Genomic DNA, 70985 nt, shown 5'->3' with positions numbered 1-70985 from the left:
GGAGAAATTGAAAAAAAAGTTTTCTAAAGTAATCTTTTTTTTAACTGGAACACATGTTCATGTCCGTTGATATTATCCAGATTTCTAAAGATGAACTACTTCAACTGTTAATGAAATTCAAAGATTACAATGAAGTTGAAAATTACTTACATTCCTTTGAAAATGCTAAAAGTATAATATTAATTATATTATTTTAGCTTTTTAAAATCACTTCTTTATATTTGCATTTTATATTAGCACTTAACAACTTTATATTAAAATGATATATAACAATTTGTTATTATTATAATATAATAATAAAGCTTACAAGCGATTATTAAACATACGAAAAGCAGTAAAAGTTTATTTTCTGTAAACTTTTTTGTTTATCAAATTCTTCCTATTGAAGAGCCACAAACTCTTGCTGGGAACTTGTTTAATGCGATCAGGAGATGCCGGCCTCACAATAAAAGGACCGTGGACAACGGTTTCATAGCATTGACTGCTCTTTCCTATCCCATCATTCACATCAAAGCTGACAAGAGCCCCGACGACTGATTCGACCGACGGCTATGGAAACCACGTGCGAGGTTATTCCAGCCAACCATCTCACCTTTCTGAGGGAAGTAGAAGGTTAACCCCAGCAGACTTCTTGTGTTTACTGTGCAACTACTTGCACGTGGTTTAAAGGTATCGAACTTTATGTCTCGCGTGGCGCCAGCGACTCTGATGTTTTTGCAAAGTAAGTATTAGTATTTATCTTTTTTTGTTAAATGTTAAAATATTTATAATTCAGCTCTTCTGTATGCTTTTCACACGTCCTGAAGCAAATGGGAAATATCTACCAGCTTCCACCACGTGCAATTCACATGGTAAGAGACAATCGTTTAAGTAATTCTTCGATTCACCATATATATGTTAGTTTTTGGGTGAGGAAAACAGCACGGTGGTGGCATTTAACAACGGTTGTGCTTTTTTATATAAAAAAATTTTCTTGGGTATTTCAATATAATACTCGCTATGTAACATTTTAGCAACATCTTCTGGTTATTCGCTGTTTTTCAACCTCAACTACTTTCACCGACTTCATTATAACGAAGGAAGACGCCTCAACATTCGCTGTTATTTTTATTGGTTGCGACAATGACTTCTTTTACTAATTTTACTGAATACCTGAGAATCTATTTTTTCAAGGTACTTGGTGTACGCTCACGAGTTAGCTCATTGCTTTGAGCCTTTACATAATCAGCAGTTTATAACTTATTTTGGGTATACAAGCATCAACTTTATATGTACTTCTGATAATGACTGTTTTTACTGTTTAGTGCTTTTGCTGAAGAGTTTTATGAATCTTTTTTAGCGGCCAACCCCTCTTTTTCTGTTTAGTGCTTTGCGGAAATATATAATAATAAAATAATGTAGAAGCTCCTTTTTGTGAACTAGTTAAACTTTACTATTATATCCAACATAATTTATTAATATATAAAATTTGTTAATGTATATAATTTCCTTAACTTAATTTCTCTTAAGTATGCGCGCTATAAATTTTATCTTAATCAAAATTTTTGAAGCGCGTACGAGCTAGTTTACTAGTAATTAATACAAAAAAAATTTGTAGGAGGAGCTGGCTACAAGGTTTTTCTTCAACTATCCTAATTGTATTTTGAGGTTCATCACTTTAGAGCACACACCCCTAAGAGGATTTTAAAGTAGTCACATGTATTATAAAGTGTTTAGTGTACTATATGATCTTGTTCTTAATTTTTTAATATAACCGCTCTTGTATAGAGAACCCCCAAAAACCCAGCAACCGACGAAAAAGCAGCAAGCTTTAATATAGAGAAAGTTGTATATTAAGGAAAGCAAACTTAGAAGCGCTCACATATTTGCACTTCTATTTTTTAGTGCATAGTTAGGTCCAATAGTGTGCAGTCTTTATAGTTAATCGGGTATAATATTGCAGGAAAGAACGCATAGTATGTAGATTTAAGTTTTAATTTTATGCCCGATTGTAAAACTTTCTACTTTATAATTGAATATAGCTAAGCATAATTTAATTAGCACAGATGACACTATAAAACGTATATTATAAAGAAGCATAATTGTTATACACTAGAGGAAGCTATATATGCTAAAGTTTACTGATAATTGCACATGCTGGTAGTTTTATTAACTTATCTTCAAATATAATCACTTTGCTGGTAGTTGCAGTGGATTACGTCCGCGACTTAAGGCAGTTCTATAAAGGTTGAGATATACTCTCTGTAATAATACCATGGCATTTACACAGTCCATTTTCGGTTTTAAACTTTGGTGCACATTCACAGTGTAAAATAATTATAATGTAGACATAATTGTAGGTGGTAACTAACTTATAATTTAGTGTATTTATCTAAATTTTGAATGTCCCTCCGTGAGATCACTAAAACTATCAAATTGTAACAATAAGGTCAGTCCCTTACCTCTCTCCTGCTAAGTGTATACTTGCAAGAATGAAATAATAGTAAGCGGAAAAGTGATGTAAAAGAAAATGGTAGAAACTAATTTTTGGATTTTAATTAGTTCTTAATATTACTAATTAAGACACACTCTGATAAGGCTCAGCTATACCTACGCTGCCGGTTAGAAACTATGCCATAATTGTCGTTAGTATTGTATAGTTACGTAAACCTTACCTTATAAAAATAAAAGAGGGAGAAAGGAAGCGCAAAGTTAGACTGAGATAAATCAAAACAGGTGACCCCTTAAACAGTGTGTCCTCCAACAAAATAGGGCTTATAAATAATTTAAAGTATAATAAATTCCTCAAAGACTCTGTTCTACCTATATAACTGTGAATGTTTGTTGCTAAAAAGTCTTCCTTCTTAAAATGATCTGCTGCCAAGGCTTTCAAATAAATCAACTGTATATTTTAATAAATAAATAATATCCGCTTCAACGGGGTGCTGTGGTGGCCGAGCGGTCTAAGGCGCGTGACTCAAGTTCACGTGGGAGTTTTCCCTCGTGAGTTCGAATCTCACCCACAGCAGTTCCTTGGTCTTTTTCTATCTAATTGTCCCGGCTCCTTTGTTTTAGGGTTATTTATCTGTCTATTCTACGTTTCTATTTATTTTACTTACGGTGCGAAGAGAGTAAACGACGTTTTCATAACCGTGTAAAGGGGGAATTTACACCTTATTTTAAATTCGGTTTTCAACTGGGTCTTTTTTTCTTAGTTTTAAAGTAACTGTTTGCCGTAAGTAGTTTTGCAATGATATTAGCTCATAAGACGGACCTCTTTTTTATTTTGTGTATTTGAATTTGTGTCGTAATTAATCAATACGCCTTATATCTTTTACGTAGTTGGTTTACCACGTTAATTTCATAAAATAGGTTTTAACTTAAATTCTTTTTTCAAACTCCTGAATTTGTTAGTTATATGGCTAAAATCCATGAAAGAGCTTCCACCATTTTTTTTAAGATTTTATTTGCAACTCATCTCGGTCTACCAGCATGAAAAACTGCTTTCATTTTTTAAAAAGTTCCCCTACTTTTTTATAATTCAAGTTTATACTATTATCTGTTACTTCTAGCGCTATATAGAAAAGCAAATATATTTATCTTCAAGCTTTTAAGAAGGCTAAAACCACTAAATTTTTTTTCTATTTGTCTTTTGTTTAAACTTTTAGAGGGTAGAGACATGCCTATGCGTCCTCTTCCTCAACGCATTTCTTTATTTTAATATTTACAATGTAGTTTTTGGTTTAATGACGAAAAATAGCCAGCAGGTAAGCGTTTTTGTTTTTTATAACAATTTATATTATTTTGGATTTTATTTAAAGACTACCTAAAAAAAAGGTAATTTATAGTTATTTAAATATTTACATAAACTTTAAGTTTTAAACGTAGCAGTACTTATGGAAAAAAGAGTTGTGGTTTGCGTGGTTGTTTCCTTTTTTTTTCCTATAAGCTTAAGTGAGATGCTGTAAAAAATGTTCTTTATTTACTTTGCTTCTGAAAATTTTCTGTTTCAAAGGAAGGGCCAAATGGTTTTATTAAATTGAGATTCACGCTGAAGTATTAGTTAGCTTATTTAGCTTTTATGTCACCTTGTTTTTCTTCTTCCTGTAAAAAATAACTAAAAACTTAAAGGTTAACTGAGGAAACATTGAAACAGCACTGTAATATGCGCGGGTTGGAATTATAAAAGTAACTGCAGAATTGTATACAACTTAAGCCTTATTACCAACTTGTGTGCACTGTTTTGAAGGGAAACTTATTTAAACTGAATAAATAACTTAACTAGATCACTAGGGGGCTTTATAATAATTAAAAGAGAAAACTTTCGCTTATGTTTTTAAACAACTTTAAACAGTTTTTGTTTGCTTCTTCCTTTACAACTGAAATTATTTATTCCCTTTGCTGAAGCTTGAAGGTAACATTTTGTTTAAATAAACAAAAAGCAATAGTGCTTACAAAAATAAGCAAGTTATACAAGCACATACGTGCAAATATTGAAGATGACTTTGATTATTACTGTAGTAATGAGGAACACTCAAAGAACTTTTTGAATCGAGAAAAAGGCACGAAGCTAATAGCGGTTAAGGAACAGTCAAACTTACAACCAAAGAAGAAACTGTAAAGCGCTGGGGTCTACAATTTTTTGGCATAGTGTTAACAGAATTTCTTGGCGGTAAATTCCTTTAACGGGCAAAACTCTAGGGCTTAAAATAGATTTGTTTACGTTCCATAAATTGACCACTTTTCAATGTTTTGTTGGTTGCTGCCTAATCCGTTAGAACATGGCACTGAAACTTACCAGTGTTTGTTTCAGAGACCGAGTCTGTCTATTACGGTCAAGTTCCACAGACTTACTCTTGCAAATTGAACCTAGGCGACAAGTGGTAAACTTTGTAAACAGTAAACCTATAAGGGTTTAAGGTGGGAAAAGCAGCAACCATAGGGGCGTAAGAATGTCCCTCTCTACGGCAGATTACTACTTTGTTTTTGTCTTCCACTGTTTAACAACGTGCAAAAGTATGGTTGACCCTAAAGTTGAGGTTCTGTATTTGGCTAAATGATAAAAAAAGAGCACGAAAGATGGAAAATCGGTTAGAGGAAAACTAATTAAATCGAGCTTGACTTGTTATGAGCATGTGAGGACTTAAAGAACATTGCTAACAGGAACAACGTTAAATTATAACGTCACGTTGAACTATTAAACGAAGTAGCATTCAAGTACTAGTGAGATACTTTAACGAAAAGAGATTTTACAATGGAAAGGATAAATTAAAAATATTATATATGAAAAAATTAGTTAATAACTTAGCGGTTGAGCATTTATGGTATATAAAACTATAAACAATTTGTAATTAACGTGAGCAACAACTATCAATGGACAAAACTAGTAGGCTGCTGGGACAGTTGGCGACAAACATTATGGTAATATATGAACGATAAAAGATTATTGATAGTTTTAGAATTTAGTAGACAGCTGTCCTCTATTTATTAGAACCACAGCTTTTAATAGGTGGAAAGGTTAGTATTAAAGTTTCGTGTTTTATTTAAGAAGAGCGGGTGCCATAAAGAACACTCTAGCTCAACATTGTATCTCTTTTATTTATTCTTTGTGGATTTAAATTCTAACTGACAAAAACTTTCTCAAGAACCAGCAATGCAATAGATTAAGCTTTCCATACGAAATAGAAATCTGCACAAGAACGCAAAGCGAATGATTGCGAACTTTACCTACTTAAAGTATTTTATTAATAAGGGTTGACGAGAAGTAAAGAAAAAAATTATAATTGCTCAATCTACTTGTCTCTAGCTTAGGTTGGATAGAAAATTGGAACGAAACTTCGATAGTACTCGTAGCTCCAAAGTTAGTAGAATATAATTATAACAACTGACTAACACATAAAATTTGTGGTCTTCTGACTTGTCCAGTCTCGATGGTTTTCTACTTCACCAACTTTTTCATTAAATAGAATGCCGAGTTGTGTCAACTAAATAAAGTCTTTGTACAACTGCTTTTTTTACATTTAATGAGGTATCCTTTTAATTTTATTAAAAAAAGCTTGAAGGGAATTCAAGTGTTATAAAAACAAAAGCTGAAGTACTCGATTGCAAGGAACGTTTTAACTTAGTAGAAGAATTTACTTTCTGCTCGTAACTAAATAAAGCGATTTCTATCTTAATTATCTAATAGGAAACAATTTGTTAAACACAACCACTAATACTAACACTAAAAACATCAATCTAAACATTAAACTGAAAAACGGTTATTAAAAAAACACAAGCGCGATCACATATAAACCCACTAAATTAAAAGAAAATGATCCTAAACAAAGCCAAATGGACATATAAAATGTGGATAATAGCAACTGCAAAATTCTTTTATAATAGCTTTGTGATGCTTAAAACTTCGAGTACTAAATTATAAGTTTGCGTTAGCAAGTTATAGAGGGTTTAATACATTTAAAAAAGAATGAGAGTAGAACGTAGAAGTATACATGAGAAACAAAATACTTTGTATAATCTTAGCGTAGTAAATTACCATGGTCCTTTAGCTAATCCCGAGAAAAATATATAGCAGTAGCTAAAAAGAAGCAAAATAAATTCAGGCTAAATAAAGCAGTGGCCAAAAAATATAAAAATTTTTTTCGCGTAATTAAAAATCTTATTAAAATTAAACTAGAGGCAAGGGAGCTAGGGCGAAAGATGGATTCTAGGTTTTTCGTTTGCGTTTTTTGCATGTGTACGGAGAAAGATGCTTGTAAACTGAGAGTTGGATTATAATCTAATAAAATTATAAACTCGTGTTACTCCCCACAATTATTAGTCTTACGGTATAGAGAAAAGGGAAGTGCAGATTATTTAAAAAGACAAGCCGCTCAGGAGGGTACAAGACTTGGATGAGCACAGCTAAAAAAGTTTAAATTTAAATGGAAGCTGGTAGAGTTATAGGGAAGTAGTAAGCCGTTAACTCCTTATAAAGTCGAAGTTTAAGGCAGTAGATTAGAAAAAACAGGACGAAACCTTAACTGTGAGTTTAAGCGAGTTGTAATATAAAATTGATTGTGCATACGGCTAGACTGAAGGTAAAGTAGAGGTAAAAATTAAATAGGGCATAAGGAAAAGCGAGGAACGGTCTACATAATTTAGACTATGACGAAAAATTGTTTAGTTGTTAGCAAAATTAAGCAGTCTGAAGTCATCAAATATCTGCATAATTCAATAAAAAAAAAAAGAAATAAAAACAAAGATTGCGATTCAAGGAAGTCTAAATCTGTAGTGTCCAGTTTTCCCCACTCTACGTGGATATGTTCCTGCTATCACTCCGTCCTTTGGAAGAATCATAAGAGTAGTAAAATAGGCGGCCTTTAGTGAAGATGCGCAATACTAAGCGCCAGACGTCCATAAAGCTGGGTGGGATTGTAAAGTAATTGTCTAGAGCACAGAACAATAGTGAGTCCATGGTAAAAGGGAACAATTAAGAGTTTATTTTAGACTGTAAAAGTTATTATTCTATTTTCAAACAGGTTAAGATATTAATTTAACAAAATATTGCGGATTTCGTCGCGAGTTTAGCCTTTGTTATCCTACGATTTTTAAAATAATGTAGCCTTGAAACACTCATAGCTTTAATCCATCAAGTTGAAATCAAGAAGAGAGGGGATCCGATGGGGCCCAAGGAAAACTGTTCTGATAAAGCTGAGATGCTTTTTAAATTAAAAGGTGACTGATAAAAAAAGTATCCACAGCAAAAGCTTCCTTTAATATAGTGATTTGTATATAATAGAGCTCGTTCAAAATTTATGTCAACACCAGAAGAATTTTCTTTTTAAAGCTAAAATAGGCTTATCACTAGGTTTCTAACATGAAATATCGATATTATAACAAACGAAGGAAATGAAAACTATTTACTGATGTGGGACTATTAGTAGTGAAGCTTAACTTTTTTCTTTATTTTTTTAAAACTTGATAACTTTGAGAACTTTTTTGAGCCGCCAGTCTACCAAGCTCTTACATAAGCGCAATAGACAACTAAAAGTTGATTTAAAATTTAAGCCGAATATTAAAAAGTAGCCTAGCGCTGAGTAAAATCTAGAAGTCAATTAAATACATCACAATGGAATAATACTTAAGAACGACAAAAAACTACTAAAATAGTCATAAAAAATGATTATAACTTAAGTATTATTAAACGCATTTTTCTTATATTATCAAATAGCTTTAGATCGCACAAAATCTTATATAATTCCCGTAGAAACGAAACGCTTTTATTAGCCAGAAAAATTCACAAAAACGTTTTTCTGTCAGTCAGTAGGAACGTAAGATATTATACAAAATAAATAATACTGCTTATATTTACTAGAAAAGTTTATTTTTAACCCGACCGCAAGTACATAAATTATATTTCAAAAAATATTACCATAATAGATTTACAGTAATTTATTCCTTTCATCAGTGTTAGTACGGCAGCTACCACTCCACAGGGTACCGCAGCCCGTAACAATCCTTGTGATATCCACTAAAACACACGAATTAACGTCTGTTGCCTTAAGATTTTTCAGATTTTTAAAAACAAGATTCTTTTCTTTAACATTTATGAATTTTTCGCGCCTTAAAGAAAAAATTAGTAAAACTATTAACACAAGATTTTAAAAATTTAATTTTTTTTTTATTAATCAACCTCAAACTTTCAGCAACGGGTAGCTGATAGCGTTTAAAAACGCTTTCGGCAACTCGTTCAAGATGTTGATAAAAGCGAGCTAAAAATATTATAAAAAAGTTTCATATGCATAATTTATTAAAATTAATAATATAATATGTATTCGAAAGATAGGAATTGTACAAGAATAAATAAGGGGTTTCGGAGTAATCTTAATAAGATTCATATCCTAAGTAATTAAAATTTGTACGGTAGAACTTTCATTTATTAAATATAAACTTTTATAAAAGTAGCAGATAAATAAAAAACATTTCTAATCCGCAAAAAAAATAATTCTGAGTAAAATTAATAATATAAATGATTTAATTAAACACAATCACAAAAATTTTTATAGCAAAAAATCGCTAAATCTGCTAAATTTGCGGTTCCTCACAGTTATATGTAACTATTACGTGAGGGGAGGCGGGATCGAAGGCGTGGCGCTTCTCCGTGTGCAAAAGCGCTACAGAATAATACACACCAAAAAGACAAAACATTTTCTTTTCAGTAAAAGTTAAGGCGTGGGTTGACTGAGAATAATAATAATAATAATAATAATAATAATAATAATAATAATAATAATAATAATAATAATAATAATAATAGTATATAAATAAATTTAGTTCGGGTTACTTTAATTCAAAAATTATTTATTTTATCTAAATTAAAGGCAATTTCTTTACATTTTATAGACTTTTTATTGTATATATATATATATTATTTCTTAATATTTTATATTTCATTTAACTTCACCGTTTTATAATAATAATTTATATTAACTTGTTAACTTTGTAACTAAATAGAAAAAAACGTTATGTTTCTTTAATAACTTTTATATTTAACAAAAATAATATATATAAACCAAACACAAATATATATATAAAAAAAACAAATTAAAACTTTAAAAATTTGGAAAAAATTGTACCGATAGTGCTCCTTGAGGAATAAGAAAATAAGATTCGAAATTACCAAACTTAAATAGTCCTGCAATAGATATCGGGTTGCAGTCAATAACAATAAAGAAAATATAATTAGAATTATAAAAAAAAATTATAATCTTGTAGACTTTCTTTAGAGCTGCATTCACAATAAAGAATATGAAAAATTATATATTTTTTCATAAAAAAGTATAATAGATTCAACAAATTCTATTTTAAATTTGATTTTTACTGGTTCAAAAAAGCAGAGAAATAGAAAACGAACAAAACGCAAACAAAAATACTGTCGCTGTGCAGCCTAAATTTATTTGTACGCACAAGCTAAAAAGCGGAGTGCTTCTATAAAAGTCTTTATACACTAAATAATATCACAGAATATTATTATAAAAGAAAATTAAACTTGAATTTTTTAGTTCACTGCAACTATAATTAGAAAAACTTAATAAATACAGAAAGCAGAAATTAAAAATCAAAAAAATTAAAATAAAAAAAAGTAATGAGTACAAATAAATTTAAAAACGGGAAAGGAAAGAACAATTCGAGAAAGGACGGGTACCTGAGCGGTCCTTTGCATACGCAAGAAGAGCATTTATATAATGATCAAGCAAATTTTTATCCAACACGCCAACAACTTTACAAGGAGAATTAACTAAACGAAATCACTACAATGTCATCATAACGTATAATAAAAAGTTTAGAGAAAAATACGATCCGAAGGAGAATAAGAAAGTCCCATTTTCTTTAAAGTAGCATTTAAACTAGTGGGCAGTTCTTTTATATTGCAGTCCAAATAATGCACTTTATATCCTTTTCTTTCAAAGACCTTAATAATAATAACATCAAAAAAAATTATAAAAAAAAATAGAAAGTTTAAAGAGTTTCTGCAAGGGAAGGAGTACTTTAAAATTCTCAAGGAAGATGGGCTTCCGAAAAAGTTGAAAGACGTAACTAGCGCGTTCCGCCAAAAGACTAGACAAAAGTCCGGGGCCTCCATAAAAGAGTAGGTTAAGAGGAAAGAGTTACAAAGTAATAAAAAAATAATCAAACCTGGACAAAGCTCTATAACAAAATGTTTATTGTTTACTTCAATCTTCTCTATCACTCTTTCTAAAGTAATATATTTAACGTAGGCTAAAATTATGTTAATGGAATCAAAGCTAATAACTTGAAAGCGCATCGTTGAGGATAAAAGGAGTCAAAACGGCGCTAGAAGCTTAAAAAAGAGCATTTAATTACTAAAGACAGTAGTCTGTTAAGAAAGTACCAGAGTCTTCGTGCTCAGGTGCTATATTTTTAATATCATTTTTAAAGTTTAAAAAAGCTTCTATTCTCCTTTTATTTATGCGGTCTTTATTAATCCTAACCTCCTACATCAAAAAATAATATAATTATAATAAATTTTATTGCTAATATTTTTTAACCTTATAACGAGCTACCGAAAAGCTAATTAAACGTAAGGATATAGTGAATAAACTGAGTCGTCTATTTAGTAGTTTATTTTCTATATTGTGTAAGGAAGAAAGTAAATCAGATAAAGGAGGAGAAAACATTAAAAAATTATATCTTCAAAACATATTATAGCTGTGTAAAAGTAAGCTGAAACACATCGACAGTCAATCTGTCCCGCGAGGCCTTCCTCCCACCACTGCTGCTATTTGCACTCTATATGAGCGGCATGCCATCTCTCTGCGTTCTACTTTTTACGGCAAGATATACGGCTTCATCTCGACGCGCTAGCTAGCCGGTGTTTTTAATAGCAACGCGCTGTTCATAACGAAGAAACGAAGGCGCTGCCGATGTTGTTATTATATAACGGCATACAAAGTCTCTAAATTGTCAAGGCGTTTTGCAGATATCTTTTGTGCAGCGAATATAAATTTTCGTTGAGCGATTAAGTGTAGGCGGTATTTTTTTTTGTTGTTATTGTGTATACAGCCGATTATGACATACGCTTCTGCTGCTTGGGCCTACATATTTTCGGCAAAAGCGTGGTCTCTTTAAGTAAGACAAAATATACTGCTACGACATCTAACAAAAGCGCCATAGTGGTGCGCAATCATAAATAACACCATGAATTGCAGCTTGAGCAGGCTGACTAGACCTTTATAAGCAACGCCGTCGTTCTTTGAGACGAAGAGTTGGACAAGCTAATTGTCTTTTAGTAGAAGATTCGCGTAATGGTTGGATGCTAAGTTGGGAGTTTAAGTAATATGCGAAGACAAATAATAGTAAAAATGAACTTGGGCTTGCACGCAAACGAACAACAGTAAACGCCATTAACAAATAAATAAATTTATTAGTGACAATATGTAATGTTCCAGTCATAATAGCGTCATCATTTAGTAAGTACGTAATTTTCGCTTACAAGCTTATCTAGCAACAACTTTTAAAGTCATGTTTTTGGAAGCTTCCAATTTTTTGTACGGAATTTTGGAGGTTCCTTACCTTATTTTAAGCCTATTTTAAATTTAAAAAGGTCTTGTCAGAATATCAATTACATACTGCTTAGATGAAAAAAGAGCTTCTTACTATTTGTAAAAAACTTTCTAATAGTTGTTTAAATTCTCATATATTACCAGCCGAGAAAAAGTAATTATTTTTCTAACAAAGGAGTGAATTACATTAGCTTTGCTATAAATCATACAGAAGCTTCGGTTCTTTTCCTTGCCATCCAACATGTACTTATGATGCTTATATTTTTATCTATATTAATAATTAAACTCTATAAGCAAGTAATTATTATATTTTATAAAACACTGAGATTTTTTATTCCAGTAGTCAAACTTTTGATAATAAACATAACTTTTATTTCTAGATCCAAACTTATCTCCTTTTTTTAACCTTAACTTGATAATTATACATTTATTACTTTGCGAGGAAGGTGAGAAGGGCTCCAAGAAAGAAAGAGAAAGTCAAGGCAAAAATTATACACAGAAGAACAGCAATAGAACCAAAAATAGGAGAAGCAACTTGATAGTATTATGCGAAAGAAAGAGGAAGAATATAATAGCTCACAATAAGGAAGATAAGAAGAAAGAATAAAAAATAAAGGTGTAAAAGACTAGAAGGCGGTAAAAGATGAAGCAGAAAATCAGTTAAAAATTAACATAAAAAAGAGTTTGGGGGGTGGAAACGATAAAATAAATTAACATTATCTATATTGCCTAAATAGAGGTCATTTGGCTTTAGTTGAATTAGTAATAAAATATAAGCTGGGGGACCAAGTCTGCTTATTTAGGTATTACAGAGAAACAAAAGGTTCATGATTATGTACCCACTTATCACTGATATAATTGTTTAATAGGAGTGCATAGCCATTTTGGTGAACGAAAACTTAATTTTTTGGTGAATTGATTCATAGATAGATTTATTAAATTTATAATTGAAGATTATCCACAAGGTAGGGGGAGGGTACTCCTAAAGTTAATATATAAAATTATACCGAAGGCTCACGTCTAAGTTTATTTCCTGTTTTTCTTTACTTTTTAAATAATGCGTCAGTTTCTTTCTCTTTCTACGGTAATTGTTATTCCGCGCTGATATCTAAAGTATCTGCCGCAGAGCTCCCATCAGCACTATTATTAACGTTACCACCGCTCAAAATCGATTTACAAACCTATACAAACTTTAAGCAAAATATATGAAATAATTATTAGCTGACTTTATAAATTCCCACAAAAATCATTAACTAAATGCATATACAAGGCCTTTGAACCATATAAGATTACTACAGAATTAATTTTTCACAATAGAATTTGCAATTTCAAAAGAAAATTGTGATCCTAAAAATCTCCGCAAAATCTTTAAAAAAAATCTTTGAGCTGTTTAAAAAGAATAAAATTTAAAGACTAATTTTTCTCAATTAGAATTACAAGTTTTCGAGTTTGTTAGATGATTCTAGAATTCGCCTTGCTTTTTACTTTAACTCTAACGCCTAAATGCCAGCGAAAGAGTAAGAATTCTTGTGTTTTAATTTAATTACTCCACACCGTTTTATTTCCATATTTATAGAGTGCGTTGAAACAGACATATATATTCTCACTTTTTGTAATGCTGTAAAATTCCAATGATTCTTAGCAATATACGAACTTCACGAGAACAAGAATCCAAGAAAAGAAAACAAAAGAAAGGAAAAGGGACGCAAACAAGAAGAGTTTTTATCAAACGACTTTTTTTTTACTACATCTATAAACTTTTGCAAAAAGATTATTTTTTGTTAATTTTATTATTGTGCCAAACAATAACAAATATTTTTTTTCAAAAGTGGAAAATTTAGTTTTCCCTATTTTGTATCTTTTTTTTGTATTCGTTTCTTCTAACTTTCCGCATTCTTATAATTTACGAATTTTAGTAAAACGATTTTTTAAAATTTATATTGTGCACAGAGTTAACTATAGAGTCCTTTAAAGTTATACCGATTACATATAGCATTACGAGTAATAATAATAAATCTTTTTTGAAGCTACAAATTTCAAAGCAGAATAAAAAAGAAGCCCTAAAGTGACTTTTTTTAATAATCCTTGAACTTTTATTTTTCTCTATACTACTAAAAAAAGGCCGTCTAACCGGAGCACATAACGCATCCGTCATCCTTATTACGGGAGCACGCCAGTTTTAGATCAAAAGATTGTTTTAGAGCAGAAGAGCCAAGTGACTTGAATTTACCGGGAGACTCCTAAAAATGTAAATCCATAAACGCAATTTACAATTATAAACTTGATATAATTATAATAATAATAATTAAGCATGATAGAGACAACACCTTCTGTAAGGACTGCTTATCCACAGTAAACTGAATGGCATTAGCGGCGGGGCGCGTGCGAAGGTAGTACATTCCAGTTTTCAATCCCTTTTTCCAGCCGTAAAAGTGCATGCTTGTCAGTTTGCTGATCGTCGGGGATCCCATAAAGATATTCAAAGACTGCGATTGGTCAATAAAGGCTCCGCGGTCTAAAAATTTAATGAATTTTTTTCTACGCTTATTACTATTATTTCATAACCGGCTGCCATATCAATCAAGGTTTTTTGAGAAATCTCCCAAACAGTTTTATACAAGTTTTTCAAATGCTCTGGAATATCGAGATTCTGTACGGAGCCTTCAAGTAATTATACATGCATATAAAAGTTATTATTAAAAAAATATGAAAGAAAGAAAGAGGAAGCCTTGGTGAGCAATAAGTTTATTCTTAGTATGGTCGTTCCAAAGTCCCAACTCTGTAAGGTCTTTTAAAAGATGATGATTCACTATTTGAAACTCGCCACTCAGAACGCGACGAGTATAAATATTGCTTGTGTATGGCTCAAAAGCTTCGTTGTTTCCTTTTGAGGCATAAAAATTAGTCATGAAAAAAAGGCAAAAAAGTGGCTACCAAGTATTTGGGCGGTAGAGGCAGTGGGCATTGGCGCTAGGAGAAGAGAATTCCTCACCCCTATTTTTATAATGTAAAATAAATAAAATACTTTCATTATAATTTTACTTTATTATATTTTATACTTTATATTGGTGAAGAAAAAGCCAACAAGCAAATATTGTTATAAAAATATATGAATTTATTTAATATATAAATTTCTAATAGTTTATAAGAAGGCAGTGCACACGTGTTTACATAATTTTGACTCGCGGACCTACTGCAATTACATTTTCTTTTTCCTCGTTTGCTGCGCAGTTGGGTTTATAATAATCAAATAGATATACAGCGCTTTCTAGTGCTTCGGCTTCCCTATATTATCCACTTTACTACCTATAATATGTGTTCTATTGTTTTATAATACTACTTTACTGCTTATAATATACGAGTTTTTGAAGTCTTATAGCCTGTGAACTCAACAATAACTGAACACAGAAATACTAAACTCTCATTATAGGTATATGATATTTATTTTTCAGAACTTACCGTATTTCTTTATATCTTCCCGAAGGGCCTCCCACGGCCACCGGTCGGAGGTGCTGACCCCCCACATGTCGTGCTGCAAAATGCCTTGAGAGACCGGAGAGCCTGCCATGATAATAATAGTAATAGTAATAGTAATAGTAATAGTAATAATAATAATAGTAATAATAATAATAATAATAATAATAATAATAATAATAATAATAAATGATAAAGGACCTTCGCCGTAAAGGTAACTTTCATAGGGGCCATGCACTTTTGCTTGCTCCACCGACTCGCTGAGCGCAGCAAAGTAGATTGTCTCGAATATTTCTTTATTTAGTTTCCGCGCCTCTTCACTTTCAAATGGAAAACGCATTTTAATGAATGCATCAGCTAATCCCTGCACACCTATTCCTGTTAAGACGGGCACATACGAGAGTGAAAAAAAAATAAAGGTAGTGATAATCAACCGATTGGTCTGTGTCTGAAATTTGAGAGTTGGGCTTCTTTGATTGGGTAAAAGCCAACATCAATTATACGATTTAAGTTTTTTGTAACGACTCGAACGACTTCATAAAGTTTTTCATGATCGAATGTTGGACCCATCGGAGATTCCTTCACGTACATAGGAAGTGCCACGGACGCGAGGTTACACACAGCCACTTCCTCAGGGGAACTATAATAATAAATGATATCAAAAATATTAATAACCCCAAAAAAGAAAAGTTACGAGTATTCAATGATTTCTGTGCACAAATTGCTGCATTTTATGGTCCCAATGTTTTTTTGATTGGATTTTCTGTTGCAAGTGTCTTTATAAAGCATATACGGGGTCCCCGTCTCGATTTGTGCCTCGAGAATGGCAAACCACAATTGTTGGGCACTCACAACTTGTTTGGCGCGTCCCTCTTTCTCGTATCTACAAAAAGACGCGACAAAAATTAAGGGGAAAATGCTGCTTTATAAAAATTAATGAAAGTGTTTTCTATACTTTGTGTAGAGCGATTCAAATTCTTCGCCCCAACAATCCTCAAGACCACGCGCATCACTGGGGCTGAACAAGGACCACGTTTCGTCATTTTCACACCGCTTCATAAATAGATCAGGGATCCAAAGGGCGTAGAACAAGTCTCTGGCACGCTTTCATGATAATCATAATAGTAATAATAATCATAATGATATAATTCTACGTCTTCATCTTTTCCAATATTTTTGCGCAAGTTCAGAAACTCAAAGACATCTGCGTGCCAAGGTTCAAGATATATAGCAAACGCGCCAGGCCTTCGATTTCCTTACCAAAAAAGTAAGCCAATTCCATAATTAAAAAATTTGCTTTTTTTTAATGATAGAAATATTTTAAACAGTCAATGAAAACACCTCCTTGGTCCACATACCGAGCCGTATTGTTAAACACTCTGAGCATCGGAATGAGGCCGTTGGAATACCCGTTCGTCCCGGAAATATAACTTCCTTCTGAGCGGATGCAGTGAACATTTAAGCCAATCCCACCAGCGGATTTCGAGATGAGAGCACATGTCTTCAACGTGTCGTAGATCCCTTTAAAGGCAGTCCAGTCATCAAAAAAAAACACGTAGGAGGAGGATGCCCTACAAAACCTTCAATAGAGTCTTCTTTCATTGTTAAAAGAAAACAACTTGAAAGTTGGGGTCGCGGAGTTCCGGCGTTGAATAGTGTCGGGGACGCGTGGATGAACCATTTCTCGGACAATAAGTTATAAGTCTGCCAATAATAATGTAAATAAATTGTTCATACCAATCAGTAGGATTAAAATAAAAATAAAAGACAGAATAAGTAGTTAAGAAAATATTAATAACAAGTTCTGTATATACTTTTATAAACTTTTAACAAACTAACAAATACAAAAAAGGTAATCGCTCATTAGAATAATAAATAACTTCGATAGCAGAATCGATGTCTGCGCCATGAATTCCGACAGCTACGCGCATTAGCATGTGTTGCGGGCGCTCAGCGACTTTCCCGTTCAATTTTAAAAGGTACGACCGTTCTAAAGTTTTAAATCTTTTTATATATAACAGAACATTAAAAAAGTGTTTAAATATTTTTCTAACTACATCAAAACTTACTTCTCTTTTATAAGAACTTACTGTTATTTTAGCAAATGGAAAAGTTAAATATTATATAATTTCATAACATAAATTTAATAGAAAAAGTTTATAATTATACATGTATTCCTTTACAAATTTGTAAGAAAACATCTTAGAATTGGTTTTATATAAATTATGAACATTCACTTCTGTTCAATAATAATGGGAAAATATAGAAATATTAGAAAGATATTAAAAATTATAATTAAATAAAATTTCATATTAATTTATTAAAAAAGGAATCAACAAAACTATTAAATATATATAGAAAAATTTAAAAATACAAAAATTAATAGTGACGATCCATAATCTAAAATCTTTTTTTTAAGTAATAAATAATCGCGAATACCCAAAGTACTGATAACTGTAGTCACGATCATAAATTATAGAAGAGTTCAAACGATCTGCATTTCTTAAGACAATTTCAAGGTACTCTTTAGATACGAGAGGGCAATGCCTTTGATTCGTGGGGTTCACCCAATTATAAAGATCTAATGTAAGTTCACTATAAACCTTATGGAAAGTATATATTAATTGGATTTTAAAAAAAAATGTATTTTATATATTCGCGATAATAATAATAATTAAAAAAATGAATCCTAGAATTACTAACCAAGATTTCAAATTTATGTCTAACTTACTATTTTAAATTACAAAAATAAATTTTTTTAACATAAAATTATATTACATAAAGCATATTTAGTTAAAGTATTAAGAAAATAGTTTAGACTTTTAAAAAATATAAACTTTATATAGTAAATTAAGATTGATTAAGTAAAATAAATAGAAAAAGTAAAAATGTGTAGAACTACACCATATAAAAACCTTTTTGGTTTCTTTATGGAGATTCGACATGGCGATTCTAGCGGCCAGTATACCATAATCTGGGTGTTTGGTAGTGAGGTAGGCGGTGGTTTCAGCGGCTAACGTATCTAGTTCGATGGTAGTAACGCCGGGAAAAACCCCAGATATAACCTGTTAACGTTTATTTTTTTTTACTTTAAGCAAAATCTTTTGTAAAAATCTTAAAAAACTGTTTTTAAGAAACAAAAAAAAAGCTAATTAGAATATTTAGCGGAAAACGTCTTTCCAGATAACCTTTTGTGTTATCTCCACAGGCTCAACGTGATCCATGTTTAAACCATAACAAAGCCTTTCAATACGAGAAGTAATTTTGTCAAACATAACGTTTTCTCTTCTCCCATCTGTTAAGATTATAAATTTTTTTTAGTAAGCTCAAGAGTTTTTATCAAGAAGGAAGCTAGTTGAAAGTATTAGACTAACCCCTTTTTACTACATACAGCTTCCCCGTCATCGCTTAAAGATGGCCTATAAAAATATTAAATACTTTTTATAAGTTGAAAGCAGAAGTTAGTAAAAAGACGCCCTTTACCTAATTGAAGAGAAAAGTACTTGAAAAAGGAGGGTACAAATCACCTACTGCATTCATATTTAAAAAGTGGAGGTCAACAGTACACGTAAGGGGGAGGCTGCTTGAAGGGGAAGTTCGGAGTTACGTAAACAAAGTATTGCGCGATAGAATACGACATTAGAAAGTTTATTAATAAACAAAATATTCTTCAACAAAATATTTTAGGTTATGTTAAAAGTAGAAAAATTTTTTCTTGTATAGTTTAAGAAGTTTTAAATTAAATAAATGTCCCTTTTTTTTTTAATTTAGAAGTTTTCCATCCTGTTACTGTAAAATTAAAAAGTGATTCGATGCGCTCATCTTATGTATATACTAGTTGATAACACTTTTCAATACAGTACTCATTACTACATATCACACACGATAAATCAAAACACCTATTTTTTGATACATTTGTTCTTGGTTCGTCTATAAGCTTATAATATATAACCTATTTCGTATCTTTTATTTTAAACACCGAGTACGAAAGAGACAAGTTTCTATTTATTTAAGGAAAAACTACCTGAATAAAGTTTGATAGATCTTCTCTTACAGAAAGACTTAACAATAATTAAATAGAGATAAGTTATAGCTCATACACAAATGGGTTTAAGCAATTTCGTATTTTGCCTAAATACGGCAACAAATAAATGTTGCCAATCATAGTAAATCCTAGCTTAAACCTAGTCTACCTAACTTAGGTCAAAAGTCTGTTCTAATAATACGGTTGGTAGTTGTCTGCAATAACTGTTTCGTCTGGTTTAGCTTAAGCAAATCTCAAGACCATTTTTATAATTCATTTTAACATGTCCAAACTATCAGATTTAATATTTAATATACTTTCAAATTAGCTTAGAACAAAAAAACATATCAAAAACTAATCTTTTTATTCATAAAATACTAAGTTGTTCTAACGGAATAAAAAATGGTATTTAGAGAAAAAGTTTTATTGTCTCTTGGTATAACGACTGTTAAAAACAAGTTCTGCGTTACCTTATTCTTTTTTCGAGTTAAAGGGCGCCATCTTTTATTGCGTTATTTCTCAGGTAATGCTTACTACACTGAATAGTAAGGAGAGAAAAATTTTATCGTATACTAGTAATTAACGTCTGGATTGTAACATAATATTGGTTTTTTTTTCCTTCTTCCTAATTTAACCAAATAAAAAAGGCTTTAAAATTAGGAGTTGTAAGAGATTTAGTAAAGAAAAAATAGCTCAATATATTATTTAACGAAAATAATATAATTAATCTCAAGGCAGGGAAGATGATAAGCATTTAGCATTAAGTTGATAGGCTTTTGAAAATAATTTATTAAAGCTTCATTACTATTAATAAGAAGAATAATGAAAATTATGCTTTTTGTAAATGTTAGTAACAAACAAGTATACACTCAATTTGAAGCTCCGGAAGATTACGGGTTTCCACACTATCAAAAAATCGGCCACTTCGTTGAGCATCTCATGTAATGGGGGCATTCTTTCATCATCGAGAGCTTATATAATAAAAGCGATAATATTGAATCTAAATTTCTGAAAGACAGAAAAAGGAGGGTTGTGAAGAAAAAAAAGCTGAAATAATTATTATGCTTTTACCTAGGAACTGACTTGTTATATTGTAGGAAACTTGCTAGTGTTTTTAATTCATAGCTTTCTAAAGGAAGTGCTCAATTTATCTAGTAGGCATTATTTGCTTCAAAGTACTTGTAGAGTAATATGCTCTATAACTCTTACTTAAAAAGTGAAATTTTAATGATAAGACGAAAAAGAAACAGTTAGGTATATGCGTTAAAGTTTTTATTAAAGTAGTGCTGACCGCTCTTAAGCACATAGATTAAAAATTATGACCCAGTTAAAAGCTTAGTTTTACAGTTCAATAAGTAGAGTAACTATAATATGGAAGCATACTAAATCTACACGTGCATTTGATCTACAAAAATTCGTAATAATGTAATTTCTTTCACCCATGAAGCGACCACACAAGTTTTTCCTACCGCAGTTGAAAAAACATTTTACTTTTTAACATTACGTTTTTAAATAATTAGCCAAAAAAAATTGTTGCCCAAAGTTGTTTTCCAGTACCCAGTAGCTCCATTTTTGGCGCCCTTTAAAATTATCTACCTAACTCTTTTAAAAAGTTTACCGCAAACGAAGTTTTAAGAATAAAAATTTTGAGTTTCTTCTTAACTTCTTTATTTATACTATGTTTCCACGTCCTGCCTTTATCCTCCAAAAGTCCATTAATCATTCTCTTTTTTATCGTATTCGCTTAAAGAAATATTGTTAGAATTCGTTGAAGAAGATTTTATTTCGAAATCTCCCTAAAATACGAGCGTGGCAAACATATCCTGTGTTCAATATTTTAAGTAGATTTCTATGCCTGAACAATATTTTTCCAAAATACTCTAGTTTATACAGTCCACTTCCAGGGTTTGCTAAAAATATAGCAGGCCTTTAGAAAAAAAGTGTCCCAGTACCTTGAGGAGTATTAAACTATCTAGACCTAAAAATATTTGAAACGAAAGAAATGTCTATTTTTTTGATTCTTAAAAAAATTCTCCTATTAGTAAAAATTCTGTTTTCTTTACTTTGCTATAGCTGACTTAAGCCTTCTAATTAATGGGAAGGCAAAAATTAAAAAAAAATACAGTACTCTCGTTCTTTCTCTTCAAAGTTATCAATGAAATATATTTTTTTGGGTATAACTAGCATTTATGCCTAGACTGAACTGAATTAATGAGTTATGAGAGAATTACTGAGAGCACTGTAAAAAAATTGTGATTTAGAATGAATCCCACAACTAACGCAATATAGTGCTTCGTGTAAAGAGTATGCATGGCTTCTTTATACCACTTTTTAGATGGGTGGGAGGGCTTTATCCCTTTAAGGGTTTTCTAACACGGAAATGTTATAACAACTTTCAACTCCACATATTGTACAGTCAAATTCTTATGTTAAGGTTATAAAAATAAGACAAGATTTCTCATTATAACTTAGACCAAGAGAAAGTAAGGATTATTTATAAACATGTTAGTTTTTAATATATAGGGTGGATTTACACATAGCTTGTTTAGGTGTTCTTTTACAGAAGAGCGTTAAGGGTTGTTTTAAACTAGGTTAAAAGAAGAAAACTAAACGGTTTAAAAACGTTAATTTTTCGTCAAATTATTTATATTACATGTGTTATAAGTACTTATAACATGTCCTTTTTTTTTAAACTACTGTTACATTTGTTTCCAACATATTTACTTTTTTTTATTGAAAAATAGCTAAATTGAAATATATAATTTTACTTTTTCTACAATATTATATAAAGTTATTAAAGATTTACCTTTCTAGCTTTCCGGAGGCCTTTCAATTAATTACCAATGCACTTTAAAAGTTTCTTCTTAAGTATGGAATTCCATTACTAAAATAGGGATGTAGCTCAGATTGATCACGGTCTCAATCTACAGTTAATCTCTTTTACACTTGGAAGTGGCTCATATAGAAAAAGTTTTTAAATTAACCAACTAATAATAATTTATAATTTGAAAAAGGAGTTATATTTTTAAAAATAATAATGGGCGACAATTATTCAAAGTCGGTCACAAAAGGAGCTGAGGTTTAGTTTATAATAAACATTGTTTTAATATTATAAATATAATGTTAAGGATGAAGAAAAAGCTGTTAAAAGTTCAAAATCCAAATTGTGGAGTGACGACGGTTTTTTCATATCTTCTGTTTTTATTTGTCGAAAAGCCTTTTTATTTAATATTCTTTAGGCACGTTTATCAGTCTGATTGTTAAGCTACATATATAATTAATTTAAATATATAATGCAAAACCATCAGGCCTGTATTTACTAAATATAAAATGTTAAAACCAGTTTTCTCTAAACTATTAGCATTAGCTTCTATTGTACTTGCTATTTGTTTGTACTGTTTAAATGTAGTGCGGAGATTTTTAACTATTAGTAGACTTTTCTTTTTATGCTTAACCCAAAGTTCATAACAACGCTTAATAAGTTAAAAAATATACTAAAAAAGTTTAAAAAGCTAACTTAAAGAAATTGCTTACATTTGATTTTTCCGTTGAGTTTGTTTCATTATCTAAAATCCAAATTACCTCTTTCATAACTTTATTAATCATTCAATAATTCTTTTCAATATTAATATGAATGTTTAGGTATTAAAAAAGGTGTAAACGAAGGTTTAACAAAAGAAAACTCAGCAAAGAAAAGTTTCCCTTTATTTAATTATTATTAATATCATAATAAAGAAAATCCATAGGCAACGTTTTGTTAACTATTGGAGTCCTTTTTTTGCTTTGCAACTTTTTCGAAAGATTTGGCAATTATACAGCTACGGTGACAATATGTAAATCATACTTTAATTACACTTAGAATTAAATTATGCATAACATACTTTATAAACGTACTAATTTTTTTTATGTAAAATGTTTAAAAAGTTATGATTACATATAAAGGGAGCCCTTCAAATATATTTGACCCGGGAGTTGCATTTAAGCAGTCATTTGTCATTGCAAATGGAAGCTTTATATCAAACCACAGTTTACATTTTTTCAGTATTAGGTCTGGATAACAATCTTTCCATATACAGAAATTGGGGTAATGAACTTTTAACTAGGTATTTTCCTTGTTGATGGGAGCCTTGGCCGCCTGCACACAGTTACAATTTTTCTTCTTCTAGAAATAACTGGTCTAGGTAAAAAATATTTATTTAAATTATTTTAACAAAGTTTTTATTATATAAGCGATTGCGTATATTCTTAAAATTGATTTAACTAATGAATTGAGAAATAGATTTGAGGGTAAACAGGTTTTTTTCAAATACCAAAATACTAAAGATCTATAGTGTATGCGATGTAGGTAAATTTACGTGTTAGAACCAGTATATTTTTTCTTTTGTCAAAGACTTGGCTTCTGTTCACTTTTTATAAATATAATTACTCGCTTTTTATTCAAAAGCCATGTACGTCGTAGAAACGGAAAAAAAAATATATGAAAAATTATAAACTCTAGAACTAAATTTAAATGACCTTTAGATAAGAGCTTTTTACATTAATTCAAACCAATCCTTAAAGCAGTTAAATCAACCTTGAATCGAGAATAAAGGCCTCTACGGTTTCTTCCAGCACTAAAATCTACACTCGTGAGGTCTATTTTGATCCTAGAAAATATAAAAGTGTTAGGATATAATTGGAAACAGTACGGAAAATAATCTTAAATAATCTAATAACTTGATGTTTTGCTACTCCAGAAAAACAATTATTTTTCGAATTGCATTACCTTGGTGGAAGATGATTCGCTATTTGGGAAACAAAGTTCTAATTTCTGAGGTGCAAATGGTCGTAAACTATTCGGTTTAAATTGTTCTCCATTTTTACAAGTGTAACTTCATTAGTCACTTTGGCGACAAACGTCTCGCTGGACAAAATGCAAGGACGGATAACCATTACTGGTTCTCTTCCACTTAAACCACTCAACAGCGGAATGATTTTTTTTTTCGGGTTGATATAAATTTATAAAACCCACGATGCTATAAATGTTTTTTAACGTCCCTTGTTTATTTGACTTTAAGTGTGAAACGTAATTGACACGAGCTGACTCTACAGTTTATATTATAGTTTGCTAACCCAACGGGAAACTATAATTTCTTTTATATAATAGAATCCTTAAGATATTTAAAAATTTTCCTAATCTTGCAATACGTTTAATAGCGATCCTTTTTCGAGTAACGTTGGCACAGCCCCTATGGTTTACCGAATGAACTTTCTTTTCATCAAAGACAGTAACCAACTAGCAGAGACTTTCATTGTTAAAATAACCTTTTTAAAAGCTCTTAAAAATAACTTTCACGAAAATTTGTCTGACACAATTCTATTTTTCCGGACGATAAGTTTACAATTAAAAATATACCGAGGCTAAATCGCTTTCCGCATCGTGATAAAACTTTGGCTTTAGGTTAACGTAATATTGAGGACTTTTAAACTTTTTAGTGGCGCTCTCTCTGCGTTATGCGCAACACTAAAAAGACATCCCTCGTAACGGGTGAGCACATAAATAAGAAAACCAAGTCCTAAAAAAAAAGAGCGCGTAAGCTGGAGAGAGCAAATTATATGGATTTAATTAAAAATATGTTATAAAACTATAAAAACATGAGTTAATAGAGGCAGCTACTTTTTTTTAGTGGGTTAATGTAATATTTTATATAGTTTTAACATCAATATCCACTTGGACTTCACTAAGAATAGCTTGGTTATATTTCATTGGCCTCTTTTTTGGAATTGGCATTGGTTCCGGGACGGTCGGTCCCATTTTAATATTATTAGGTACTCATTGTTTAAAGGCTTATAGTTTTGATTGTAAATACGCTATGCGTTTATAGGAGCCGACCAGTTTAAAAGCGATGACCCTGTTCATGTAAAACAAAGGGGACAATATTTTCAATATTTTTACTGGACAACGCAACTTGCCGTATTCATATCATTGGCTTTCATGAACAAGGTATTTTATGCGTAGGGTAAAAGTGTATTATTGTTTTAAAATAATTGACTATTGTTTAAAATTTACTTAAAGTTGACAATTAACTTAACATGCGCCTTTTAAAAGTATTATTTTACATCTCGGGGCAATGAAAAAATTAAAGGGTTATGGTGAAGCCCTTTTTACGCGTTCTTTTGTGATGCATGTGTAAAGTTACCAGATTTGTTTTCCATTTAGTTTTTCTTTTTAATAAATAGGAAAATTCAGGAAATAAAAATTTTTTAATAAGGTGAGCTTCTCTTAAAGGCTAGTTAAATAAAAGTAGGCATGCATGAAAAGTTATGATCAACGACATACTAAAATTTTGGTCTAAAGTTTGGTGACGCTCTTACGATGTTGCGGTTTAGTATTAACCCTGACCTTAACTCCAACCCCACTAGAATAACCTTTCTATATATATACATATACACCGGCGGGCTTATAAGAATTAATTGAAATTTAAAGTAAAAAAGTTTTAATTTTATTTAAATTGATATTTCTTCAGGTAGCCGTAGAAGGAACAAACGAAATTTCAAAAGAACACTCTTATTTTTCCTCTTCCCTCATCGGAGCGGTGTCAGTTCTTTGTGCGTGGATCGCTTTCTTAGCTCGTTCAAAGAAATTTTATATCATAAAAACGACGAAAGGTACATACTATATTGTCTGCCTCACAGAAATTTTAGTGTTTATACTATTATTATCTATAGTTTCAGTTTCAGCGCCTCTGAGATTCATGAAAATAACAATTTCAGCAGCTCGCAAGAATGCCTATGGCTGGGCTGTCCTGTCGGGGCTGGGGTGTCAGCCTATAAGCTTTCTTCTTACTATTATTAGCTATTTCTCAACTAAAACAATTCTTGGTTACATTGCCGTCAGTATAAGCGTTACGGGTTTTCCTTTTTTAGTGTTTTAGAGATAAAACAATCTTACCAGACTCTGTTTACATTAGGTATAGTAATTCTAGTTTTACTTAGGAAAACAAACTGGATATTTTCAATACTAAGTTTGAGAGGTAACAATTTTCTGTACTATAAATAGTATGTCGTAAGTGATAGTAATGATTTTTCTGTTAAACAGGAAAATCATTCCCCATCTTGGAAATTTATAGCGTTGAAGTTGTGCTAAACATTCTTCCTTATGCAGCCACCTTAATCATTTTTTGGTGTCAACACTCTCAAATGAGGACAACTTTTCACAAGCAAGGTTACTACAAATGACACTTTTATCAATTAACTATGAATCCAAAACCTTTAGGATGTCAGATGGATAGCACCCTTTTTGGCAATCTCAACCTCAGTCCCCCACAGCTGCGAATCTTTTATTCTTTAACGCTCGTTCTACTTATCCCTTTGATGGAAAGGATCGTTTATCCTTTAACAAAAAAAGCTGCGCTGCCACTCAGTAGTACTATGGGAAAAATGGGTATAGGCTTATTTACCACAAATTTGGCATTTCTGGCCTCCGCAATTATTGAAATCTATCGAAAAAGAGCCGCAGTTACTAACAAGGTGGCCTTTATAATACTTATATATATATTAATTTATAACAAAGTTAGCAAATGCTAGAAATCTCTCTGCCATCCATCAGTGTATCAAAGTAATATGAGTGTTCTTACCTTGATTCCTCAATATGTTCTACTGGGAGTTGGTGAAGTGTTTACTGCAATAACTTTTTATGATTTTTTTTATTATGAGGTCCATCGCTAATGGCAATACAATACGATTTACAAATATTCATTATAAATTAATAAAGGCTCCGGAGCCAATGAGAGCGGTTTGCCAAGCGTTAAACATGCTAATGGTGGCCATTGGTGCTATGCTTGGCTCTGCCATCAATAATGCGTCGTATGATTGGATCAGAAATGATCTTAACGGCGTCTACTTGGAAAGAACATATTTCTTTATATTTGGTTTGGGTAAGTTTGCAAAAAAGAAATATTGGGTGTTCTTTAGAATTGTTTTGAAATTACTTTCGTTTTAGGGATGCTAAATTTTGTAGGCTTCCTTTCTTTAGCGAGAAATTACGTCTATAAAGCAAAAACGTTTAACTTTGGCGCGGGAGGTACGAATGCAGAAGATAACAGAATCACGTTGTCCAACATAACAAGCGGTCAATCAGCGATTTCCTTGGTCGACAGCCGGAACACTCAACCAATAATAACCGACAATGTGGAATTTTTGTAGAAAAAAAATGAGATTTTTATATTAATAGTTATCAATAATAGCATTAAAAAAGTTCTGAAAAAGTTTCAGTCATTAATATTTTATATAACAATAATATTTGAAGCTTTCATAATATAATATTCTTTATTATGCCACGTAGTGGTAATTAATACAATCGTTATTCTCCTCTTTTGATATATAGTCTCTTTCGATAAGGCTTTCGAGTCTCTTCTTTACGTCTTGCACCTTTAAAAATAATAATAATAATAGTAATAATAATAATAATAATAATTACTGTAGCAGGAAATTTAAGTTGCTGAAAAAGTTGCTGAAGAAGTTCATTATGGCTAAGCATTCTTCTTGTTTTCATTATTCTCACAACGGCAGCGTCAATCTTATTTATAATAATAATAAAAATAATAGTAATATTTTTCTTTGTATCATATAATTTTGCCTGCCACTGGCGATCCTGATAAACTCTCTGAGTCGTGTCTTCTTGTTCTTGAAGCTAATAAAAATTTAAAAAATTAAATAGTAGAAATAATAACTTTTCTTATATTTCATATAATAATAATAATAGTAATAATAATAATAATAATAATAATAATAATAATAATAATAATAATAATAATAATAATAATAATAATATAATTTTTACTGTATCTTTTATTTGAAGTTGGTTGATCCTCACTTTTTTGCTTTTAGTTTTAAGTTCTTTTTTTAAAGTGAATATACAGTGCTCTGTTACTGCAAAGCTCTGATAATTATAATAGTGATTAATAATAATAATAATAATAATAATAATAATAATAATAATAATAATAATAATAATAATAATAATAATAATAATAATAATAATAATAATAATAATAATAATAATAATAATAATAATAATAATAATAATAATAATAATAATAATAAAAAGAGAAACGTCAGGCTCCTTTAACAAAAGCTTCACTTTTCCAAAAGTTAACGTTTGCAAAATATGCTTGAGTGTGGCCTCGTCTGTAAAAAAAAAATAAAGGGGACAAGTTTGCAGATTAAAACAATGCTAGTTATTAAAAAGTACCAAGACCCGTACGGATGGACACGTCATGGTAAGAAAATTGTTCTTTTTCGTTAAATAGCAGCAAGACAATAGCTTGACTGCAGGAAACGTAGAGTTCTTTTTCCTACAAACACGTGGTTAGCCACGTGGTTAGAAGCGGAGTAGAGTGTTATTGGTTGAATAATAAACGCTTATTTTAATGGTCTACAGTACTCTTCTTTAGGCATTATTAATTTTATTTGCGTACCTCATAATAATTTTATAATATATATAATACATATAAACAACTTCTTTTAATGAGGCGTCACGTGCGAGATTGACTTTTAAGGTGCACTGTTCCAGGGAAGGTACCCACGTGAGCTTTCGGTTGGGATTCGTCGAGGTGTAAAACTCACAAAAATTTTTACGAAAGAGTTGAACCTATTATCGATGATATATATATATATATATAGAAAAATAATGATATCAACAATGATAATAATAGCGAACAATAATAATAACTAAACAGACCTGTTCAGGGTACGCTAAATTTGGAGAAGGAGAATAGGAAGGCCAATGGCCAGCCGTAAGTACGTTTACTGAAAAGTTTTTCATAGTATTGCTGTACCACTCAGACTTTTTACAAAACAAGAAATCATAGCTATCGTAGTAATCACGTGTGTTCATATAAAAAAAACCTTAACAAAAGAAGTCATTAAAATTTTTGAAGTTTCCAAGTCGTTAAACATTCCTTCCAACTTATAAGTAAAGTTGGAGCCGCACTCTTTCAAAGTAAATATATATAAAGTAGATAAATACATATTAAAAGTTCTTTAAAAATAAAAGTAAATATAATAATAATCCAATAACGAAATAATAATAATAATACTAAAAAAACTTTAGGAGCCCAAAAATAATAAAATAAATAAATAAACATTTTTTCTATATTATGAAGAACTTATTTTTATATATATTTTTATAGTCACTATTATATTGTTTTATATTTATTACTTTAAATGTTATTATTTTATCATTAAAAATAAATTTTATTTAAATTATTATTTTTAAGTTATTTTTATATGCAAACCAGTATAAAAATAACAAGTAAATAAAAAATCAACAAAGTAAGCGATATTAGATATCAGGTAGTAAAACTTTTTATATTTATTTTTATATTTTTTTCTGTTAAACCTTTTATGCTCAGTCATTCGTATTATTCGTATTATTCGTATTATTAAAATTATATATTTTTATTTATTGTTTTTTTTTTTAATTACATTTGAAAAATATATATAAATATATAAAACTTTTATATGAAGTTCGTATATAAATTTTAAATATATATCCGTCTCTCGAGTACTTCTTTTTTTGAAGTTTATAATAAAAATCTGGGCCACCATTTTTCTGTAACAAACTTGCTTGAGTTTAAAAGAAATATATATATAAATATAATACTCAATCATTAAAATTAAAATTTTAAATCAAAAAACTTTTTTTCCATTTCCTATAAATATTTTGTAACAAACTTGTTTAAATCTAAAAGAACAATATATAAAACTCATAAAAATAATGCTCATTTCTTATTACCAGCATATTTATTCTATCAAAACCTTTTTTTTAAAGTTCATAATATAAATATAGACTTATTCGAGTTAAGAAGAAAATATCTGCAAAACTTTTATATATATAAATAATTATTGTTATTATATTTTAATAAAAAACTTGTTTATAAAGCTCATTAAAAATTTAAGACTTTTTCACGTTTACGAAAATAAAATCTTCACACAAATAAAAAAATATTTATTATTATTATATTTTCTATAAAAACTTATTATAGCTCAAAATAAAAATTAAAAAGAGAATATTAAAAACTTTTAAATATTTACATAAAATAAATCTAATTAGTGTTATCACAAAATTTTCCCTACACTTTTTTTTCCAAAAGTTCATGACAAAAAATCCAGACTTCCTTGAACAACTTTTATATATTCATATCATAACAGTACTTATTATTATTATTATTTTTTCGTCATATTTTTATATTCATAAGGAAAATCTACATTTTCTTAAGTATATTTATATTAACAATACGCATTTACTATTACCAACCTTGCTTGAGTTTTGAAAGCATGGAGCGTTCAGCGTCCAATGACAATGAACGTTCTAAAAGGAGACGCTTTGCCAAGTCCTTCTTATAAAAAGCTTCAAAAACGTCTTTTCCTATTTTTATTAAGCATAAAATATAAAGAAAGCCAATAAAAAACAGTCCAGATATCTGATATACTTCATAATTATAAATGATTTCTTTAAATTATTTGTTTATTATAATAATGAAATATAAATATCTAAAAAAAAACTTTTTTTATTAAAGAAGTCAAAGTTTTCCAATAGAAGTCCTTATTATAATATAGTAAATATATATAAAAAATTTATTTAAAACTTGTTACTAATAAAAAAAACTATAAAAAATGGAAAAAAAAACATTAAAAATTATATACTATAGTTATTAATAATTATTAGCAATTTTCGTAACTCGTAAAGTTCCTTGTTTATATTTTTTTTAATGTTTTTATATAAATTTTAATATTAATTATTTCTTATAAAAAAGAGTTAAGAAATCTATAAAAAAAATTATTTAAATAAAAAAAGTCATAATTTCCCAAAAGAAGCGCTTATTATAATATTAATTATATATAAAAATATTAATATTATTACTTATGAGTCGTTATCAATAATAATACATTAATTATGAAAATTAATATAAAATTTAAATAATTATTAGCCAGTCAGCTTTACTTTTAGAAAAATTCGTACAGTTTCTTGTATTATTTTTATTTATTCCTAAAAAAATTTCCTGATACTGAAAATAAAGAAATAAAACAAGCAACAAAGAAAACTTTTGGCCGATAGTTCATATAGAAAAGCACTATAATAAAAAAATTAATACAAAACTTTAGCAATAATATCATAATAATATCAAAAAAAAAAAATTTAAAAAAATAATAATTATTAATAAAAAATTGATCAGCAGTTTCTTTTTGCTTACTATTAAGTAGAATTAAATATACGACATTTATTTCTATAATTCTTATATTTATTCATTATTACAATTTCTTTTTCTCATAATTTTTTTATTTTTGGTAAAAGTTTTTAGTATTGTGGTGAAGAGCCCTTTAATATATTATCAATTAACTTATTTCAATGTATTGCTTATTTAATAATAAGGATAAAATTTATATATTTTTATTACACCCTTCTTGTAGTAACTAGTAAAGTTTTAATAATTTTTATTTAGCAGAAATACATTGAATATATATACACCAAAAACTAGACGAGAATAACAAAAAGTTTAATATAAATAAGAACCAATTAAATGTTTGATAATAATTATCGCTTCATAATTGAAGCCAATACACGAATGATAGGGAAGAAAATAACTAATGAGCAAACTAGAAAAAAACGTAATATATAACCAAGAGAGGACCTCATAAACAATATTAATAGTCTATAAAATATAAAAATAAATCAAGCAACCAATCAGCGACCTTGAATCGAACGAAATAGGACAATTACTTTATCAAATAAGGCATCCAATCCCTCTTCATTAATATTCTAACCAATAAAAAGCTTAGTAGCAAACGAGGACAGCAAAAAACAAGCGCTATTAGTTATGAGTTAAACATATTCATTATTTTTTACTAAAATTTTTTTTTTGGGACTCGCTGCAAAATTTATAGTGAATAGTATTTTTATTTGAAAAATTCTACCACTCAGTAGTTTAACCCAATATTTTTATTTATAATAATTATTTACCAATCATAAATGCCTTTGAGACAGACTATAAATGGCAGATAGGTGCAAACTATATTAAAAAACTCCTATGCAGCCAATTGGCTTTTGTATTCATAGATAAACTAACCCGCCAGAAAACCAGTTTAGACTAATGGGTATACAGAAAATTTCAAAATTTATAGTGTTAAGGCAGGAAACAACCAACGAAACTTCAGTATCTCTTAAAAACAATACGATTGGTTTATAATAGGCGTTTTACCTTTGAACTTTGCTTGAGTTTTCTATCAATATATTTCGCTAGAAGCTCAGAAGGTTTATTGGCCACAGAATTTATCGCAACTTCAAATGAATCCTAAAATTAGCCAGTAAATAGAGTATAAATTTGACTAATATAATACATATAAACAAACCATTTAAAAAGATAAACTCACATTTATATATAGTAAATAAAATATAAAGGAAAAAAAATAAACTTTCGATTTTTTTTTATATTAGAAAGTAAAAAAAATAAAAAAATAATAAATTTTTTGAGTTCTTTAAATAATATAATATATAAAAGTTTATAAACTTTTTATATAAGTAAATAACAAAGTTATATTGTAAAAGTTTCAGTTTCTAATATAAGAAAAAATTATAAATTTTTTTTTATTTTGTTTTCAAAATTATAAAAAAATGGTTGAGAAAACTTTTAGTTTCATAAAAATAAGAAAATGAGAAAAAAAAACTTTTCTATTGTTTTATGCTTTACTAACTTTTTAATAAAAAACATTAACGTTAAACGCAACGTTAGTTAAAAAAATTAACGAATGAGCTCACAATTCCATAAAATTGTTCAATTTTTGGATCACAATAAATTTATTGTCAGTTCTATTGGTTTAGAGAATTCATAAAATTATCGTGTGTATTTACCATATATAGTAATAAGTAAGAAAATATAATAAACTTTTAAAGTTATTTTAAAGCCGGCATTTGATGCAAAAGAACACGCCAGCGAATGATCGAGTTGATTTTTGAATTTCAGTAAATCTTCAACCATTTCGTTCTCCCGTTCGGTGCTTCTAATAATTTCGCTTCCTCAATTATTAAGAATATTATACAACAATAAGAATTTAGTGATAACATTAAAAATAAGCAACTCATTTTTATTAATAAAGTTTAAAAAATGTTTAATAAAAAAAAATTATGTTTAACTTTTTCAAAAATTCTAAAAGTAAAATTATTTTAAAATTTTGCTTTAATTTTTTCCATCAAGCAATGAAAATTTTGTAAAATTTGCAGGAAAAAAAAGTAAAAAAAAATTGTGGGTCACTAAAGATCGTTAAAAGTCGAGCATCTGCGATAATATATATTATTTAAATAACTTTACTGGCTGATTGCCTTTTTTATATTTAAAGAAAAAAGGAAAAAAAATAAAAAAAAGTATAATAATAGTAAAAAAAAAAATTAGTAAGTTTAAAGCAAAAGTTAAAAAAAAACTAAAGTTATAAAAAAATTGTATAGCAAATAAAAATAAAAATAAATTAAAAGCAAATAACAAATATAATAATAGTATAAGTAGTGAAAAAAAAATTAATAAAGTTTAATAATTAAAAAAAAATATTTATATAATAATATAAATGTATTAATTATAAATAGGTATGACTTTTTTAGTGTATAATATATTGTAGTTAAAAAGTTATAAAAAAATTTTTAAACAGAAATAAAATAATAAACTTGAAAATAATAAAAAAGGTTAAAAAAAAAGTTGAAAAAGAATGAGTTACTGTAATAAAAAGTAATAAAAGAAACCATTAAAAAATTAGAAATAAATTTAAAAGCCAATAGAAAGTGTAATAAAGTTACATATAATAAACATAAATTGTAAAAGAAATATAAAAAATAAATTTTTTATAAAAATATTCCGAAAATATAATATCAACTTTTCTAATAAATATTTAAAGTAAAAGAATTTATTATAACGACACGAATTGCTCCTGGCTAAACTTTGATTGGCCCTTGTTAAACCTTATATATTTGAAAAAACAAGATGAGCACACGTGTGGCGTTTCTGTGAGTCATGTGCACAGCTTGAGATAGTAAAGCGTTTCCAATGAATTATTAATAAAAAACATATAAAAGTTATACAGAAGTTTACAGTAAAAAGCAAATAAAAAGTGAAAATTGTTAGTAATGAAAATATTTAATTACAATTAAACGTGAGAAGCTTAAAAGATAGTAAAAATAATAATAAAAAAGGACAAATTTTTTTTTTACTATTTTTAATTATATTTTAATTTTTATTATATATTTTTAAAAGTTTTAATAATATTATAATCCTTTATAAATATAAAGAATAAAGAATAGAATTAGAAAAGATTAAAAAAAAGTTATAAAATAATATATGAAAGGAGAAAAAATAAATCTTTAAAATTATCATTAATGAAATAAATAAATAATGACAAATTTATAAATATCTATATAAATATAAAGAAAAGAAGAAATAAAGTAATATAAAAAAAATAATATTTATATAAATATTATACTTACGGTAAGAATAAAAAAATATAATAAACATATATTATTGAAATAAACATTTAATATAAAAATAAAATAATAAAAAGATGTTAACTTTATATGCCTATTATGAAAACTAGAATAAATAATGACGTAGATTTAGCACTAATAAATAATATACAAAATAAAAAATAATATTTATATATACTAATATAATACTTCAAATCAAAATAAATCTTTTAAGATAATAATATTTAAAAATATAAAACGTTAATATATAGAAACTTTTATATAATAAAAATATTAAATGAAGAAATATATATTATAATAAAGAATTTTTTATTATGTTGGCTTTAAGCCCTCTTTTCGCGTGGTTCTACTGCGCTGTATAAATAATAGCAGTAAAAGTAGTGTCTGCACTGTACCACTCCTATAAATGGTAGCTTTTAATGGCCACCCCTGAATATTGATAGGTCAGACATTCTTTGTAGATTTATTCCAGGTGGCTCATGGGTGAATATAATAACAATGGTTGTTTTGAAGAATTCGGTTCTAAAAATGATGTAAACATTTAACTTATCTCTCTATTGGTGGATATGTTTCTCCGTCTCCTATATTATTGGACTATAAAAACGCATGATCAAAAATAGTGTAAACATTTTAGTTATCTCTCTATTTGTAGATATATTTCTCCTTCTTCTATTACAGGACTATAAAAACGCATGATCATCAGTTTAAAAACGCATGATCATCAGTTATTATAAATATTTATGGATTTACTAGTAAATATGATTTTCTCAATTTTTTTTCTGTTTAATATATATTTTGTTTACTTTTATAAAGCTTTGTATATTTATAATGAATGTTTTTTTTATTAAATTATCGTTTTAGATTTTTATTATTTTCTTTTTAAAAACAGAAGAAACAAGTATATAATTATAATGAAATGTAAAAAAAACTAAAGGAAAGTTAATGATAATTAAGGAATATAATATTTATAACCACTATTGTAACAAAAAAGTAACAAATATACAAAAAAAGAGAACAATTTTAAGTATAAAACTTTTTTAAATAATAAATATTATATACTAATAAAAATAAAATAAAAAGTAAAATAGCGGATACTTCTATAGAAATAATACTTTTACTTATAAAAAAAAATATAATACTAAAATTGTACTTCTAAAAATAGAAAAAGATAACAAATATATAACGAAAAGTAAAATTAAATATATAATACAAAATAATATTATAACTTTTAATAAAAGTAAATTTCATGCTTAACAGTTTCATAAAAATAAGTAGCAATAATTTTCTTTATCATAATCATTATTTTTTTTGTAAAATATAAAAATAATACAATATTAAAAAAAACTATAAAAACCCAAAAGCACCAACCTTTAGTCTTTATATACATTGAAAAATGCTGCTTCAACTCAACAAGTGCGCCCACGCGCTCAAATAAATTATACATAATCTTTAAATAATCATAATGTTGACCTTCGAGAAAATTAGTGAATCCTAGAAATCGACAAGAAAAATTAATTTGTAATTAATGAATATGGCTGTATAAAGAAAATTATGAAAGGTTCACGTTTTTTGTTTAGCAGAGACAACAATTATAATTAACAATAAAAATAAAAATTGCATTAATAATAATAGATTATAAAAAATTTATAAAGTTTTGTATAGTATTTTTTGAGTTCATATAATAATAATCAATGTTTACCATATAAAACGTGTAATACATAATAATGAATATTTTCCAGAAAGTAGTGTAGGATAGAATAATAAAAATAATATAAAATAATAAACAAAAACTTTTACTTCGTAACTTTTTTTTATGATTGTTATAGCCAATAAGAATTAATATTAAATAATATTTTAATAGTAAAATATTTATATATAAACCTTGAACTATTCATAACTAAATATATAATATAAAGTCGTGTAGTTGCAATATAATATAATAGCAGTTATAGTTTCAATAATAATAAATAGTCAATGGTAATTATGAAATAATTATAATGTATTTTAAAAAAAATAAGAATATATGACAGTTGAAGTAAAAAAGTAGTATTAATATAAAATACAAACACAATAGAAGAAATTATATTAAAATAAAATATTGAAATAAACACTGATACTAATAAAATAGAAAAGTAAATGTAAAAAGCCATAATACAAAATACATAATTAAAGTATAATAGAAAAAAAAGAAAAGAGTGTAAAATTAAAAAAAAGTAAAGAAAAAAATGTAAACCAAATGACATATAATAAAGAGTATTGATAATAATAATAATAATAATAATAATAATAATAATAATAATAATAATAATAATAATAATAATAATAATAATAATAATAATAATAATAATGAAAAAACCTCTTTCAAGAAGAGTGGTAGTGTGAATTTTCAAAAGCTCAAGCTCAACGACGGCCACCAGCGACTTTAAAGTTTTACTTTCTAAATATTCTAACACGCGTTGTTGCTCCTCGTGCAAGCGTTGGCTCACGTGGTTTAAGTAGGCATGAACCTGGAGTTAGTAAACTTTTTGTTTTTAATGATAAACTCTAAAATTTTTTATTGTCTGTAAAAAGTTGTATAGATTATAATATTATGAAGTTATTAACATCGACTCTTTCTAAAAGGGAATGCCCTTCGTTGTAGTAATAGACTTTTGTGGCTTTCAAAAAAGGTTTTTGAAAAAATTCCTCATAAACCTTTATAATAAAAAATAATAGTAATATAAAGTTACTGCTATTAAGAAAACAATATTAATATATATATATATATATAAAGTTTTACGTTTATTAAATAAAAAAAAAAAAAAAATTCTAATTATTTTTATAAATAGAAAACAATACTAATATATATATATAACAATAAAATTCATATATATATTAAATTATTACTATAAAATTCATATATATATTAAATTATTACTTTTACAATTATAACAATAAAACTAGATTATATTTATACATCGAGTATAACTTTTATTTAATAGAAAAATATAAAAGTTTTACTTTTATTAACTAAAAGACAATAGTAATATATTAAGATATAAAAAGTTTTTCTTATATTAAATATAAAAAATAAATACAAGAATACTTTCAGTAAAGCAAGCATAGAGATTAACTTTTTTACCAACCATTTTTCAATAGTCGCTCCGTTTCTGTTAGTAAAAAAAAATAGAGAAAAAAGTTTTTAATAAGAATATATATATAAATAATAAGCGCCTAAAATAAGGAATATTTAATAATATTATTATGAAAATAAATTCAATAAAAGATAATAGAATAGCAGTTAATAAAACTTCAAATATTAATATACAGTATATATAAAAAATTTGAAACAGTATTTATACAGTGAAAAATAGTTTAAAAAATTATAGACAATATACTGATAATATATACCACTTTATAGTTTATATATATAAAAAAGGACACTTATATAAAGTAAATATTATAAAAAAATACTAAAAAACCAAAAAAAGATATGATAATAACTCAGTATGATAAAAAACTTAAAAAAAGATTTCAAAATTATTAATAATTTTATAACAATTACAATAAAGTTTTAAAAGCTAAAACTTTTATAATGACGTATAACAAAGCTTTAAATAAATAATAATTAAGAAAAATGAACTAATAAATTTACTGTAAAAAAATTTTTACTTTTTTATTTCTTCTCTATAAAATTTCAAATTTTGAAAGAATTTATATATATTATTAATATAAAAAAACCTTTCGTCATTTATAAGGTGAAGAATACCAGAAATAAGCTTCTCTTTGTAATAAACAGAAGCAACGAAACAGTTATAAAAAGATTTTATTCCCAAATCCCTTTTATATGAATACACATATTATAAGTATTATAAGCGCGTGTTAAAAAGTGTAAAAATGTTGGGAAATTCGAAGGCGCGCAAAGTCACAAAAATTAAATGCAATCTGTCACGTGCTCAAGAAAAATATTTTTATTTTTAATTAGTTCAAAAAAAAATTTAAGAATGTTTGGGATACTACAAGTTTTATAAGAAACTGAAAAAATAATTATAAAATTATGAATTTGGAAAAAAAAAAAATTAAACTAATGTAAATAAAATTGCAGTGAAGAAAAAATATAGTAAACACTTGTGACAATCGATAAAAAACTAATATTTATAATAGTAATAAAAAATAGTAAAAAAATGTATAATAAAAAAATAAAGAAAAAATATAAAACAAATAGTAATAATAATAAATAAATAAATTAATAATTATATTAATAATAAAAGTATTAATCGCCTTTTAATAATTCTTGCCGGTTTTTTTTTAGTTAGATATAAAGTGCAAAAGCAAAACATTTAATATTATTTTTAAATATTAAAAATTCAAAAATAAAAGTAAAATAATAACAAATCATAATAGATTCTCTTATAAAAATAATTATTTGATTAGTTAATTAACTTTAAATTAGAACTACTTTTTTATATATTGAATAAATTTATAAGTGAATAACTATAAAGTTATAATTATTTAATACTCGTTTAGAAAAATTAATATATAGAATTTTAAGGTTTTAAAGAGGTTATAGCTTTAATCTTTTTATATAATTTAAAATTAAAGTAAACTAATAAGTATTTACAATTTATAACTTTTTATAACTGTTGTTTTATAGTTTTAGACTTTCAACTAAAATACTAAAAAACTTTACCTCGGTAATTAATTTTAAAAAAATTATTTGCTTATAAAAAAATTAAAAAAAATTAAATTAGTAAAATAATTGTCCACAATGAATTTCTTACCAGATCGAATCTAATTTGCGATTCTGTGTAACATAAGTACGATCTAAGTACATAAATATACTTCGTTTGGCTTGCTAAAGTAAAGAAAAATAATATTTAAAATAATAAAATTTTTATATAAAAATTAAAAAAAGAATTTAATAATTTTTTAATTGACTATAAATACAAATAGATATATAATAAATTCTTAATAAATAAAATTTAAATTCTTTACATTTAGATAGTTTATATACAAGTAATAAGTAATAATATAAAACTGAAATTCAAAGATTCTCAATTAAAAAATAAGTTAAGGTACGAAATAAAATTATATTCATTTTGTTTAAATGTAATAAAAATGTTATATATGAAGAAACCACATTAATAATAGTAAAATTCATTAACTTTAGTGAGTTTAAAGAAAAGAAATAAATATTGTTAAAAATCACGAAAGTTAATTACAAAAGTCTACTTATTTATAGTTCAGTTTAAAAAATATGTATACTGTAACCAAATTAAGTTATATTAAAACCATTTTTTTTCTAAAAAATATTCTGCTTTTTGTTGGAACAAATTTTTTTAGAGAAATTTTATAATTACAAAATTAAAAATACTAACCATTTCCTTGCAATGCTGATCCCAATAAAAACACATATGCCTTAAAAATTCATATTTTGATAACGAATGACTTTCTTTATAAAGCTTTTCAGCTTTATATTTTGTGTTGTTCACGATTAATTCCTTTAATTTTTCATATAAGAAAGCTGCTTCATTAAATGTGCATAAATTCTCAACTATTCTGTAAAGTTCCTCAAGATAAACGGGCAAGTTCTATTAAACAAGCCGTTTAGATAAAAAAGTGTAATATTTAAATTAGCTGTTGAAAGTAATTGAAAATTATCGTTGTACAAACTTTGTTGCTATACAAAATATTATTGCACCTTGGAATTGTCGATGGCCTGAATAGCTTTTTCTAAAGTACTCCATGACTGTTGTTGATAATCATCAGGTAACTTTGATGAAACTTAAAGAATCAAAAGTTAAACAATTATAATTCTAAGTATATATATAATCTAGATTACGAGGTGAAAAGTTTTTAATAGTTAATAGTTTAACTTCTGAAAAGTTATTTTGTTGGAAGTTTAAGGGGGTTTTAAGGTTACTCTGCATGTTCAGCTCATAAAACGTTTTAAGGCAGGCTTAACAAGTTTTTTAAGGTTCGGGCTTTAAATTTGTAACACGAAGAAGAATGATTCGCTAACCCACGACTCCTATGTTTGGTGTGAGGGTTATACGCTTGAGGACAACACTATAGTTCATACTGAGGTAACGCTCCGACCTTTTTATTTTCTTCTTTGCGTAAAATATTTGTTTCTTTTTTTTTACTCCACACTCTTTTTTTAATTATTGTTTACTAGTTCACAGGACTAATAGCAACTAAAAATCCTAAGAAATATGAATTAATTATAAATTTTTATTTAGAAAGATTCTTTCCTGACTTAGAATTTATTTTTATGTTGTATTTAGAGAGATCATTTATGTAAGGGATTATCTTCTACTAAGTATTTGTTTCTATAAAAATTCCAAGTTAAGAATCTCAATTAAGATGGTGACATTTTGCTTTAAAGGGAGTTTGAAGTGGCAACAGTTAAAGAGTACAGGAGTAAAATAGATTTCTTGGCCTTAGCGAAGCGTACTCTCCTTTGGTAGGTTTAAGGGAGATACCCCGTGCTTGAGCCCTTAACCATATACCCTCTTCACTCTAAACGGCCGGCTTGCGCTCTAATACTAGTGTTTGAGACACAACACGCTAGAGAAAAACTAAACAGATTAAGATTAACTAAATGCTCGCCAGAGTTTTGAGAAATAATTACCATTGGAAGGGATAGGAGGGTTTCTAAGAGTCCTATCGAGTTCTCACGGAAGCTAGAAAGGAGAAAGTTTTCATCAACGTTTGGCAGTGAACAATCATATGCGAAACACTGAAGGTCACAGTAGAGTGCTATAAATAGGGTCAGCGCCTCCCCTTGAGGGATCTACGGATAAACTACAGAATCGACAGGGCACCCTATCTACTTGAATTAAATAACCCCTCCAGTAGGGGAGCAAGGGGGTTTCTCTTCCTTCTCTTCACGGTGTGGCTAAGAGGATAAACTGTGAGACCCTACAGGAATAGTGCTATGGTTCTAGCTTGCACTTAAGTAAAATCTTAATCTGAAAATATTCTATATTAACTGGATAATAACTAATAACTGATTTTGACACTAATTACAAGTGTGTTCGCGCTATAGATAATTATTGCCACTTAACGTTCCGTCACTGTACGAAATTCTTTAACATTTGCAATGGGCTGGGCCAAATAAAAATCACAAACATACGAATGCGGTGCAGAGAGCGAAAAACCTCAATTTCTTGTTTTATTATTATCTTATTTTTTTTTATAAAGTTGACATACTGCAGTCAGGCCTTAATCAAAAAGCCTAAAGTAATTGTTTAATATGATTTACAAATTGGAAAAAAAAATCTTATACGTCCCGAGGGCGGTGAAAGGGTGTTGCAGTCTCCTAAATTGAGTGTAACAAAAGTTGTATATGTAATTTAGCGACCAAAGATGTAACTTGTCACCGTAGCTTAGTGTCCATTACCATTCAACCTCAAGGTCGCGCTTCGATTCCCGTGGGTGCCAATTCGCATTTTTCTTAGCAGGTGGTTATGTGTACAACTTCCCTACAAACAAAATTCTGATAGTGTAAACGTCTGTGTCATAGGTTATGTCTTAAAAAAATAAATAGTTGGAATGAGCAACTATTTTTACACTGTAATGGGACGAAATTACTCAGGAAGCATTACGATGTGGGTGCGTACTACCCCGTACAAACCAAGGGTAACCTATAATAATCCATCACATGGGTTTTGAATAGTCTGAAGTCGCTTTGATGTTTAGATGACTACCATATGTAATAGACTAAAAGCTACCATTAAAAAAACCAAAATTAAAAATTTCAAAGTTTAGAATATTTTTGAACATTGCTAATTTTTTTGAAATTACTATTAAAATTTTAGTATAAAAAAAAACCGATGCAAAGATAAACCCTATCCTTAATTTCTTTGTTTCATTCTGTTAATAGCCGGCCTAATATTGTAAATAAAAACTTTCTTGTGTATAGATAAAGGAAAGCGGTAGTTAACGTGACGTCACGAGAACTGCTTGTCGATCCAAGCTCGTGAGTAAGTAATTTCCGTGTGCTGGAGACTGTTTAACCGCAGAGTTACTGCAGATGATTTTGTTTTATGACTTTTTTATTGTACAAAATAGCTTTCTTTTCAGTGAGTTAATATTACTTTGCCCTTGATTAATATAACTCAAGTGCAGAACTACGCCCGTGTTTAAAGCTAGAGGAAGGAATTTGAAGCCGAAATAAACGATCGTATCTACCGAAAACACGGACAAAGTGGAGGTATTTGCAGGTTAGGGTATGTTTACTGGGATTTTGTTTATAAGGAAGATGTACACGTAACCACCAAACAAGATATATGTGAATTCGCATCGATGGGAACCCAACCCGCCACCTTGAGATTGCGCGACAAATGCTCTAACCATTGAGCTACGGTAACAACTAGTATTTTCGGTCGATAAATTACGTGTACAACTGTGTTAATGCTCAACACGAGCCAATTGGAGATGCAGTGAGCTGGTGGGGCTTCCGTAGCCTGTTCTTTTAAAAGTGAGATAGCCGTTCTCGCTCTGAGGTAAAAAGTCGTTTGATGCCGAAAAGGTTGAAGAAGGAAGAAGATAATTTAGTAACTTCAGATATAATAATTTAATAAAGAGTTCAGTGTGCCATACTTGTCGAACGCTTTATTCACATCAGTAAAAATGCACGTTTCTTTCTTATTATAAAATTTTTTCGTAACGTGTTCGGAATAAGCCAAAAACTGTTTTTTTAGTAGAGTGGTCCTTTAGAAACATAGATGAATTCATATATACGAACGCTCAAAAAAAAAACTTTAGCAAAAGCCTGACAAAAGACTTATAAGACGGTAGTCTTTATACTTTAAATTAACAATTCAATTAAAAATGCACACGAATACTGAGGTTCTCTATCTCTCGGAAATTGTACAATGCTCTAACAGTTTCGGGAAAGTGTTTGAGGTTGGTTACGCTGTAAGGCCTAGCGTTTTTTTAGCTCATAAAAGGTTTAAAATTGATCTCACTTTTCCTATATAGGAATATTTAGAAGTTACATTAGAAGTATGTTAATACGATAAGTGCCACAGGAGCTACTTCTTTTGTAATTAGGCAGCGGCTAAATAAATTTTTTACAAAAATATCCATTTAAACTTTGTAGTTGTAGTCATAAACGGCCTCTGTCTTAAAGGTTAATGAGTGAGGGTTTATTGCGATTTTATGGATTTGACGCGTCGGCAAAGGTAAATTTCTTTCATGTTTTCTAGCTCGGTGAAATTTCAATTCCAAAGTTTTTTTGCGCAACTTATGAAGGCTTAATAAATTCGTTTATCTTCGGGGCTCTCAAAGGTTACAATCTCCGTTTATGTCGTCTTCTTAAATTCAGGAGATATACAATCTCCTCCGACAAACGTGTTTTACGCGGTGAGTTTGTTACTATAACGAAAGCCCTTCTTATTATTTTAGCCCATATTTATTTGTAATGGTCCAGGGGGGCTAGATTTAGGAATGCCTATCTTGTAAAGCACGGGAAAGTGGTATGAACTGAATTCAAATATACTAGCGGGGTGAGGTGTAAGTCAATTTCTATCTTTTGTGGAGATAATGTCAAATATCTCGAAGGTTCCTTTTTAAAATACGTGCGTGGATTGTGAAGAATCGAAAACAAGGGGATCTTTTTCAGTATTATTATAGAATTCAAGGTTATTAATTTCGAACTATACTATTCCATAAGGGATTTTTACAGTTTAAAATTAATAGAGATAATTACAGCTTTATAATGGTTAAAAATAGTGCTTGGTTCTTTAAGTAAGACGATTACACCAGGGAACTTTATGCAGAGAACGATATCCCGTCCCCCTTTGCCACGAAGATAGATCTTATTAACCACAGCTTTAACAAACTTAAAAATATTCAGCTCTAAAAAATGAGCGTGCTATTTAATTTCTAATAAATATAGTACTTCTTTTCCTTGTTTGATCAAAAGATTATATATAAATACGTAATATACTGTACTTAGAAATTGTTTTACTGCCAACGACACTAAAGTTTAAAGCTGCCCTACTAATGGCCCGTTTGCTAGAAACTACTATTTTTGTGACCTCGTGCAGATCGTTGCTTTCATTCTCGTCAATGCTTTTTTCTCTACACTGTCCCTTGGTCACATTTGCACCTAACAAATATTTAAAGCTTACCGTATACAAAAAGGGGCTGATTCTGCCACCTACTTATAATATAGTGCTTTTTTGATTAGTTCTTTTAAGATTTGAGTTCCTTTTTACTTTATGTTTTCAGTATCTAAGTTCTATTTATATATTTTAAAAGCTCTTAATTTTGTGCTATTATCGGCTGTGCCCAGCTTTGACTTAAATGTGCTTTAATTATATTCTTGTTAAAACCTCATTAATACTTATTGTTATTTTCTATTTATATTTATTTTAGCTCTCGGAGGGTTTTATTGGAGGCGCTGCCTGCACATTGCGAAAATTAAGCGCGTAAGCGGTTCCCATCGTAAATTCCTAATGTAATGGTGATAAAAACTGATGACGGTGGTGCAGCAAGCAGTGGGGTTACGGGGGTACACGCACTATAACGCAAACTCATTGCAACTAACAATGCAACTAAGGGTTTGGAGTTAAAAGTTTTATCGAAATAAATAAATGAGTAGTTAAATAAATACATGAATCAATAAATATTTAAAATAAGTAAATAAGTAGTAAAATAAATAAAAAAATATCGAAAATCGTGGCCAAATCTTTTTTTTTTTTTTGGTGGCAGTTTTTAATAGTTTCCTTACTACGTAAAGTTAAAGGGCGATTAGTACACTCCTTCGTAATACAAATACTGGTAAGCACTTGTGTTTCAACCTTATATATAGAAAAAAATTTCTCATATACAATTTTGGCATAAAGCAGTTAATTTTTAGAATAATGCTTTTAATGCTTTTAATTACAAGTTTACAAGTTTGCTATCCATAAAGGAATATAAATTATGTAAAACTTTTAGTAGTTCAAAAAAGTAATGGAGGTTACTTAACTGATAGGAATTAAGCTTAATTAAAATAAAGTTTGTATCGATTATTTGGGTAAGAAAAAAGATTAACTTATCGATTTCCTTTCCTTTAAGAGAATTTAACTTTTAAGTCTTGTAGAAATTCTTACCTTTACAATAAACTTTTAGCCTTAGATAAAGTACTATAAAAAAATTAGGGGCATACAGAGATAAACTTGAGTATTCTGCGAAGGCAATTATACTCGCCGGTTTTAAAAATTATGGAACTTGTTCTACTAACTACCGTTGTTAAGTTAATTTTCAGTATTCACTGTCTAATTAAATTAATGACTTGTATAACATTTTTAATAAGAAATTTTGATTTCTAAATTAGTTTTATACCTTTCATTGAAATGTAAAGTACGTCTGATAACACTAGTTTTGTATTAGATGAAATTATTCTTCCTCACATACGATTGATAGACTTTCCTAAATATTATTTTATAAAAAATAAAATATATTAAAGAACGTTCTAAAGAAATTTAAGTTCATAGAAATGAAACTTGCTTGTTTTTTTCTTTTCGTATGATAAGAAGGTTGGCTCTAAGTGTTTAGCAGCGCAAGGCAAAAGGAGCTTGCGGGTTGGGCTTTATTATCTGTCTTTAGTTAATTGTTCGTATCCAGTACAGACTTGTAAATTTATATATATATAAATATTATTATATATATTATAAAGTATAAGCGCTTGAACTTTTTTTAAGTATCAAGAAGTAAAATTTTAAATCATGAATATAAATACTTCTTACCTCTGGAGCTTAGCGAAAGATAAATTGGATCCTGTAACCCAAGTTTTTTTGAATTCTTCAAACATTGAACGTAAAGTTAGAAGCTCTACTAATCTTGAGAGTTGGGGTCCTTCAAGTACTCAAATGGGAGAAATAGCAAAAGCCACTTATAATTAGTAAATATTTTAATTTATTTTTTTTAACTCCGAATTAAAAAAAAATAGTTTTTAACTATAATTTATTGTAGCTCTGATTTTTTTAAAGTAATGGAAACTTTATATCAACGTTTTCAAGAAACTCATTGGCGACATGTCTATAAATCTCTTCTTGTTTTGGAATATTGTTTAAAAAATGGTTCAGAACGAGTTGTTGATGATGTTAGAGTAAATATCTATAAACTTCGAAGTCTTTTATCTTTTCAATATATTGATGAAAAGAAAAAGGATCAGGGAATAAGTGGTATTGCTCGGCTTAGAAAAAAATTTATTTAAGAGAAGTGATATTAAGTTTTTTTTTTGAAATCCAGGAGTGTTTATAAAATTTTGGTTATTTTTTTTTAACAGGGGTTATAATTTTACTTCATTAGCAATAATTAACTTAATTCTTTGATTTGATATCGTTCTTTATATTTTTTTATGTAGATAAATTTTTTATTTGTACTTCTTTGCTTATATGCTATACCATTAAAAAACTTTTTAGTATTTTTTTTTAATTTCTTTTTTCTTCTACTATTTTAGTACGTGAAAAAACTCGGAAATTAATTGATTTAGTTTATGATCAAGAGAAATTAAGAAAAGAACGAGAGATTGCTCGGAGGAATCAAGGGAAGTACATTGGTGCTAGGTAACTTTTTATATTGTTCTTTCATAATTTAAATTTTCGGTATAAAATTGTTATATAATTTATTATGTAATTTGACGGACTTGTTTTTTTGTAATTAAGGCAATATGAACTTAATTTTTATGACATTTTAAAATATTTTTAAAATACTTTATTTATATTTTTTATAGTTTTTTTTATTTGATTTAAATATGATAAATTAGAATTTTGTAATGTTAAGTTAATTTTTTTTTTGTAATTAATTCAAATAAATGTATATATATTTTTTTATAAATAAAAATGATAATATATTATAAAACTTTCAAAGCTTTATAAATTATATTAAAACATAATAAATTTACTTTTCTGCTTTTTATAAATAAAATTTTTATTTAACTATAATATAATTTTTTGCTTTAATAAAAAAAATTCCTTTTTAGTACTTTTAAAAACTTAAATATTTTTTATTAAAAGAAAATATAATTTTTATTATTGCTACTTAATATAAAAATTTTTATTTTATTTATTATAAAATTTAGTATTTTTAATTTTTTATAGTAATCATAATGATACATTTTTATTAATTAATACTATAAAAACTATATTATTATTTTAAAATATTTTTATTATAAATTTTATAAACGTATATATATTAGTAAGTTTTTATTTTTTTTAATTATTATAATTCTTTCTATAATATGGAATTTTCTTGCTTTTAACAAAAATATTTGTTTATGGTATTTTTAAAAATTTTAAAGTAAATTTTAAAAAAATATATAATTTAATCTGTTTATTTAATAAATAATTATTTTTTATATAATTAAAAAAATTTAGAAGTAAATTATTATTTTATTTATAAAGTAAATACGATTTTAACTTAAATAATTTTAAATTTATTCTAACAATAAAAATAAAAAATATTATTATTTTTTATTCATTCTTATAAACTTTTTAGCGCTACTGATGCCAGATACGCTGGAATTGGAACTCCGTTTCAGCAAGATTATTTTAATGCACCGGGCAGAGATCAAAGTTGTTTTCTTTACTTTTTATTTTTTTTTTTTAACAGGTTTGTTTTACTAACATTGAAATATTAAATATATTTAGAAAAAACTATAAAAAACTAAATATTAAAAATAGCTACAAAAAATATATTATATAAATATAATAATAATAAAAAGATATAAATGTATTAATAAGTATAAACTATAAAATAATAGAAACAAAAAAAATATAATTATAATTAAATAAAAAAAAATATGAATATTATTGAAAGGTATGAAATAGTGAATATTTGAAATAAATATAATAATAAAAAATACAAAATAGTATAAAATTTTAATATTTTTGTTTATTTATTTAATTGTTTTATAATTTTTAATTCATTTTATTTTTTACTATTCATAATTTTTAAATGTTTCTTATATTTTTTAAAAATGTTAAAGTTTTTGTTTTACAAAAAATAATGTACAGTATAATATCATTATTGAAATAAAAATATATAAATTATAATAATTATAATTAAATAGTAATAATATAAATAATATATAGTAATATAAAATTTTAAGAATTATTATTTATTTATTTATTAATTATAATAAATTATCTTTAGTATTTATTATTATTTTAAGCGTTTTTTAGAGTTTTTGCTTTACAATAAAAAAAATCTTTTCTAAAAAATTTTTTATATTTATGTAAAATTTTACATTTTACTACAAAATTTATATTTAAGCAATTTTTTATTATATTTTTCTCATTTACTAGTTTTAATATTTTTAATGCGTTAAGCATTTTATTTTCTTTTTTATTTACTTTTTTTTAAGTTTTTTCATTATTTTATTAAAAAAAAGTTTTAGTTTTTTTTTATTTTATATTTTATTGTAAAATTTACTTTTTGAATAATTTTTTTTTGTTAAATATTTTTTTTAAAAACACCTTTTTTTAATTTTTTAATTTATTATTATCAATTTTTTTTTTAAAAAAATCTTTTATAAACAATATATAATTTTTATTTTTTTTATATTTTCTGCTTATTATTTTTTTCAATACTTTTATTCTTTTAAATTTTTATTATTATTAATATAATTATTATAATTATAGTTATTTTTAAAGAAATATTTATTTTTTTGAAATATTATTTTATGTTATTTATTATTTATAATATTTTAAATTTTGTAATAATTTTAAAAGTAAATAAAAAAAATTACGACCATAAAAATTAAACTTATTGATACTTTTAATAAATCTAGCAGTTAGTCGGCCCGAAAAAATGTCAAACAGGTACTTTTTAAATTTTTTTTAGCGTTACTGCATCATAGTGGTTATTACTGTTAATTATTATTAAAATTATTATTTGTTACTTATTGATATTGTTATTATTAATATTGTTTATTATAACTATTTTATTCTTCTTATTATTAATTAATCTTGTTATTATTACTATTATTATTCTTATTTTTTAATTAATTACTATTATTTATTGTTTAAATTATTATAAGCATCCATTATTATTTATTATTACTGTTATTATAATTAATTATGTCATTAATATTATTTATTACTATTTAATTAATTCTTTGATTACTATCAATATTGTTATTGATATTATGTATTTATTATAATTATTAATTCAAATTATGATTAATACTATTATAATTAATGTTATGCGTTTATTATTATTTTAAAAAAATATTATTGTTATTTATATTGTCGTGATCAATATTATTTAATATTTATTATTATTATTGTTATTGATATTAATAATATTTTTTTAAATTTTATATTATTATTATAGTCATTTATTATTATCAATACTGTAATTATAAATATGGTTTATTGTTTTTTAATTATGAAATCGTTATTAATTATTATCAATATTGTTATTACTGATGTTTTTTATTTATCATTATAAACATTAACAATAAAAATCAATATTGTTATTAATTTTTTTATTTATTAAATAATTACATTGAATAATTCTCATTAATATTCTTATTATTATTATTATTTCTTATTTATTATTATATAAATCATTAATCGTTTATTACTCCTTGTTATAATTAATATTATTAATTTTTATTTTCTCTAATTAAATTGTATTATTATTAATATTTTACTTTCTTTCTAACTTTTATTAAAGAGAATTATCGTACTTTTCACAGGAAGAAGGAAAAACAACTGCATTTAGTAATTCATTATTATTTAACTTTTCAGTTTATAATAATATTTTATATTTTGAAGGTGCTCAATCCGAAAGTCCGCCGCGAAGGACGTATAAATTATATAATTATAATGATAAAAATAATAATACTTTTTTAGGAATAAAGCTTTAACAATAACTTCTCGTGCGCGTGAAGTTCAAACTTTTTCACGCGGTAAAATTATAATCATTACTATTATTAATGTTATATATTTTTTTTACTTGTTACTAAGTTTTAAAAAATTATTAACACTAGAATTATTATAGCTTTTTACATTTTTTAATTATTATAGAGAAGGAGCGGGAGGCCTCGACATCATCCGCGGAAGAAGGCACATGGATAATTACGTAGCCAATAAGATAATCATAATAATAATTTTGTAGATGAATGGGGTGAGTTTAAATGTGCTGTTGTCTCTTCGGCCCAACCAATTAGGAATTCTAATGCTATCGACTTACTTTCTACTGATTTTCCTGTGATCAATGGCAACGAACGACTTTTTAAACACGACATTCCAACTTTGGATATAGTGGGAGGGCTCGTCCAACAGCCTTTTGAAAACGGGGACGATTTAGATTTTATTGGGCCCGATTTATCTAGCCGACCGTCTAGTCAATTAAATGTGGATCTTTTTGCAACACATAAACAACCACCCACCAATAGAAGCGCAGACCTTCGCATTAGCCCTGCCGAATTACCTTTAAGCAATGCCAATATAACCAGTAGGGTTCCGATTACTCACGATGCTCGCTCTTCCCTAATCTCGTCTCAAAATGCTTTTGATAAACAAGTAAAATTATATAAGAAGAAAAGTATATTTTAATTATAATTGTAATACTTTTATTTATAATTATTAAAACTTTTTTGTTTTCATTTTTTTGCCTTCATTTAAATTATTTTTTTTAAATCTTTTCAATTTTATACTGATAATAATATCAATTATAAATATATTTTTGATTAAAAAGTTTAGTATGCTTTCTTCGATACATTATAAATATCATTTTGTTATAAATTAATTTTTAGGTTACTTTTTTTTTACTTTTATTTAGTACTCAAATAGGAATTCGGCCTTTTCTGATTTAGTTGAGCTTAATTCCCACCAGTCTCAGAAAGCTGAAAAGAGCGCCCTATCGTTAAACGTCCTACTGAATACCAAAAAACAACAACCTATTGATAATAATTTATCTTAAATTAAATAATTCTGGTCTTATTTTTTTTTATTTTCTGTGGGTTTATAAGGGAAAAAAATTATTTTTTTTAGAAAGATTTCTCTGCCCTTTTAAAAAAATGTATTAAAAGAAATATTTAAGCTTAATTATAACTTCAAAAACAATAAAAAAAATTTCATAAATATTAATTTCAAAGTTAATGATCCTGCTGACTTTTTATTAATTTATTAAATTTGTGACTGTTAAAGAAATTTTAATGATTTCTTTAAACATCTTGAATTTTTTTTAGATAAGTTTTATTCATAATATAACGAGCATTAAACTTTTTTTTGGGTTAAGGCAAAATTATTTTATAGAGTTAACTTAAAATAAAAGTACTATATGCTTAACTTTTATAAACTTAATTTAAATAGCACTACTTTGAAGTTTTAAAAATTTATTATTAGAAAACTCGCTTAAATATAATTTAAAAGTCATCCAACTTTTTATAAGTATAAAAGATCACAAACTCTTATAGTATTCTGATATTTTTAAAAAAACTTCTTACTCCTCTTAATATTTAATGTCTTTATATGTTATATTATAAAAAAATTTTTTATGAAAAAGATTCATCCTTTTCCTTAATATCTTTCAAAATTTTTAAAAAAATTACTAGCCACGTATAAGATTTATATAACACAGTTTTTGCTTAGATAAAATTTAACTTTAATAATTTTAAGACGAATATAATAAGCAAAGAAAGAAGAGTCATATCAAAATTAGTTTAATACTATAAAACTCGTATTATATAACTATCGATAGCTTACTATATGCCGTAGTTAAAAGTTCAACTCACTTTATTAAATAATTTTTTTTATTTTTGCCGTGTGGATAGCCGTCTTATTCTTTAAAAACACCATAAAACTAGTCCCACAATAAAGTCCTTTCTTTCATATCGGTAATATCCTATAGTTCTCGCATAAGTATCATATCTAACTCCTTTATATTTAGCTTAAATGGTATTTTGGTTTACCCGGGAACTAACTTCCTACGTATTACATCTATCTTCTTAAAAATATAAAGTAGTCCTTCTGCAGAAACTACACTCTTGCAATTTATTTCTAGTTAAAATCTAAAGTATAAATCAATTAGTAACTCAGTTTACCTCTAAGAAACACATTAATTTCGATATATTTATAAAACGAAAGGCAGTGGAGCACACCGCCCCTCTTACAGCACAATTTTCCCCGAAACGTTATCGGACGCGCTTCATAAGACAGTTATTTGTTTTATTAGAGCCAATCAGATTAATTAAAAATGTGAATTTTCTTTTCAAGGAGAGCCCTACAGACGACTTTGGCTCCCGTTTTCTATGACTTTACGCAGAGTGGTAGCCGATTCAGATCTTCTACAAGTAATGTAATTCTTTAAATTTCATTTTTTTTTAATTTTTAGAAGAATTAAAGAAGTCAGTTCAAAGCTCCGACCTCCAAGAAAAAAAGTGCTTTGTATAATTAATAGGAATTTAATGGCGTCTCTCAAAATTCTAGATTCCCTTCTAGAGCAGCGGAAAAGAGTTTTGAACAACATAAAAGCTCTAGAAATTGAATATTTCGGCTATTATGCTCGTCTACAGTTGGGTATCATCTTAACTATAATACTTGGCTTTTTTATTAAATTACATTTATAAAAACCACAACTAAAGTTAAGGATTTTAAAATTTATAAATTATTAACTATTTAACCTTTTTATTTGCTATCTTTTTATAATATTAACTTAAAAAACCCTAAAGAGAGAATGGAATCTAATTTCTTTTTGACGGCACAACTTTCTCCCCAATGGTTTCTGGTAATCCCTTTCTGAAATGTAGTACAATAATTTATAAACTTACAAATTTTATAAGGAAACTTTAAAGATGTACAATGTATGTGAAGCATTTTTAAATGAAAACTTGGATAAGGTTTGTAAAATATTGTTTTTAGCTTCTAATTTTTTTTATAAATATATTATTTGTAAACTTTTATAATTATCCTTCAAGTTAAAAGATTGTTTATGAAAGGTTATTTGGGTCAATTCTATATTAATAATAATTTTCTTTAATAATAAAAATGATCCGATAGTACAAGAATATGTTATGCTACTAGTAGAGGGAAAAGTTGGTTAATAATTTAGTAATAAAGTTTTTTTTTAATTTTTATAGGACATGCGGAATAACTTATAAAATTCAAAAGTTTTTAAAAAATAATTACAAAATTAATACATTATAAAATAATCAAATAAAACAAGTTTAATTCGAATCGAAGTTATATACTTCTGTGAAGCTAAAAAAAATAATCAACACTAATACCTTTACTTAGCAGCATTAAAGCTATAAATACGCAATTAACATACATTATTTTACATGCAATCCAACACTAACGGGCCAACCAAAATAAGCTTTTTTTTTAGTGAAAAATGCTTAAGTTTTAAGTGTATTTATAACATATATATAAAATCATAATATTTCTACTAAAGTAAATCTTATAGTGGTATACATATCCAGCACAAAGCAAGGCGGTGGCGCTACTTTTTTTAAACATTATTATAAATAAATACTTAATATCCTTTAATAATATCTCTAGAATAACTATTCTTCTTACAAAGTTTTGATCTCATTAGCCAGGTTAACACTTTGACTGAAGTTTATTCTTAGGCGCTTTTGAATTTATAAAAAAATTAAAACTTATAAATATAACGAGTTTCTAATTTTTGGATTCATTAGTTGCTACAAACGAACAGAATTGCAAAAATAAACATTATTAGCCAATAGAGAGGCCGCAGGACAAGTTTTTAATATTATTTTACTTTTTAGAAAACATTTTGAATTTGAAAAAATATTTAAAACTAAATTGCAAAACGTGTATTACTATTGTTTATATCAACTTTCAATATTTTTTTTACAATGCTCAACAGTTTTATGGTCACGAGGCCTTATATTCAGAATATAAAGAAAACTTGGCGAGTCTTCATTGCTATTTACTGGAATTATTAGAGACTCGCTCACATAAAAACAATGAAAAGAAAGAAAAAAAAGAAAAAAGGAAAGTTTTTAGGGGGAATACCGAAGGAAGTTTACTTGAAGGTGTAATATATTTTTTTCCTAATAAAATAAACTGAATAATCAAAGTTTTACTATTCCTTAAAAATTATATATTTTTTATAGAAGTTTTTATTTTAGTAATAATATTGCGTATAACTATATTTTTAATCTAAAAAAGATAAAAACTTACTTATTTTCTTTACTATAATAACGATTTTTTTTATAAATATAGCGGTTTTGAATATAATAAGATAATAATTATGCCAAACGAAGTATTTTTTAAAATTTTAGGCATAATGATAAAATATTACTTTATAACATATAGTAAAATATTTAAGTGATTTTTTTAATTTACTTTGGTATTATTTATTTTATGTAGTAAAAAAGTTAATTTTTTTTCGAGTTATTCATGAAAATATGTATAAATAGTATCTTTATCATATAAATTTCACTTAGCTTTTATAATAAAATAATAAAAGTATCATGAAATGTAAACTTATCTTCATCTTTTTTGTTATAATCATTATTATTTTTCTATTTCTTTTCTTTTTCTATTAAGTTTTATTAACTAAAAAAAATAGAAGACATTCTTTTTGAAAATTATTATAAATAATAAAAAAAGCTTGTTAAAGTAAAAAGAGATTTTATTTTTTATGTATAATATATAATAAATATTTACAATAAAAAACTAAAATAAATGCTTTTATAAAAGCTTATAATGTTTTAGAAATTGGCGAAGACGAAAAGAGAGAGAAGAATATCAATTCAAAAATTTTTAAAAATGAGAAAAGTGAGAAAGAAAATTTAATTGTCGAGAACATTCCAGAAAAAAATAGTAATATTCCTGTTTTTAAAATGGAAAAGTGTAACCCAAATAATAAAACAGTTGGCAATTGCAATAGTACTAATGATGATAATATATTAAATAGTATAAAGAAAATACAAGAAGTAATAGAAGTAGTAAATGAAGATGAGACGTTCGATAACAAAGAATGCGAAGAAGGTACAATATTTAATAAAAGTAGAAGTAATTATAAGGAGGAAGTGCCAATGAAAAACTGTGAACGAAACAAGAATGAAATGAATGTTTTAAAAAGTGAAAAGGAAACGAACAATATTGACGAAAAGAAAGTAAATAGTAAGAATACTTTTGAATATAAAAATATTCTTAATAATAAATATGATAAATATGATAATGATAATGATAATAATAATAAAGAAGTTTTACACAGTACTTATCTTGAATATTTTGATAATAAAAATAAAGAATGTCGTATCGAAAATAAAAATAATAACGTTAATAATTTTTCCAGTGAACACGATATTCCTGAAGACAAACTTGATAATAATAAAAGTAATAATATTGAAAACAAAAAGAAAAGAACCAATTGTGTGGCCAATAAACTACATAAAAAGTTTGGTGGTTCCAAACGGTTTGCTGGAGACAAGTGTGCTATTTATAGCGAAACTAAAAACTTTAAGAAACAGGAAAAGCGGGAAGCGATTAATTTCGACGACTTAAGCAACGACAACGAGTTGGGTGAAAGCTCGGAGGCCTCCGAATTTATGAAAAAAGAAGAACCGCCAAAAGCAGGCACCAATAATAATTCTTTGGGTCCAAGCCCAAGCAATGATACCTTTTTAAGTAAAGAAAAACCGCCAGTTATCCAAGTTAGTCCCCCAAAATCCCAGTCGAACGAAATTTTGCGAGAACTTAGTCTCAACACCCATCAATTGGAGGAAGAAGCTGTGCTTAACAAAAGTGTCAACATTCATAAAAATTTACGCCCTTCTGACTTGAGCCCTGATATCTGCGAATCGCTTGAGTTAAAATTATCTTCCAAAGATTTAGTGAGTCGCCTTATGAAAAAAAGAAACGCTGATTGGGGGAGTATTAAGGCGTTGGACTCTTCCAAAGTCAATGCAAATATTTTTGGTGACACTTTGAGCCCAATAGGAAATGAAAAGAGAAAAAGAAAACTTTGCAGAGTTCGTAAGGCTTAATAAAACTTATAAATTGGTAACTCGCTCAAAATTTATTACTTTTATTATTTTAAATATAATAATTGTTTATTATAAAAATGTCTTAGAAAAATAAGTAATGACCGTATCATTAAAAATATTGTTAGAAGAATGTTCTGGAAATTTTTGTTCAACCAGAAGTTTCTGAACTTTAGCTATATATAAGAAATATATCACTTAAGGGGAAATTTAAATAAAAGGCTTTAGCAAAAAGAATTTCCAATAGAAAAAACTGTATTTTATAATTATAAAGTTAAAGAAAGATTTTCAGGACAAGATCTTATAATTCGATAATTATAAAACATGTATTTATACTTAAATATAAGTTCCAAGAAGGTAAAGTTTATTAAATAGTTATAATAAATATGCTTACCAATAGATGGGTATTCATTTTCAAGATAAGTACTTCCAAATCTAAAAATTTGGAAAAATATTTTTAAAAGATAATATTATACATAAATAAGTATTTATTAGATAATTGTTAAAATTTCTCTACATAAAAGAAAAAAATCATCCATTAACTTTAAAGTTTAAAATATAATTAAATAAATATAAAAAAAATAAACAAGGAATATTAAATATGCCACCGAAAGAAATATATAAAATATATAAATTTTGATCCACTTTTGTTTATAATTTTTCAAGGAATTTCCAAGAATAATTATATTTTTAATTCCGTTAGGCCAGTTTGCTTTAATAAGATTTTCATAGAGTCGAATATTATTGTGAGGCATAAAAAAAAAAGTCGGAATAAAAACTTTGCAAAAGCCTTCCTATATTGATAATAAACATACAATTAAAAGATAAAATTTATAAATATGTAAGTACTTCGTTTTCATCCAGAAAAAAAACATCAAAACTTTTTACAATGGCCAACTCAGTTTCATTAAGAAGTGGTTCATAAAGAAATGTAGCGGAACACTAATTTTTATTTAATATAATAATAAATAATAAACAGTAATACTTAATCATTTCTTTCTTATTAGCTATGAAAATAATAAGAACTTTTAAATAAAAGATAACTTGCATAATTTTGTTATAATAATTACTATTCTTATCTTATACTTTTTTTTTCTTATAAAACATTAGTTGTTAACGTTATTAAACATAAGTGTAAGGGGACGTTTCTTTTATCACATCTTGCCTTTGTACCTATATTTTTTTATGGTATAAAGTATAGTAATAATAATAAAGTCGTTAAGTATTAAGCTATAAAAGTTTCTTAAAACTTTAATAAAAGTAAAGAAGATATTAAAACTAAGGTAATTATAAACAATAAAAATAACTATTTATGCACGCCCAGTGCCTCTTCTTTCTTAAGTAATGTAATGAAAGCAAAAATTTACGTAAATTTAAAATAAAAAAGATTTGTAAAAGGAGGAAGAAGTTTTATTATAAAATTTATAAATATGTTGCATAAGGCAAAAGTTTTATTTGTAAAGTTTGATGGCAACAATTTACTACAAAACTTGCATTTTAAGTAATCTGTTTACCCTCTAAAACTTTTACAAAAGAACAATTTTCAAGTTTGATAGCAACAATATTACCAAACTTATAATACAAGAATTCTATTTTGTTTTCCTTAAAAACTTTTACGTGAAAAGAAAGTTAAACTATTCCTTCAATAAGTTAGGCTAAGCCGGATAGTTTAATTTTTTTTTATTAAAATTTTGTTTACAACAGATGATAAAAACTTAGGCTAGGTTATATGCTCAGTAAGGCAAGTAAAGTTTTTAATTGAAAAACCATTCTTTAATACTGACTTTTATCGCTGAAATTTTAAAACAACCTTCAAATTTTTGGAGGCAACTTTTATTTATGTATATCAAATTGATAAGTTTAAAGAAATAACCTTTTCACTAAAAATTTACTATTATATACTCATCGTGCCTAATTTTTATTCAATAGTTACTAAATATTACGTCATAAAAGTTGACTTTGGCGAACCTAATATTAGTTATTTGTATTTAGTGACTAAAGAAAATTGAATAGTAAATATTTTTATTTATTTACTAATAATTCTCAAGCAAGAAACTATTAACTTAACCCTAAAAAGTCACTGTCTTGCAGACTTTTAGGAAACAGCAAAGTTTATACAAAACATGAGTAATAATAATTTTAATAGAGCGTTCAATCACGGACTTTTTATATATTTTGTACAAAAAAGCCTTTGTAGATCTTTATACATTCAATAAAAAAGTTATTTTACTCAACCATATTTTATTACTATCATTCTTATAATAATAATATTCTATCCAAGGAAGTGGTAATTATATTACTTAAGAACAATCCCATAAGCAATGCTGTTTATAAGTATTTTATTTATATGCAATAAGCTTGCTGTAGTGTAATAAATTCTACAAAAAGAGTACAATGTTTATATATTATGAAACAGAATCATGTGTTTGCTGCATTAAAGTTTATAACATAAATTGTTTAAACTCGTTTATTAGTTTTTTTGCGTTGCTTTATTAATTAGAATTAGTAAAAAATATTAAACTTAAGAACATGCAAAGCTAATAAATAAACGGAGGTTCGGAAAATTTCAATTAATTTAATGAAGCGATATAAAAAGTGTTTAAAATTCAATGAAACCTTTAATAATTCTTTAATTAGTAGTAAAAGCGCAAACTGGACACGTGACGGCTGTAACCCGTCCAACCGGCCAATTCCAAAACAGTATATGTCTTCTACTTTAGTGACTTTTGGAACTTGAAGAAATATACCTGTCCCACCAATAAAAAGGAAAACGGTAAAATTTTCAACCAATAACTGAGTTGAATTTTATACATATATTAAAGGTGACCCTTTAGTGAAAAACAGGCACAGTTATTTACTTTTATAACTTGTCTTTACTTAAAATAATATGTCAACTTTTAAGATCAGGCTACGCGAATTTACAAATTAGACTAATTTTGAATAGAAGTTAAAAAAAATAAATACATCAGGTTGTAGAAAGCGAAATTTTATTTTGAACGGTGCAATGAAAATAATGCACTTTATTATGACACGAAAAAGATAATAATATATATAATGCTAATAATAGTTATAAGTATCAAGTAAATAAAAATAAGGGCGAATAAAAAAATTCGATGGACTACGACAGTAATAATCAAAAAAAGCTATACAGAAAAGAGAAAGTGAATGTTAATTACAATAATATTAATTAATAATTATAATAAAATGTTATAAAAACTTATAAATTTAAAAAACGAGACAAAATTCAAGTAAAAGGATACATTAATAGATAAGCAATTAAAGTAAAAAAGGTAGTAACTTGAACAAATAAAATAGTGTATTCCTTGGTCCAATATATTATATAAACCAAGAAAAGAATTTAAGAAAGAAAGGCTTCTTATATACTATAGTAAAACTTCTTTTTAAATTATAACAATTACCTTTAAAATAGTGGAAAAAAGCAGAGATTCGCAATGATTCACTTTAAGTTATAATAAATGGGAGAGCAAACAGTGATTAATGTATATATAGTATTACATCTCAAAATTAATTTCTTTCTTCAGCAGTAAAAAAGAAGAATTTCTAATGAAATCAAAACATGTAATTGAACTATTCTTCTTACTGTGGAAAACACGTCGCTTATTAGAAACCAAAACAAACCCATCTGAGTAGAAAAATAATAGTTACTGGTAAAAAAAAAATAGTTTATATGTATACGTGTGACCTTCATCAATAATTTTCTTCATGGGGTTTTTTATAAAAAAGTTTATATTAAAGATTACACAGAAAATCCTAAAAAACTTCTCTTAAGTAATAATCTAGAATTTATATTATCTTCTACATTCTTATTAATATATGCTAATGAAAGTTATTACTTTCTCTTCATTCTATATATTTGATAATGTAATAATAAGTATATCTTTCAACCCTAAAGATTATAAAGTGATAAGGCTCGGCTGGGCGCTACGGTGTCCAGCCTCGTGTTGACTTATAAGGCTTGTTGGACGATACGTTAATTAACCCTTCCGATGTTACCATTTAACGCCATCCCTGAGTGCCGCACACGCTCAGAACTCTGCATAAAACCTGGTTAGATGCGATGACACATCTATCCCATTCCCCTTTTCTGTAAATTATGTGATACATGTAATAAAAATGGTTAGGGAACAAGATATCCCGATACCCTCAATTAAATAAGATTTTGTGAAATTAATGAAGAAGATAATACTTGACTATTATTACTTTTCACAATTACAGGTACTAAGATAGCTATACACTATTCTTAGGATGTTTTACGATGAAGACCAATAAGGGTGCAGGCTATATGAGACGAGTTTGGCGTATTATCTAATAAGAATCAATCGGCGAAAGGGAAATCCCATTGAATAATATAACAAACAATGGAACTCGGGTACAAGAAAAAGATGCAAATTTAGAACCCACTAAGATTTTTTTGTTGGCGCAAATATTGATAGATGGTCTAAAAGAACTTAAAAAATGTGAGAATATGTCCAGAGAATATAGTTCTCTATTTTCCTGGGGTTAAAACAATTGCAAAAAACATATGCGCAATTCTGAAGTCTTGGTCTTTATTTTTCGCAAACGAGATGCTGTCTCATATTCACAAAAACGTACAATTGTGAAACAACTGCCAGCCACATTCATATGATGCCCCACGCCAAATTCGGTGAAACTGGCGAATGTAAGAGTTAAGTGCAGTACTACGCTCACTTTACCTAGTTGTATTATATGAAGGTAATAAACATTACCTGGTTGTTTTATACGTTCTAATAATATTCGAGATAGAGCTCAACGACGTGATATTTGAGTAAAGAGCGGTAATTAGAGCCATTTACGACCGATTTATTGATATGTCAGAACTGTTATACTTCTAGCGAATATGTTATAATAAGTAAAAAATTAAAAACAATTTTCAGGGCTGAGTTCGTGTCGTCAGTATATTCCCGACAAACCGTCGAAATCTGGCCTTAAAGTTTTTACTCTTGTTAATGTAAAAAGTTACTATTGATTAGGCTGGGAGAATCACGTGAGGAGGCAAACTAAATGGGTCACGTAGAGAAAGCATTCCAGTTATGATTTGTTAAAACGACTTGTTGATCTGTTAAAGGTATTTAAAGGTATATTACGTTTGTCAACTGTTTACCGACTAATCACCGATAATAAAATTATTAGATAATTACCATCTTACTTAGGTAGGCACAGTAAAAGGAAAACCAAAAAACAGTCCCCGAAGTTATTACTTATATAGGTAGAGCATTGTATAATTCTCTTTTGGCATTTCAACCTAACATTACTGCTGTTTTATACACTAGAAAAAAAATAATAATTTAATTCTGTTTTCTACACCATTGAAAAATATAGCCCGGAAAGTTTAGAAAAGTACCTTCCAGAAATAATAGAATGCTACGACATGACAAGAGAGAAGTGAATTCGCTTGGTGAAAAAACTGCGAATTGTAGTTTTGCAAGAAATTGCCGAAGGTGGGCACCGTCTTGTATAAAAATGTATATCAAAAAGTTTATTAAAGCAAGAATTAACCTAATCAGTTTCGGTCTGTACTAATACATTTGCGAAAGGTAGAAATATGATTCCATATATGTACAATAAATTTAATTGAACCAGATAAAATGTTACTTTGTTTAGCTTGTATCAAATTAATTTAAGGTAGGCCACATTAAATTTTTTGTGTTGAAATATTAATTTATCTTTTCTTGTATTTTTATTGGTAGTTTCTAAAGTTTCACAGGATTAAATCACGGGCCATTTTTCCTGTTTCTTTTTTAGTATGAATGTTTTATAGTTGTATACGTTATACATAATGTACTATATTTTTGTAATCTACGTTTATTTTTTTTTTATGTTTTGTGTTTTAAATTGTATTTTAGTTGTTGCGTATATTGTTTTATTTTGTTAGTGGACAATGACACTAAAGTTCTCTACTCGACATAGCAGGTATCAATGCGCAGAAAATATACAAAAAAAATACTAAGGATAATGGTATGAAAAGGCGTTCATTCATAAAAAAGTTAGATATGTCATAGGAAAATAATTTTTTGATTTTAAAAGAAACCAGAACTATAAAGCTAGGTTTTGCTTAGAATGAAACGAGATTTTAGAAAAACAAAGAGACCAGCATTTTACTATTATAGATTAGACGTTAAACTCGTAAACGATAATAGCCAGGGTTTAATATTTTAGTTGTTTGGTAGTTTTCATATTTTTTTACTTTAATTTGAATATAAATATATTCAATAAAAATGAATCAATATGCATTAAGTATTTATCATTGATCATAAGGTGAATTGTGGGGGCTTAGCTAGTTTTTTAAACTGATTACTGTTATAATCTAAGTAATTTTATGTAGAGATAAACAGTGAATATTGTAAAGCGACTTATCCTCATAATAAGGCAGAGTTATACCATGTTTAGTTAAATTCATATTCTAACAAGCTTTTATTAAAAAAAATATATAAGCCATTTTTTTGAATAGTAACATTAATTCTTCATTACAGTAAATTATTAGGTTTCCTTCAATTAATACTAATTTTTTATCTGGCCTTGAATTTAGATTTAGCTAATTTATACTTTAAACGTACAATATTGCCTGCTTATTTTTCTTTTAATTTGGATAATAAAAAATAGCAAATTTTTAAGCTGCTTCCTAAACGTAATGGAAAACCTAATTCTTAAACAAAAAGGGATATAGTTATGGTTTTTTGTGAAACTAAACTTTGATAAAAATAAATAATTAGAAATTAAGTTAGTTTATTAAAGTTTTACATGCTTAGCATTTCAATTTTTTAAATTTACGTGTATAGCTTCATAATTTATAAAGTTGAAACTTTTGTTTAATGAACTTAAATTTTAAGTAAAAATTGTTGAATTTAATTAGTATATTCAAATTTTACTAATTTAGTTTCTCAATTTTTCTTTTATAAATTAAATATTACGTTAATTGCTGTAAACCCTTATAAGTTAAAGCTTTGTTTATAAAAACTTTAGTTCGAAGTAAAAAATGCCACGACGTTAATAATAGTATGATGCAAGTTTTTTTCACTTGAGAGGGTTATTAGGAAAAACACTTTACTTCGTTTATATAGTGAAGCGATCACACCATAATCATAAATTAAAAAACATTTCAATGAGCAGTAAAATATTATTTATAACTATTAGTTTAAAAATATAAGAGAAGACTTTTTAATTGTTATTATAAATTAAAAAAAAAAATTCAGAGTTTTTAAAATTATTATTTGCTGAGTTCAATAGTATATAGAAGCAAACGATTTCCAGTTTGTTCCTGTTTATTTTATTTTATTTTATTTTATTTTTTTAACTTATTTATTTTTCATTGCTTTCGGAGTAAAGTCTTATACGAGTGGAAAGCTACTTTAGCTCAGGTTACTTTTTAATTTGATTTTTAAAAGTTTTCTATTTTTGAATACTTTAAAGATTATTCTGAGTGAAGGCTGAAGTTTTTATTATATATCTTTTTGGCTGGTAATGAACAACTTATTTTTATAACAGATGAGAGTAAATTTCTTTCTTTTTTTTTAAAAAAATTTACCTTTATATTAGAATAACTTAGCGTTGCAACTATAGCGAGATTATATTTTTTAATTTAAATAAATTTGTAACAATGTAGTTCATGTCAATAGTCTTAATTTTATTGTTTTATACATATATATAATTAAAATAGTATTTATTGTAGAATTTTAACGAGTACGTTGACGAATTTGGGCGTAAGCGTTTTAGAGCAATTAATAAATCTTCAAAGGAGATCTGCAATAGTAAACTAACAATTTTAACAATCTATACTTTTATAATTATTTACTTTAATAAAAATATAAATATTTAGGAATAAATAAATAAATAAAATAATAAAGTATAAGTTGAATTAATCTTATTTAACACTAATCTTTATTATATACTAAAACCTACATTAAATTATAAATATTAAATTAATTAAGTAATATTTATAAAATAAAAATTTAAGAATTAACGGAATCTGATGAAACGGATGAATTTACTTTTCTTTTACGAATTTTGGAGCGTAACAAGAGATTTGCTGAAAGACAAAAAAGTCGCGAACAAAAGTAATTCTTTTTTTAAATTTTTATATATTATTAGTTGAGTAATTAATGATTTACTTTTGGAAACTTTAAATTTTTTTTACTTTTTATTGTTATAGATTTATTCATCTTCTATAAAAACTTTTTCATTATATTAAAAGAGTTTTAAATATATAATAATTTATATAATAAATGAATTTAATTTTCAAATTTTATATAATGTTTTATAATGTTTTTATATCGAATTATTGTTAAACTCATTTTTTTTTTATTTTTAGAAAAATTTTATAAATTATTTATAAACTTTTTAAAATAGGAAGTATATAGAAAAGGGGAACTATTTATAATTATATATAATTTATAAAATTAATTTATACTTTTTAGGAATTTATAAAATACTACTAAATTTTATAATTTTTAAATAAATTAACTATTTTAATCTTTTTTTCTACTATTTTATTTTTATTATTATAGTTTTATGATTTAACTTTATTAATTTTTTATTAGATTATTTCTAAAAGAATATATTAATTAATGATTCAATAAATTGACTTATTGTCTTTAAACTAAAATAATTTTTTAATTATAAAATTATTAATTATTATTTAGAATTCTTTTCTTATTTTTTCTATTAGTATTTTTCAATAGAACTTTTATAGTATATAAAAGGATAATTACATTAAAATTTATATTATTTTTATTTTTAAATATAATTTATTTTTATTAAAAAATTTAAAATTTATAATTTTGAATGTAAATATTTTTTTTATATATATTTTGAATTTTTATTAAAGAAAAAGGAAAACTTTTTATCTGTTAAATATATAAAAATCTTATTTTTTATATATATAGTTTTTCATTTTTTTTTTACTTAATATAATTTTGTTTATAAGGTTTTATGTATATATTTTTTTAATATATTTATTTATACTTGAAAATTTTTTTAAAATAAAAATATTTTTATTCTTTATTATATTTTTTGTTTTTACTTATAAAAGTATACTTTAAGAAAAATTATATATATATTTTCATTATTTATAATTATTTTTAATTTTTACATATAAATGTATTTTTTTTTAATTTTAAAAACTTATATTTATTTTATTATTAATTATATATTTTGAATTTACTTATAAAAGCGCTCTTTTATTAAGCTTTATATATAATTTTTGGTATAATATTTATATATTTTTACTTGAAAATTTTATATTTTGAATAATAATATTTATATATATTATTTATAAAGTTTTTTATTTTCTAATAATATTTTTCATCACGTTTATTTCTTTAAAAACTGTTTATTTATTTTTCATTATTATATTTAATAATTTTTTTAAATAATATTATTATATTACTATTATTATTATATATTTATTATAACCATTTTTTTTGATAAAATGTTTAGAGTAGTTTATATTATTTTATTAATATGTTTATACTTTAAAGTTTTATTTTTTTAATAATAATACTATATTATAATTATTATTATTATATATTGTTACAATTTTTTTAAAACTTTTTATAATATATTTTATAATATTTTATTTTATTATTTTTACTGATAAAGTTTTATATTTTTATAATTTCTAAAAACTGTATAATATTTTTAAGTATATTATCTTATAAAGTTTTATATTTTCTAACAATATTTTATTATTATTATTATAAATATTTAGCACCTTTACTTTGTTTGTAATGTTTATTATTATTATTATATGTATATCTGTTTACCTAAAAGTTTTATGTATTCTCATAATTATATTAAATTTCTTATTATATTTTTTGTAACAATTTCCTATTAAAAACTATTTATATTATTTTATATTTATATTATATTTTATTTCTAATTTATTATATTTTTTTTTAAATCCTTTTAAAATATTTTATATCTTTTAAAATTATTTAAAGTCAATTTTATAATATTATGATTCATTACTACTTCTCTACTTTTATATAATTATAACTTTTTTAAAAACTGTTCGTTACATATTTATATTTTTTATAATTATAAAACTTTATTATTATTACTATATAATTTTCATAACTGTATTTATTAACGCTGTTTTTATATTATTTTTTTAATATTTTTACAGAAAAGTTCTAAATTTTGTAATATTTATATATTATTATGGCTATTATAATAATTTTTTAAAACCTTTTTTAATATTTTATAATATATTTGTATATATTTACTTAAAAGTTTTATATTTTTTAAATAATTATTTATATTTTTATAACATTTACTTTTTATAAACTGTTTATAATATTTTTATGTTATTATATTTTTTATAAATTTTTAAAAAGTTTTTTGAATATTTTTTATATTTTTAGTTTTATTGTTATATTCTTTTTATATTAATCCATTTTTATATATTTTTACTTAAAAGTTTATTTTTTTTGTAATATTAATATTTATTATAATTACATTATAAAAGTAAATCTGTTAAAGTAAATCCTGCAAGTTCGTCTTTTGACATCGACAATAGAAAAGATTTTGTTAAGCCAAAAAACGCGCAAATTTGTGAAACTCAACAAAAATTATCCGCAACCGAATACAATCCCCTACCAAATAAGAAATTTACTAACGATGAGGAGGTGCATTCTAAAACTTACCAAGAAGATGATCTAAGTCTGACGCCCGGGTCGACTTTTGTAACGCATAAGCCAACTACAAGCTTCTATGAACCACCAATCATCCCCGAAAAAATGGCCGATTCTATAGTTTCGGTCAATAATGCGAAAGTAAAATTTTCTTTAAAGAAATTTTTTAGTGAAAAGAAAACCGATTCTGTATTTTTGGATGATTTGGGGGAATGCGAGTCTTATGATAATAATAATAATAATGATAATAATACTAATGATAATAATAATAATGATTATAATAATAGTTATAATAAAAGTTTTATTGTTGAACAAAAAGAGATAAATTTTAAGGAAAGTAAAAAACTTTTATCAAACTTTGAATATAAAGAAATGATTAGTGTAAAAAAATATTCTAGCTCTAATAATATTTTTGATAATAATAATAATAATAGTAATAATAATAGTAATAATAATAATAATAATAATAATAATAGTAATAATCATAATAATAGTAATAATAATAGTAATAATAATAATAATAATAATAATAATAATAATAATAATAATAATAATAATAATAATAATAATAATAATAATAATAATAATAATAATAATAATAATAATAATAATAAACATAAAAATCTTGAAGAGAATACATTTGAGAATAAAAATAGTTCAACAACTTTTTTAGATGAAAAATGTTTAGAATTAATAAATATAAAAACTTTTGATAAAGAAACAGCTGATGGTATTTTTATTATACATTTATATTTATTATTATTATTATACTTATTATTATTATTATTACTATTATGAGGAGCTCATCGCAAGCCTGTAGCTGATATGTTTGATGATTCTTTTGATACTTCCACTAAAGAAACGACCACGTTGAGCTACCAGCCCACAGACACGTGCGACGACGATGAAGGCTTTCATAAATTTCTTCCTGGCGAGCTTATCAAAGGACGTTATTCGGTATTATTATTTATTATTACTTATATAATAATATTTTGTTATAAGAGTTTTTTCGAAAGTAATATTAATTATAATATATAATATAAAAGTAAATATATATTTTTATTTATAATTATAAATAAGATATTATATTTAAATTTTATGGGACTTTATTATTTATTTTAATAATGTTAAAAGTATTATTTGTATATCAAACATTTTTTATAAAACCTTTCATTTATATTATTGTTTATATTTAATGTAAAAGTAAATATTCTATTTATTACTATATATAAAAAATTTATTCTTTATTTTACTATAAATTCTATCAATTTTGTAGATATTTAAACATTTTTTTTATATCTTTAAATATTATTAGTATTAATATTTAGTTGATATTTATTTTTTTTTTAAAACTTTTATTATTACATTATTTATATAAAATAAAAACAATAGATATATTTTCCTTTTTATTATTTATAAAATATTTTATTTTTTTTTATTTTTAATATAAATTCTATCTATTTTATTAATTTTTGACTTTTTTTAAAATATTTTTAAATATTTTTTTATACTATTAATCATTATTTTTTTTAAAAATATATTTATATTTTATATTACAAAGAAGTTTCCGTGCTACAAGTTTTATAAAGATAATATTATCAAAATATTCTCTCAATTATTTAATAAAACTATAATTCTTTTTATTAATATTTTATAAAATTATGTAATTTTTTTATATATTATTAATACTTTATATTGATATGCTGACTTGAAACATTTTTAATGAATTAATATAATAAAGTTTTCTTGCTAAAAGTTTATTAAAAATAACATCGTTAAATATTTTTTTAACTTTTTAATAAAATTATTATTATTCTAATATTTTAAGTTTTTTATAGTATTTTTATATTTTAAGTAAATTTTTTTTATAAACTTTTTTATTTGGAGTGCCTTATACTAATAATAATATGAAACGTTTTATCTAGTAAAAAGTTTAGTTTTTTCTCGAAACTAATAACTATTAAAATATTAACACGAGACAGAAGAGGCCAACCACATACCAACTTTTTGTATTGCCACTAATCGAAAGATATCGACTTTCTTAGTCCAATAATATTGTTGACTTTTCCAGTAGAAGAAATCACGTTATAATTGCTCAAATTTCGCTTGAACTCGCTCGGCTTATTATATTATTTTTATATTAATATAAGAAAAGGTCGGCTTGTCCAATGGTTTAATGATCCTGTAAAGTTGCTTACTAGCGTTAACAAATGGTACAAAGCGACCAATAGGCTCGATTGCTAGACAGACAAGCCTCGTGAGTGCTGATCCAGTGGGTCCTACCCAGTGAGATTGTCCTTTTAAATATTATTCAATCGTTATTCCGAAGGGTTCGTCCGAGTTGCAAAAATAACTACCGGCCAATATGATTAATTATAAAGCCATAATGAATTCATTATTTTTATTAAGTTTTATATTTTTATTTTTAATGAAAAAAATTATTAGAAAAATTTTGTTTATTTGGATATTCATTATTTATTTCTAAAAAACGTTATTTATTATATTATTACTATATAATCCTTGAAAAATATGAAATTCTACTTTTAACTTAAAAATTTTTATTTTATTATTACTATGATAAAGAACATAGTTTGTTCGCTTTTCCTATTACAATTGTGTTGACAGCCAATAAAGAGCGTTTAATAATTATTTTTAGCAAATAACTAATTGACGATGTTCTTACTCACATTAATTTTTTTAATATATTATTCTTATGAAAAAAACTTTTTAATATAATATTTTTATTTTACTATCATTATAATCCATGTCATATCTATTATTATTTCTATTCTTTTTTTTATGTTCTTAAAAAATACATAAAACTATTAAGGTTTTTAGTTTTGCTGGGAAGGGCGTCTTCAGCTCCGTACTGCGTGCTAGGGATTTGTGTTCCGAAGATTCTCGCGAAGTTTCTAATTATTATTATTATTATATTATATTAAAAAATAATAAATATAGCAATAAAAATGTTAAAACAAATATAATTAGTGTATAATAAACTAATAGGAAACCTAAAAACAACGAAAAATTGTTTATATTTTAATATATAGTAATTCCTTAAATGCACGTGTTCAGGTAGTCATCAAAGTGATTAAGAGGAACCACGTGATGCTGAAGGCGGGAAATAGTGAAGTCAAAATTCTTACGGAACTCACTAAAAAAGACCCAAAATGTCGGGGGCATTGCGTCCATTTATTGGACAGTTTTGCTTATTTAGGCCATTTATGTATTGTTTTGGACTCGCATAAAATGAATTTGAGGCAGGTTAGTTGCTGTTATAATAATAATAATTTATAAATATGATGATAATAATAAACAA

The 70985-nt window shown here is 26.2% G+C and overlaps 6 protein-coding genes, 3 long non-coding RNA genes and 1 other non-coding gene across 10 annotated transcripts in view; 5 read left to right on the top strand and 5 right to left on the bottom strand.

Annotated features, from left to right (window-relative positions):
• The window catches only part of LOC135145634 (uncharacterized), a 6690-nt gene extending 5315 nt beyond the window's left edge, over positions 1-1375 (top strand). The window contains exons 35-44 of the mRNA XM_064077758.1: positions 1-28; positions 81-171; positions 389-466; positions 523-612; positions 670-721; positions 776-851; positions 902-944; positions 1014-1113; positions 1174-1248; positions 1305-1375. The exon at positions 1-28 is cut by the window's left edge and continues 144 nt beyond it. Coding sequence (XP_063933828.1) covers positions 1-28; positions 81-171; positions 389-466; positions 523-612; positions 670-721; positions 776-851; positions 902-944; positions 1014-1113; positions 1174-1248; positions 1305-1365 — 694 coding nt within the window. The 3' untranslated portion in view covers positions 1366-1375. The remainder of the gene's footprint in view (positions 29-80; positions 172-388; positions 467-522; positions 613-669; positions 722-775; positions 852-901; positions 945-1013; positions 1114-1173; positions 1249-1304) is intronic.
• Positions 1376-2923: 1548 nt separating this feature from the next.
• Trnal-caa (transfer RNA leucine (anticodon CAA)) lies at positions 2924-3007 on the top strand. The gene has a single exon. It is a non-coding gene; the product is annotated as a tRNA-Leu (tRNA).
• A 5366-nt stretch (positions 3008-8373) lies between these two features.
• LOC135145660 (uncharacterized) lies at positions 8374-11090 on the bottom strand. Its single transcript, XM_064077786.1, has 12 exons — positions 11031-11090; positions 10874-10976; positions 10775-10822; positions 10657-10716; positions 10509-10597; positions 10318-10432; positions 10166-10258; positions 9597-9655; positions 9085-9201; positions 8816-8861; positions 8654-8732; positions 8374-8583 (listed from the first exon to the last, which is right to left on the bottom strand). The coding sequence occupies exons 6-12, from the start codon at positions 10343-10345 to the stop codon at positions 8403-8405; spliced, it is 603 nt and encodes a 200-aa protein (XP_063933856.1). The 5' UTR covers positions 10346-10432; positions 10509-10597; positions 10657-10716; positions 10775-10822; positions 10874-10976; positions 11031-11090; the 3' UTR covers positions 8374-8402.
• Positions 11091-14170: 3080 nt separating this feature from the next.
• LOC135145620 (ribonucleoside-diphosphate reductase large subunit-like) lies at positions 14171-18940 on the bottom strand. The gene is made up of 18 exons (XM_064077734.1): positions 18893-18940; positions 18707-18813; positions 18434-18583; positions 17958-18121; positions 17399-17522; positions 17099-17222; positions 16860-17039; positions 16673-16773; positions 16474-16622; positions 16213-16401; positions 15953-16158; positions 15720-15896; positions 15504-15605; positions 14979-15038; positions 14773-14928; positions 14610-14705; positions 14372-14559; positions 14171-14284 (listed from the first exon to the last, which is right to left on the bottom strand). Exons 1-18 carry the CDS (start codon positions 18921-18923, stop codon positions 14171-14173), a joined length of 2418 nt encoding a protein of 805 aa, XP_063933804.1. The 5' UTR covers positions 18924-18940.
• An 8912-nt stretch (positions 18941-27852) lies between these two features.
• On the bottom strand, positions 27853-37592 carry LOC135145640 (cullin-4A-like). The gene is made up of 15 exons (XM_064077762.1): positions 37404-37592; positions 36416-36538; positions 33468-33598; positions 32784-32876; positions 32278-32344; positions 30842-30952; positions 29431-29516; positions 29264-29368; positions 29042-29173; positions 28775-28877; positions 28637-28710; positions 28364-28462; positions 28160-28213; positions 28001-28099; positions 27853-27951 (listed from the first exon to the last, which is right to left on the bottom strand). Exons 2-15 carry the CDS (start codon positions 36489-36491, stop codon positions 27853-27855), a joined length of 1329 nt encoding a protein of 442 aa, XP_063933832.1. The 5' UTR covers positions 36492-36538; positions 37404-37592.
• Positions 37593-37666: 74 nt separating this feature from the next.
• Positions 37667-38854, bottom strand: LOC135145625 (uncharacterized). Its single transcript, XR_010283516.1, has 3 exons — positions 38768-38854; positions 38133-38196; positions 37667-37741 (listed from the first exon to the last, which is right to left on the bottom strand). It is a non-coding gene; the product is annotated as an uncharacterized LOC135145625 (long non-coding RNA).
• Positions 38855-40564: 1710 nt separating this feature from the next.
• On the bottom strand, positions 40565-40947 carry LOC135145648 (uncharacterized). The gene is made up of 3 exons (XR_010283521.1): positions 40869-40947; positions 40728-40810; positions 40565-40617 (listed from the first exon to the last, which is right to left on the bottom strand). It is a non-coding gene; the product is annotated as an uncharacterized LOC135145648 (long non-coding RNA).
• Positions 40948-47131: 6184 nt separating this feature from the next.
• On the top strand, positions 47132-51978 carry LOC135145652 (uncharacterized). Its single transcript, XM_064077778.1, has 10 exons — positions 47132-47208; positions 47487-47592; positions 48524-48600; positions 49818-49848; positions 50708-50754; positions 50809-50839; positions 50887-50942; positions 51061-51099; positions 51152-51558; positions 51818-51978. The coding sequence occupies exons 4-10, from the start codon at positions 49838-49840 to the stop codon at positions 51956-51958; spliced, it is 732 nt and encodes a 243-aa protein (XP_063933848.1). The 5' UTR covers positions 47132-47208; positions 47487-47592; positions 48524-48600; positions 49818-49837; the 3' UTR covers positions 51959-51978.
• A 1405-nt stretch (positions 51979-53383) lies between these two features.
• Positions 53384-55751, top strand: LOC135145659 (uncharacterized). Its single transcript, XR_010283524.1, has 5 exons — positions 53384-53556; positions 53709-53764; positions 53820-53876; positions 54869-55037; positions 55708-55751. It is a non-coding gene; the product is annotated as an uncharacterized LOC135145659 (long non-coding RNA).
• A 12582-nt stretch (positions 55752-68333) lies between these two features.
• Positions 68334-70985, top strand: part of LOC135145639 (serine/threonine-protein kinase PRP4 homolog) — an 8087-nt gene continuing 5435 nt past the window's right edge. The window contains exons 1-4 of the mRNA XM_064077761.1: positions 68334-68396; positions 68466-68623; positions 70497-70574; positions 70742-70930. Of these exons, the coding sequence (XP_063933831.1) occupies positions 68492-68623; positions 70497-70574; positions 70742-70930 (399 nt within the window). The 5' untranslated portion in view covers positions 68334-68396; positions 68466-68491. The remainder of the gene's footprint in view (positions 68397-68465; positions 68624-70496; positions 70575-70741; positions 70931-70985) is intronic.

The sequence above is a fragment of the Zophobas morio genome, unplaced genomic scaffold (assembly GCF_036711695.1).
Source record: "Zophobas morio isolate AGI-343-1 ecotype UQ-CSIRO unplaced genomic scaffold, CSIRO_AGI_Zmor_V1 ptg000167l, whole genome shotgun sequence".
NCBI lineage: Eukaryota > Metazoa > Arthropoda > Insecta > Coleoptera > Tenebrionidae > Zophobas > Zophobas morio.
The sequence above is the reverse complement of the archived record's forward strand: the minus strand, read 5'-3'. Positions and strand labels throughout refer to the sequence as shown.

What these genes read in the sequence shown, in the direction of transcription:
- LOC135145620 (XM_064077734.1), bottom strand. Translation starts at nt 18,923, where the DNA reads ATGACGGGGAAGCTGTATGTAGTAAAAAGGG. An exon ending in TAAACTTATTGCTCACCAAG is followed by an intron (nt 14,706 to 14,772) that starts GCTTCCTCTTTC and finishes AATTACTTGAAG; the next exon opens with GCTCCGTACAGAATCTCGAT. An exon ending in ATAAGCAGTCCTTACAGAAG is followed by an intron (nt 14,285 to 14,371) that starts GTGTTGTCTCTA and finishes TTACATTTTTAG; the next exon opens with GAGTCTCCCGGTAAATTCAA.
- LOC135145660 (XM_064077786.1), bottom strand. Translation starts at nt 10,345, where the DNA reads ATGGGACTTTCTTATTCTCCTTCGGATC. An exon ending in GTATGCAAAGGACCGCTCAG is followed by an intron (nt 9,656 to 10,165) that starts GTACCCGTCCTT and finishes TATCTATTGCAG; the next exon opens with GACTATTTAAGTTTGGTAAT. An exon ending in TTCCTCAAGGAGCACTATCG is followed by an intron (nt 9,202 to 9,596) that starts GTACAATTTTTT and finishes TATTATTCTCAG; the next exon opens with TCAACCCACGCCTTAACTTT.
- LOC135145640 (XM_064077762.1), bottom strand. Translation starts at nt 36,491, where the DNA reads ATGTATAATTTATTTGAGCGCGTGGGCGCACTTGTTGAGTTGAAGCAG. An exon ending in GTCCATCCGTACGGGTCTTG is followed by an intron (nt 28,711 to 28,774) that starts GTACTTTTTAAT and finishes TTTTTTTTACAG; the next exon opens with ACGAGGCCACACTCAAGCAT. An exon ending in TTTTGTTAAAGGAGCCTGAC is followed by an intron (nt 28,463 to 28,636) that starts GTTTCTCTTTTT and finishes TATAATTATCAG; the next exon opens with AGCTTTGCAGTAACAGAGCA.
- LOC135145652 (XM_064077778.1), top strand. An exon ending in AGGAAAAACAACTGCATTTA is followed by an intron (nt 50,755 to 50,808) that starts GTAATTCATTAT and finishes TATATTTTGAAG; the next exon opens with GTGCTCAATCCGAAAGTCCG. An exon ending in AGTTCAAACTTTTTCACGCG is followed by an intron (nt 50,943 to 51,060) that starts GTAAAATTATAA and finishes TAATTATTATAG; the next exon opens with AGAAGGAGCGGGAGGCCTCG.